The 71504-nt window shown below is 36.6% G+C and overlaps 8 protein-coding genes across 11 annotated transcripts in view; 3 read left to right on the top strand and 5 right to left on the bottom strand.

Moving 5' to 3' along the window:
• Positions 1–7226, top strand: part of LOC130590666 (pentatricopeptide repeat-containing protein At5g04810, chloroplastic-like) — a 7975-nt gene extending 749 nt beyond the window's left edge. The window contains exons 1-4 of one of the 4 annotated variants that reach the window (XM_057393190.1): positions 1–176; positions 916–1043; positions 1348–1488; positions 5783–7226. The exon at positions 1–176 is cut by the window's left edge and continues 748 nt beyond it. In XM_057393190.1, the coding sequence (XP_057249173.1) occupies positions 1–176; positions 916–1043; positions 1348–1488; positions 5783–5804 (467 nt within the window). In that variant the 3' untranslated portion in view covers positions 5805–7226. The other 3 variants (XM_057393189.1, XM_057393191.1, XM_057393192.1) reach the window with 3 other exon arrangements.
• On the bottom strand, positions 5063–7315 carry LOC130590665 (disease resistance protein RGA2-like). The gene has a single exon (XM_057393188.1). It carries the CDS (start codon positions 7313–7315, stop codon positions 5309–5311), a length of 2007 nt encoding a protein of 668 aa, XP_057249171.1. The 3' UTR covers positions 5063–5308.
• Positions 7316–11016: 3701 nt separating this feature from the next.
• Positions 11017–13746, bottom strand: LOC130590855 (putative disease resistance RPP13-like protein 1). The gene has a single exon (XM_057393440.1). It carries the CDS (start codon positions 13744–13746, stop codon positions 11017–11019), a length of 2730 nt encoding a protein of 909 aa, XP_057249423.1.
• Positions 13747–22506: 8760 nt separating this feature from the next.
• Positions 22507–29127, bottom strand: LOC104889569 (uncharacterized). The gene is made up of 5 exons (XM_048640000.1): positions 28992–29127; positions 25773–27583; positions 25450–25597; positions 23266–25094; positions 22507–22977 (listed from the first exon to the last, which is right to left on the bottom strand). Exons 2-5 carry the CDS (start codon positions 27576–27578, stop codon positions 22969–22971), a joined length of 3792 nt encoding a protein of 1263 aa, XP_048495957.1. The 5' UTR covers positions 27579–27583; positions 28992–29127; the 3' UTR covers positions 22507–22968.
• A 277-nt stretch (positions 29128–29404) lies between these two features.
• On the top strand, positions 29405–31444 carry LOC130590854 (putative disease resistance protein RGA3). The gene has a single exon (XM_057393439.1). It carries the CDS (start codon positions 29405–29407, stop codon positions 31442–31444), a length of 2040 nt encoding a protein of 679 aa, XP_057249422.1.
• Positions 31445–32986: 1542 nt separating this feature from the next.
• On the bottom strand, positions 32987–37889 carry LOC104889620 (putative disease resistance protein RGA3). Its single transcript, XM_010674878.3, has one exon. The coding sequence runs from the start codon at positions 36078–36080 to the stop codon at positions 33153–33155; it is 2928 nt and encodes a 975-aa protein (XP_010673180.2). The 5' UTR covers positions 36081–37889; the 3' UTR covers positions 32987–33152.
• Positions 37890–42140: 4251 nt separating this feature from the next.
• On the top strand, positions 42141–54592 carry LOC104889568 (pentatricopeptide repeat-containing protein At5g04810, chloroplastic). Its single transcript, XM_057393187.1, is given in 11 exon segments — positions 42141–42565; positions 42567–43089; positions 43805–43932; positions 44234–44374; positions 47912–47998; positions 48108–48261; positions 49684–49743; positions 50685–51113; positions 52525–52820; positions 53030–53159; positions 53562–54592. Coding segments are annotated over 11 exon segments (2817 nt in total). The 5' UTR covers positions 42141–42200; the 3' UTR covers positions 54066–54592.
• A 1694-nt stretch (positions 54593–56286) lies between these two features.
• Positions 56287–70922, bottom strand: LOC104889619 (putative disease resistance RPP13-like protein 1). Its single transcript, XM_019248275.3, has 3 exons — positions 70789–70922; positions 70307–70445; positions 56287–59539 (listed from the first exon to the last, which is right to left on the bottom strand). The coding sequence occupies exon 3, from the start codon at positions 59476–59478 to the stop codon at positions 56662–56664; it is 2817 nt and encodes a 938-aa protein (XP_019103820.1). The 5' UTR covers positions 59479–59539; positions 70307–70445; positions 70789–70922; the 3' UTR covers positions 56287–56661.
• Between the last annotated feature and the right edge of the window lie 582 nt (positions 70923–71504).

Below are 71504 nucleotides of genomic sequence, written 5' to 3'. Positions count from 1 at the left end.
GGTTGAAGATGTTGGCTCGAGAGAGGGAGAGGTGGGTTCAGGGAGGGGAAGGGAGGGAGCATAGGTCTAAGTGGCATGAGGAGAGGGATGGTTCTAGGAAGGAGTTTCGGAAGGTAGTGGATTCGCAGCCGGAGAATTGGCAGGCTGTTGTTCGTGCTTTCGAGAGGATTAAGAAGGTATAACTAACTCTAATGGTTTTGTAGTACTTATTAACTTATTGATTAGTGTTTGTGGTGTGTGATTGGTTGGAAAAGGTTGTTGTTTATGTTATTATTGTAAGTGTTCGGCAAATGTATCTCATTATTCTTTGTCTTCCTAAAGGTTAAAGTTCATTTCCATTACGAATTTTACTGTGTTGTGAAGTTAGAAGATAGTTTCGACTTTCGAGTTGTGCCATTGTGAATTTGTTGATTTTTATGTGTGTCATAGCCAGATATCCTCTTAATGTGAGTTATAGTTGGGCTTAATTTTGTATTATGGAGGATGGCCAATGGTTGTATGCCCATGTTCCATGGATCCATCATTTGTGAGGAAGACTTATGATTAACATAGATGCTAGATAGGTTGAAGGCAAGATTGTTCTATTGCTTATACTTTTAGCTATTTGAGATGTTAGGTAGAGTGTCCAAGGTTGATACCCGAGGTAATGCGTCTTTACGAGCAAGTTTTTATCTTTTTCTTCATTGATTGTGGTTGCTATTAGTAGCCACATCTCTACACGGGAATGATTGTTAATGAGAAGTAATGAAGAGAAATATTTTTTTTCTAGTGGAGTTGCATTACTTTAGACTTTAGATATGCACATCAAGGACGTATTTGTCTAAATTTTGTTAGCTAGGTCTTGCTTCTATTATTCAGTTGATATTTACTTGTATTTACATTTTTGCCCTCCTTTCTTTTTTCCCATAAACCTAGCCTTCTAGGAAAGAGTTTGGTCAGATGGTTACATTTTATGCAAGACGTGGGGATATGCATCGCGCACGTGAAACTTTTGAAAGCATGCGAGCAAGAGGGATCGAGCCAAATTCACATGTATTTACAAGGTATAATTATCTTAGGAAACGTTAATTCATTGTGGTCCTTCTTTGTCTGAATTTTGTTGGATTTCCTTGCTTGCTTCTTAGAACCAAGCAATAACTGGATGGAAACACAAGATTTGGTTGTTTGATCCGCTGATTATGTCAGAATGCAAAATTCCACCATGATCAGTTGTGAAATTCCTTGGTTTTTGGACTCACCAAAAATTTCATTTGGTCCTTTGTCAGTTGCTCTTTCAGACAATCAATGTTTCTTTGTTTTCCCGTCTACTACTTTTGATATGTGATGCAGAATTTACCCTCTTTGCAGCTTGATTCATGCCTATGCAGTTGGCAGAGACATGGAAGAAGCACTGTCATGTGTGAGGAAGATGAAAGAAGAAGGAATTGAATTGAGCTTGGTCACTTACAGCATCCTTGTTGGAGGCTTTGCTAGAATTGGCAACGTTGAGTTAGTAGCTTTTCTATTAGAATTTTACTTCATAGTCCACTGGCACTAATTAGTGCTTGCTTGAAATATCTGATTTTCTTTTTCTCTAAGCTTTGGATTGTTGATATGGGCTATCATGCATCTTTACTTCTAAATATAATGTGCTTCAATCACTACGAGCCTTTCTACATATCTCAAACTTTTGAAGACACTAGTATAGTGATTTTTCTTATTCGGATGTAAATCTTGAGCGCCAAAGTATAGACATTGTCATTGGTGGGACCCATATTGGATAATTGTTATTTTGGCTACAAACTTTGATCTAAACTTAAATTTTGCAAATGAATGAGACTAATTTTTCTCATTGAGTAACAAAATATTTTTTGTCTTTGTGGGAGAATTCTTACATCCAGGAAATTTCTTGGATATTGCTTTAGGTGACAACCGGTATAAAACTGGTCAACAATTATAATGTTTATGTAGAGGCATTTCCTACTTAAATTTGCTGCACTTCCTAGACCGAGTGTGGTGATAAGAATGCAAGGGGTTGCCAGGTTGTTGCCCACAAGCGACACGACACACCCTTGCCCAAGTGTGGTGACAAATGAGCAAGGGCTTCTAGATCTAGGTTATATGCAAGAGACTAGGGAAGAACTTTGGAACTAAGTTGTGTATGGGATCTTAGAACATAGGATATCTTAGACTATAGTTAGTAGAGTTGGAAGAAGTGATGAAGAAGAAATGTTAACATTATGTGTGGTCGGGAGAAAGAGCTAGAATATCCGGCCCTTGAGAGTATAACTTGTGGTATATAGTACAGGATAAGAGTAGACATGGAGTTGGTATTATTATAGATGATAGGCTAATATATAATGTGGTTGAGGTGTATAGGAAGAGCTATAGCCTATAGGATTATGAGAGTAAAGTTCATATGTGATAGAAAGATTGTGCATATCATCAGTGTAGAAGAAGCTTTTTGAACGTCAATTTTGGGAGGATTTATATGAGGATTAAGATATCTCCACACATCAAAGTTATTAATTGGTGGAGATCTAAGTGGACATCTATGGGCAACTTACAATGGTTTTGAAAGTGTTCATGGGGATTCTTGGCTCACCATTCTAGTTGTCATATGACTTGATCTCGTTTAAGACATGGTTTAAAATGAGGGATACTCACCTAGTGACTTCTAGGAGTGAAGCAAATGCATCACGAATGACTTTTAGCAAGGTGCACGGATAGGCTACTCAACATAGACTTCTAGTGTGCTAGATTTTCGTATTAAGGCAATTTTAAGAAGGAACAATAGCTTAGGTGAGCCAAGAATAAGATGTTGGAGTCTAAAAGAAGGTATGTTAAGGTTGTGGGTAAAGATGAGTAATTATATCTATAGAATAGCAAAAGAGGTCCTAGGATAAGTCGGTTGAACTTTGGAGGACAATGCAATTTGGGTAAAGATGAGTAACTATTCTAGAGAATAGCCAAAGAGGTCCTAGGAGAATCAAAGGGAAGAGTATCGGTGCATAGGGAGTGCGTACCCCTCTCTTTTTCTTTTTATCTGGTGGAATTTGTTGATGGGAACATAAATTTCTTTTGAATTTTGATCTTAATGATTGATGATGCTAATGGTCTAACTCTTAATTAAAAGTTGATTTCTAAAAGACAGGGAAAAAGAAAGAGAAACTTTACAATTTTCTTTTTCTTTTAAATTGCTCGATTGAAACCTAAAAATATTGCTTTTGACTTCTGTGTGGGTGAAATTATTTTCTTTTCTTAGGAGTTGGGAGTCAAGTATTGTGTTTGAGGAAGTTCAGAAATCTAGTTTTTTTAGCTTTTCAGATAGAACAATGTCTTTTAATATATTTTTTTTTTAAAATGATCAGCTTCTTTTTATAGTAGGAGTGTAGGACAATAGAAGAATTTGATAAAAATATCAATGAAGTTCTTGGTCATCTTGTGAAAATAAGGGAGTGCATGAACATGGATTCATGTCCCAAGGAAGAATATTAGTGAAATGAAAGATCCAACTATAGTGAACTCCATCTAAGTCACAAAAATGCATATTGGATTTGTGCAGAGAACAGGTGGAGTCTGTTTACTCCTTTCTCCTTGTGGCTATCTTTCTTGTTCTCAATGATGGCACTTATCTGCTGAAGACGGGTCGCATTGAACCTATATGGCCAAAGTTTTGTTAGCAAAGAAGGATTATGAAGTCTAGGATAAGATTGTATACAAAATTGTTCTTTCGACAATTACATGATGACTGAGAAGAAAAGAAAGTATTATATGTTCTATTTTCCTCCCTGAGATTTTAATATGGTACTATATTAGAATTCAGAACCAACTTATAGGTTTTTTTAACAAATTTTCCTTTACTTAACTTGTTATATTTATTACTTTTGTTCAACAAAGCTAAAATCAAGTTGCCCTTACCTAAAATATAAGTAAAAAGAAACTAATTTTGGCACCCATAAGCTCTTGTTTTTGCAAGAATTATTGTGTTATTGTTCTTGTAGACTTGTACTTGTAGTCTCTCTTTATACATAGATTATCTTGATTCTTGAATATCTAATCTAAAATTTATACATAGATTATTATAGGATATTGATGTGGATTTGATTTTTCAGATATTAGATACTTGATCCAGTATTCAGAATAGAGCACTGATCAATGTATTATGGGGTCTTATTTAACAATTTTACTGCAAAAGAAATAAAAAAAAAGTCGGTCACATTATCGGTACAATATCATATGCTAATGACATAGCTAGCTAATTGAGAGTTCACAAACAAACATTCAAAAAAATTATGCTGTATGTCGGATTTCCAGTAGCAGCAGATCTGAAATTTTTGGATGTTAGAGATCGGATATATATAGTTTTACGGATATAAGATTTAGCAGATTTCAAAGTGGATTCGGACCCTGTTTAGACTGTTTGGACCCTAAAATGTAGGAAAAAGTGTTGGTAACTCATAGTGAGATGTCGAAATGGCATCTCACAAAAATTTGCTACCAAAGTTAAGTCAAAGTGGTGTCAAATTAGAGTCATTTGGTACCAAAATGTGTAAGGTATCAAAATTTTTGTGAGATGTCATTTTAGCATCTCACTATGAGATGTCAATCCAAGCTCAAGATGTAGTTTTAAGACTAAAACTTATTTGGCTTGTGAATGCTAAATGGAGTATATGGTTTTGTAATGTTCAAACTTCAAAGGTTACCGTTCGATACTCTCTCAGTATCTTCGACCTTCAATATTAGTAAAAATTATACCGGTACGGTAATAATTTAAACGAATCAAACAAGACCTCACATGACTATCTTTATATTTATATATTGAGAAGAATTTAGATGATCTTCTCTAATTGTGAATAGTGTCAAGATTTCAAGTGAGAAAGATAAAAAGATACACAACAGTACTTAATACTTTCCTGTGATATTGATGAAGTGTTCTTCTTCTTATTTAGTCATGTAATAATCATTTAGAAAAATTTGCCTTGGGAGACTACTAAAAAGTCAAAATTAGATGATTTTTTGAATACAGAGGATGTCTTTTGGAAAAAAAACTTGAGGGGCATAAGAGATAAGACCATAGGATTACATATACAAAAGGTTAGGAGACCCTCCGCACGAGGGGCATAAGAGATAAGACCATAGGATTACATATACAGAATACTGCTAAGGATGAAAAATTGAGCAAAGAAGTGAAGGCGTTGAGGGGTTGAGTCTCAAGATATTGTTTAATGCTACATGTAGTATTACATAATGAACAGTTGAGCTTGAGCTCAAAATGAGCAGGAACTTAGAAACAGAAACTGTCCATAGTTGAAGTTTTACCTATAGGCTACATACTGTCCTCTTCCGAGGAAAGGAAACCTTGTGCTTCAGAATCAGAACAGGCAATTTGAGAATCTGACTTTGAGTTTGCAAGCACAAGGCCTGCTTTCCTCCTTCCCTGCTCTTCGGCCCCTGCTTCGGCCCCTTCTTCGCGTTGGTATATGAACAAATTAGGACTATGCTGGCTTTCAACCCAATCTTGAGCCTCCATGGAACAACTTATGCTTAACAAGGGACAATCTTCAATCACTAATGTTTTAAGTGAAGTAGGCATTAATTCTAGCTGATTTGGCAACGATGGAAGTTTGGTGCATTGATTTAATTCCAAATATTCAAGAGAAATCATGTTTGTGAGCTCACAAAGAGCAGCTAATTTTGTGCAATTCTTGATTGAAAGCTTTTGTAGACATGGTAAGTCGAACCTTCCGATGTTGCTCCATATTTCTAAGTTAATCATTGATTTCATCTCTAATTTCTGCAGTGCTGGGAATGCAACAAATTGATCATCCTCGTAAACAGCAGAAGGATTGAACTTGTTTCTCCGGAAGTGAATATCAATGAATCTAATTCCAATCAATTCGATTAAACTGAGTGATTCAAGTGAAGGTAGCTGGCCTAGAGATGGCAGGATTTGACAGTTTGAACATTTAAAAATGGTTATATTTCTGAGGTTCACAAAAGATAGGTGGCTAATCCAACTTGGAAATGTTGATCCACCATAACAAACTATCCGTAGGTCTTGGAGGCTTGTGTGCGGTTGTAGATAGCTGATCACCTCATGATTTACTCCGATATGTTCTTGGTACTCATCATCAGTCCATCTCAACTCTAACTTCTTGAGTCGTTGCTTAGATATGAGATTCGCCTCCTCAGCATCGTCTAGGCCAGCAACATTTTCAAGCTTGGAAAGGCAAAGCTTTCCTCCAAGGTCATTCATGTTTTTGAGTTCCCTAATGCAGCAGCCAATTTCTCTACCAACAATAAACTCTGACAAAGTGCGGAGGTATGTTAGTGCTCCGATCCCAGCAGGCATGGAATGTATACGACGAAGGGTACCAAGATCAAGATGTCGAAGGCTTGTTAGCTTCCGGGTGGCTTTTGGTAATGCTAGTAGACGAGGACAATTTTGGAGCTTCAAAGTTTGCAAATTTTGAAGGCACTCTATGGTTTCAGGCAACCTTGTAACGAGTGTTTCAGAGAGGTCAAGGAAACGCAGAGATGTCGCGTTACCTATAGAACTTGGCAGCTCTGATATTTTAGTTCTGCTCAAATCAAGAACACGAAGATTGTGCAATGACATGAAAAAACCACAAGGAATGCAATCAACATTAGCCCTATGATCCTGCAACAACAAAAGAGTCCTCATTTTCGTAAATTTTCCAAGAGCCTGAAGATCTTTTGTGAGTAAACACTGCAAAGTAACATGTAAATGTTTTGTTTCTGCTATAGGATCAATCAAAACACTACTAGGAGTATCAGAGATCACCCTTACAGGATTGATTTTAGACCTTTCAAGTACTTGTTTCGGAATTTCAAATCCGATCATCTTGTACCACATCTTCCCAGTACCATAGTCTTCTTTCAACAACGAAACGACTTCTCCATACTTACAAAGTGCTCTAAGATAGGCAGCAGCAATTTCTTCTGGATTCTCTTCCATGATGAGATCCTCTGCCATCAATAATTGAATCAGCGTATCACCATCAACTTCGTAATCCTTAGGGAAAAGACTACAATACACCAAGCAGTCCCAGCATTCCTGTGAGACAATTGCATAATCCTCTGCTCGCGTAAGCGACTTCATACACTTAAGCATATCCTCATAAGCCTCTATTTCTCCAACACCCCAGAACTTGTATAAATTGTTTATGTGCTCTGAAGATTCTGCCTTGTACTCAATAAAATATTTGAGCTGCGTATCATTATCTTTGGCATTCGAACTGAGCCAAGAGTTCTTTGTCCTAATCGGCGGTGATGCTTTCTCGCCGGAGAAAGTGATCTTGGATTGATCCATGGTAGTTGGACAAATTTAGAGGAAAGATGTAGGAGGCTAGGAGTATGTTTTATGAAGTCAATACTGTTAAACTCTCTTCTGCTTAAACTAATAAAGTGGCAAACTGGCAATGCATAGGATATTATTGTTTGCTAAGTGCTAATAAAATACGTGAAGTTTCGTTTTTTGTCTTTAACTGGGAAAATCAACTTTACTTAGCCACTGCTTTCTAGTTCCCACACTCCAGTTGTAATCCATTTCAACCTTCAATTAGTATACATTTTCACAAACTCTTCAAATTTGATTGAAAGGTGGTTTATTTAATCTAATGATTAGTTCCGTTTGGTTGGGGGTAAAACATTTTCAGTGTAAAATGATTTTCGTGGAAAACAATCTACAATGGAAAACGCAATTTCAAAATTAGTTTTTAGTTGTTTGGTTCGATGTAAAAAAAAAATGATGACATGAAAGGAAAATGAAAGGGAGAATAAGGAGGTATTGAGAGGAGTGTACAGGAGAGATAAGAAGGGCGTGTTCTCCCCACCTTATTTTTAGTTCAGTTCAATTCAATTCAATTCAATTCGATTCAGTTTAGTCAGATAAATTCAGTTCAGTTCAGTTTAGCTCTGGACAATACTTTTACTCTCACATATCACTATTCATTTCAGTTCAGTTCAATTCACTTTAGTTCAATTCAGTTCAGCTGTTTTATTCCGAAGAGAACAGGTCCGAAAAAGGAAGAAAAACAATTTTCCTTTCATTTTGAAGGGAAAATGGTTTTCCATAATTGGGAGAGCAATTTTACTCCAAGGAAAATTTTTACACTCTTTTGCAAACCACAACGCAGAATTGAAAATAAAGGAAAACCCTTTTTCAGAAAAATATGTTATGCATACTAAACGGAGCCTAAAAGTAAAGATAATTTTGCTGGATTAATGACTTGTCTAGTTCTCTTATCTCTCTCCATCTGCGTTTTTGGGTTGAACACTATCAAAATTCAAATGTCAATGGAGTAATGTGGATTTAGGATTGAGATAAGGGAGAAGCATATCAGGCCCTAATTTAGTAGGGAATGGGCCGACCCGCCAATTTCATTAAGTCTTATGAAAATGTTAGGCCTCACTTAGATATAAAAAGAACAAATTCGATATTGTTTGGTTTCTAAATATGGAAATGAAGTAATTGCAGTGAGCTTTAGAAACAATGCAATTAGTAATTAAACAATTCATTAGATGCAAAAGCTAGTTTGAGCCCCAAGGAGCCTCATTAGCTATTTTGATAATCTTGCTCGTCTTAAACTACATTTTGTAAAGGGTTTTAAGTGTTATAAGCGTGTTTTGGGTATAACATGTTACACCATAATATTGTGTAACATGTATAATGACATAAACTCCAACAATAATGGCATGATCTATAAAAATAATGATGTGAAATCTCATGTCATTGTGTCATGTATACATGCTATTTGAGTTATTTTTACAAAAGAAGCCATTCTATTTGAGTTATTTTCATATCTTTAGAGCCAATCTCTAAATTTATCAGCTTCCAACGTGTCCCTAACGCAGGATCGTAACCAACTAGCAAATAGCCCAATAAGCAATATGTTGTATGCCAAAGAATGGCGAGTCAGGAATTTAAATTCGGGGATGCACCATTATGATTCTGGGACACAACACACAAGACACTCAGCTGAATGTACAAGTGTAGGAAATCATTGTGTTAACCTGTTGTAAGTTAACATAGCATTCAATATATATAGTATTTACAATACAGACCTATAACTATAAAAGTATCATTCTACCCTTTACAATATAATATTATCCCTTTACATATAATATTATCCAATAATGAAGTCTGATTTCTCATTTTGCAAACCTTATGATATGTCAAGAAGCCTCTAAGCTAAACTATCTTCACTGGTCAGTGGAAAACAATTAACAAAATAAGCCATTCTATTCCTAGAAAGCAAATGACATAAAACCCTGTTTTCACTATATGTTGGAAACTAGTTTTAGTGCCTGGAAAATTATGAACGAAATTCCTTGGTTACAAATTGAATATATGGTTGCTAAACGCAACCTTACTTTACCAAATACAACCCTTATAAATATCCTGAATACCTTTTTTTTTGTAACTCCCTTTCTCACCTCCTCTTTCCTCCCTCTTTTCTTCATCTTCCATTTTCCTTCGAATTTTCATCAGATTTCTCAATAACAGAACAAATTGAGATTAGCTACTTGTGCGTGAACATATCCCAATTCTTTTTTGACGAGAACAAACAAGCAGAGCATGATATGTTTTATGGTGTATTTTGGGTTTGACGAGAAGGGTATTTTGGATTTGTAGAGTGCTTGATATGTTGTTTTCTTTTAACTTTGATGTATTACTGCATCTGTGATCTGTCTCTACAAAGGTAGGGTCAACGAGGGATTAATTACTTTTTCACAATAAATGCAGACTTCGTGCAATTTGATAATGTTTCATACAGATTACACGAAATAGTTTATGCTGTTTTGTTTAATTTACACGAAATAGTATGCACCGTTTCTTGTGTATTGTATGAAATAGTGTCGACTATTTCATTAATATTGCACAGTTTGATATATTTCCGGGAAAAAAATTAAGTAACTTGCTTACAACTGATTAAAGTTCATATGGGTCAGAATTATTGTCTATTGAATATCACATTCAAATTTATAATTAATTTTTTGTAATTTATGTTTCTCTAACTATTGGCGAAGGAGTAGAGAAGTTTTTTTTTTAGATAAGTTTTTTTAGAGAGAAGGTGAAAATAAGAGTTTAAAGGGCTACGTTTAGTAAAGTGGGGTTGCGTTTAGTAACTCCATTGAATAATAGCAAGAAGAAAGCTAGAGCCTAGATGGCCACGGCGCCATTGTAGCAGCTTGTACTCATTGTGAACTTGCACTAGATATTTGGAAACGCCAAGCTGTCGTGAAGAATTGGCTCACCTTCCTCCAAACTCCGGAGCCTTGTCTCCCATCATCATTTTCCTTTCAAAAAACATAGCATATATCTTTGTTAAAACAGAATTCATCAACTATATATGGGATTTTTAGGGAAAAACATAAGATATTGCATTCCTTAAACAACAAATTTTAAAGCATAATTGACGTCGAAACGCTTAAGTCACATATTCTTGTCATCTTGTGCTTCTTTTTTTCATCATAAAAGTGTTATAGTCTTTATGTTATGTGAGGGGGGTAGGAGGATTTTTATACTTTGTGCTTCTTAGTAAATCTAAAACTTAGATTTTTTTTTGGTAACTTGTAAAAGATTGAAAAACATCTTATATATACTCCATCTTATAATGTGATACATTTAAGTTAGAGGTGATCATGGGCCGAGTCGGGCCGCGGCCAAAAAAATTTTGCCAATTAAACGGTCCGTCCGAATTTTGTGCCCAAAGCCCGCTATTTCAGGCCAAAATTGGCGGGCTTTTCGGGTTAAAAACGGGCCGAGTAAAAAAATGGACTAAAACGTCGTTTTTGGCTTGCCCAAAGCCAAAAAAAAATTCGGTCTGGTTTGAAAATTCTGCCCAAAAACGGGCCGGGCCAAAACGATCAACTCTAAATTTAAGTTTTCTAGTTTTGTTTACTAAGTTGGTAAACACATGTCCTTTAAAAAAAAAAAAAAAAAAAGTTGGTAAACACATGTATTATCCGATGTTATAGTTTCAAATTTGCTGCTTTCAATGAAGCATATCATGGTAAAAATGATAATGTATGTACCTCGTCACTTGTATCATTAGATGTTGGAATTCTCTGACCATCAATAACCAAAGTTGGAATGCGCCTTATCTTTGTCCACTCGATACCCCTGAGTTGAAATTGATCCTTAAGCAAAGCACAATTAGTGATGGTAAGTTTGTTGATCGATGGTGGTAGCTCCGGCAACAAACCAAGTTCTTCGCATCCACTGATTTCTAGTTCTGTCAATGAAGTCAGATGCTTTAACCAAGGTAAGCTGATCAAGTTCGAACATTCCTTGACAACAAGATGATGAAGCTGGGGCATAGCAATGGCTTCCAAGTCTTGCAAACAGAGAAGATTCGGCATGTCCTTCAATGTCAGTGATTGCAGCTCTAAGGAGAATCTTAGGCAATCAGATGAGAGTTGGCAACCTTGCCATCCCTCCAAGTATAGATCTTCCAGTTTATTCAAATGCCTTATCCATTCTGGAAACTTAGGATGACAATAGTTTATGAGACGCAACTCTTTCACAGATTTTGGAGGCTTAAGGGCGTTAAAAACATCTCCTCCAACCTTTTTGTCCTTGCTTGTCTCGAGTTCCAACTTTTGAATGGAAGTCTTAGAGCATAACTTCGCGGCTGCAGCATCTTTCTCATCTTGAATATTTTCAAGATTTTTAATGCAAATTGATCCTCTAAGATGGTTCATATCTTTGAGCTCAGTGATTCTGTGTCCTTCTGTTTTACCAACAGTAAATAAAGGAAGTGCTTGAAGACAAGTGAGGTTTCCAATGCCTGATGGCATTGCATTCAAGTGCTTCATATCAGCTATATCCCAACTGATATGTCGCAAATTAATCAGCTTTTTGAAATTTTTGGGTAATGACTTCAATTTTGGACAACCTTTAAACTTCAGAATTCGTAAGTTGTAAAGTTGGCAAACTGAATTGGGCAACGATCTCAAACGAGTTCTAGATATGTCTAGGTACCGAAGGAGTTTCAACGTCTTTATGGACTCTGGAAGATCATGAATATCACTGTCACTAAGGGCAAGAACTCGAACGTACACTAAGTTCTTCAATAAATTTTGTAGATTTCTACTACCAATTTTTATATGACACAGAGGAAGAAATGTTCTAAGCCCCTTGAGAGTTAGAATATTGTTCCAAGTTGTACGTTGAAGCTCATGACACGACAGGGACAAGTGCCGAATACTAATGTCCCAAGGACGTGTTTCCATGTCTTCATCCAACCGGAGACATGTTTTTGATGCAATAAGCTGTGAAAACATGTGAGTAAAATTGTGAAGTTCATACCTTGGTTGCTCGTTGTTGTTGTTTGAAAGTTGAAGGATAAACCATTTCCAAAGGACTCGAAAGTAATCTTTTCCAATGTTCTCCAGGCTTGATTTTCTTGGGCATCGAAGGAACCCTTCTCCAATCCATAAGTGGATCAATTCCTCCCTTTTGAAAGCATAACCAGGAGGGAAGAGAGAAAAATAAGCAAAACATATTTTTACATAGTGTGGTTCTAACATGGAGTAACTTGATTCAAGAACTGATGTAATATAAGTTCTGAAATCTTGGATTTCCCACAGGTCTCTATCCAACAGGATGTCCCCTTGATCGTCCTGACCAGCTACTTTATGATGATTTAAGTAATCGGCGAGGATATTAGCAACCTTTGGGAAGCCATGACACATCTGAGCAAGGGTGTTAATATCATCAGCATCTGTTGAGTTTTGGATCCATCTTGAGATTAACTGTTCACAGACCGGAAGTGGCAGAGGATTTAACATATGACTAGTAGTATTGGTAGCATGAGCAACATCGCGATTGGGAGTGGTGATCACAAGTTTGCCCTGTTGAGGAGAATGACCAATTGAAGACCAAAAATAAGACCATTCCTCACTAGAGGTTACATCTAACAAGTTGTCCACCACAATCAACCACTTCTTCTTTTGAAGGATACTAATGAGTTTGCCATGCACTAGATTGCGATCTAATGTATGATTATAAGTACTTCTATAATCTTCTACCATTTTGTCAATTACTTCCTGAGGTTTAAAGGGACCTGAGAGCGAAATCCACAACCTGAGTGGATAAATGGCTCTAATTTCTTCATGATTTCGGATCATATATGCAAGTGCTGACTTCCCAATACCATTCATACCTGTTATGGTAACTCCTAAAGAGTTGTACATTTCTGAGGAGGTCAATTTATTAACAAGGGTATCAACTTCCTCATTCCGTTCAATGAGAAAATCAGGACTAGGAGGTAAAAATGAACTGTTACGAGAACGAGTGTGGCCTGGCAACTGATTTCGGACTGGCTGCAGACACTGTTGCAAGTTTTGCATTGCCTTTTCCAGTTTCACTGATACATCCTTGATCTTGCTATTATTGTACCTTGTAGAGATCCCTGCACCACTTCTACAAGTTATGGGCTCCGACATGCTTATCATGCTCTCGTATTCCATCTCACTCACCGCGTCTTCTGCATCATAGCAAATGCTGGTTATGGTGTACACCTGATCCTGCAGACCAAAGTTGTCAACTTGCAGCTGAAAGTTGTGATCCCTACTATAAAGCAGGGCTATGGCATTACTAATTAGAGCTCTTAACCGTGGCACTTCTTCAGAGGATTGGTTGATGTACTCTAGATTTCTGCTTAGATTTCTTAGTTGTTTCCGAACTACATCAATTAGTACAGCCAAGAAGGGAGTTATAAATGCTGGTTCCATAATGTTGAGATGATTTGCCAACTTCTGTACTTTAGTTTCAAACTCTAGTGAATTTGCACCTCTTCGTTCTGTAGGAAGAAAATCAGCTCAAATTAGAGTATAGCATATAGACTATGTTTATCCATTTTAGACTAACACTTTCAGAGGAATGTGAAATCCTTAATTTAGCACTTTGATTACCATTCATAGCCTTTAACCATATTGAGCATCAATCATGACCTTCTCGGTTCATTTCTTAGTACAGACTATAGATAGAAACGCTACGCTAAATCTATTCACTTGCCTCTTTTTAGTTGCAACATTTAATTGTTTTAATCCATATATCAAAAAGGCAAATGATGCGTCTAGGAAAAACGAAAGTAAAAATAAATGATAGGTGATCAAGTGGCGGGCCGAGATAGCATTTGAGTGGTTAAAGTGTAAATGGCTGTCTGAAATAGATCATGGCTACAATTTGAATGGACATGAAAATCAATTAGTAAGGCAACACACTGTTGTGCATAGAATTTTAGAAATTAAATAAAGTGGAATACGAGTTTTGTTACTTTATTGTTAAAGCTGATTTGATTGGAGATAGTGTTAGGACTCTTATAGGATCAGGATTATTATTTTTGTTGGTGTTGGAATAGAATTGTTGTCCTTAGGTTGTATAAATATAAGTTGATGATGGATGAGAAAGGTGAAACGAGCTTGTGTAAGGTGTTATTATTTCTATTTTATAAGGCAATATATAGGGGACACCAAAAAAAAAAGAGTTTAACTACCTGTTTTAATTTTTGTTAGATAAAAACTAAGATAACCATATCTCTATCTCGATTATGTAAGAAGAATTGTATATATTTTTACACACAAAGCGTGTATATAAGACTAGTTTAATTAATAACAACTCTATAAAAAAAGCTCTTGTGATCCAGGATTAAGATATCTAACTAGAGAGGAGAAAGTTTGTGCACCCAAAACAACTCAAGTACTAAAACATCTATTCTATTTATTCAAATGAGATCTTATAATGAGAAGGGAATGAATCTAAACCCTTGATACTAATAATATATTGGGTGTTTTCAAACTAAAAAGAAAAAAAGAAAAAAACAAGTGGTTGGACTTCTTCCTACCGTTCTCTACTTCTATCTTTCCATGGTAGCAACTCTACAACTCTAAATTGGCACTTTTAATAAGTTGACTTCCGTGACCTTAGTCGTGTTTGGTAAATGACTTTTTTATTGGTTTTTGGTTTTTAGCTTTTTAATTTGGTCAAATAATAAAAAAAGTGTTTGGTTACTGGTATTTTGGTTGGCTGAAAAGCTGGTTTTTAAACCAAAATGAAAAGGTTGCATGGAAGAAGTTTTTGAATAGGTTTTTGGCTTGTTGACCTATAAACTATCTAAAAAACAACCAACAGCCACAACTAATTTTACCAAACACTTCACAAACAACCGACTTAAACGACCAACTTAAAAAGACAATACATATAGTCAATGCTTCAAATACATATAGTCAATGCTTCACCATCTAGAATATAGTCAACTTAAACTTTCTTTTCTTCAAAATTATTTTTTCCTCAATTAGGTAATGGTTTGTTAGCCAAATTCGAAAAATAAGGTCATGAAAGTTAAAATTATAAAAAGTTGAGGGTCACCATCTAGAATTAAGATATACAATTTTTACCATCTAGAATTCTGCAAAACATAGGGTCACCGTCTAAAATTTTCCTTAAATTTATAATTATAAGAATGACATAAAATTATCATTCCGTGATATGTATGAAATCTTTTTTACCATATATGAAAATCCATTTATTCTCAAAACTCCCTATAAAAACTCCTTTAACAATCATTAATAGAGATGACCAACAGTGTGGACCAATCCAGCTCAGTCCACCTCGTGGGCCGTGTGGGTCGGGCCTGCAAAAAGCTCGATCCAGCCCATGCTCGAACCATGAAATTGGTAGGTGGGTTGTGGGCCAGATTTCTTGATCCCAACTCACTAAAGCCCGCTACTAAAACCGTTCAGCCTGAACCACGAAACTGGTCCAGCCCGGCCCATGAACTGGACCAGCCCAGTCCAAGTAAATAGTGAACCAAATTGTGTATATTTAAATCAAATTGTATATATTTTAATCAAATTGCATATATTATAATTCAATAAATTAAAGATAATGAAACTATTATATATTTTAATTCATTTTAAAGATTTTATGTAGCAATAATGAATAGTTTTCATGATTAAATAATGTTGAAAAAAATTACCATGCCGGCCCGCCAACCCGGTCCAGCCCACTAGACCCACAAACCGCCAAAATCGCTTCCTGAACGGTGAAAACCGATAACAGACCGGTGTGGGCCAAGAGTTTTCAACCCACGGACCAGCCCGCCCAACCCATGAATTTCACGGTCCGGTCCTGGGCCGTGAAATTTCATCCCAGCTCGCTACGGCCCACTGTCCGGCTCGCACTAGTGACCATCACTAATCATTAACACATTATCCGAAGCTAGTCGTACGTGGACCTGGTCCACACTAATATTATTGTGGACCAAAGCCACCTATATGACATAGTGACCATTTTTTATCATATAGTCACATTTTGAAATCTTAAGTTATACTAATCTATTATTATCTAACATATTGACAGTTTTTATTTATACAATCATCCTTTCTTACAATAGTTTACCATGACGAAATTTTCTGTTTATGACATAATATCATTTTAACACATAGTCACCCTTTTACAATTTATATCTGCTCCTCTTTTATATATTTTTTTTTAAATGATGACCCTTTCTTCATAATTTACATGTACACATGGTACATCCGGGTGTGTGATAAATGCACTCATCTGTGGAGTGATATACAGATACTTGATCTGATTTTTTTTAATAAATTATGAGATAAAAGTACTTTATATAAATATTACTAATAAAATATATAAGTTTATTATACTAAATATTAACTCGCAACTGTGCATCACATATGCTAAAATTTAGTATCTGATAAACTCCAATAAAACTCAACCTGAATTGACTGGAACCAAATTCAACCTAATTAACCCAAGCCCAATATAATCAAACACACTTTACCCCCCCTCAAGTGGTCAATATTATAAGGTTAAATTACTACATGCATTTTGGGAAATGGTAAATTATGTCAAGTCAATCAACCAACATTTGGTAAATGGCATGGCAAAAGATCATTAAATACTTGCTGTTCAACAATGACAATATAGCAAAATGAAATAAAACCACTTTCACAATGACAATATTATGAACAATACATTCAATTAATGTTTTGAAAATATGCATTATCAACTATGTAATTGTACTAATAAGAGACATAAAAATTGGTACTAAAGAAAAACATAGTCAGAGATTACCTGAAGATTCAAGGTGATTAAAAGAGGACAAATTAGTGATTCAGAATGTATTGCAAAGTTTGTAGATACTTGGCAACAATTGAGAAAAATGTTATATAAGATTCAAGTGCATCAATATAGTTATATAGCTGATTCAGAATGAGGGACTTTAATAATGAAATCCTCTAGTTAATTTTTTTTTTTCTTTGTTTATCCTTTGATTGCAATCATAGAAACAGTCTTACAACATTTGATATGCATTGTCAAGAAAAAGAAAAAACATTTCCTATGACAAATTCAGCCTAGGACTTTGAAGTATATGCCAAAAATATAGGATTATCAACTACCAAGAATGAGTAAGTGGCAATCATGCATGTACGAATTCAGAAGAGAAATGGTAAGCAATGAAATTGCCTCGAAAAATACAAGTGAAAAAATAAAAGAGAGAGTATTAACTAACGATAGCTACTTAAAAGTTAGCCAACTTAACTCATTCTTGCCAATATTAGATGCAAACACAAATTATTAAAAGAGACGGTCTAATTTTAATATAAAAGTAGACCTAGTAACTAAATGGATTAAACTAGTGACCGAAATAAATTAACCTAGTCACTATTGGGCTTTAGTATTGGGCTTAGCTTTGCCTAATTTTAATTTAAAAGTAGGCGGTCTCTTACAAGACAAACTATAGATGCAAATTAGTAAACAAACCTAGAGCAATTTTTTTTTTAGGTAAGATGAGGTCCTTTGCAAGGAAGGAGGGAAATTGAGGATCCCTCCTTGTAAGGGGTGAGACTCGATCTCAGGATATCTGGGATCGGAGGTAATGCCAACACCACTAAGTTATCACCTGCTGCTCAAACCTAGAGCAATATTAACCTCCTTGAAATCGAAAAAAAAATGTGGAATCGAAAGTTTAGTTGCATATTATTTTTTAGATTAATGGAAACCGCAATTGATTAGTATACATTTGGTGAATGATAGGGACATCATTGAGACACTTTTAGAACCTCAAGTTTATTGTGGAGTTTCTTGAGAAAAGGTAAATTTATAATGCAATTCTTCAACAAACGAGACGAGTACACTATAATAATTCCGAAATGAACAATTCAATAGTTTATAACATGTGCAACCTTGATGAATTTCTACGATGCTATCTTTCCATGGTTGTGAGAGATTTGTATGGTCGCAATGTCATGTGATATAATAATTGTTGTAAGCGAAATTCTATAAGAACGAAAAGGGACCGAATCTTCTTTCAAAAAGAGAAAGAGCAAAGGTTTTTTTTTCAATAGAAATAAATTGAAGATGCCTTGAACTGGCAAGACATTCGAATTTATGGATTACGTATTTATGTATGCCTGAGAAAATCTTATCTAGGAATTGAAATTTTCAGAACTTGCTGAAAAGGATATAGTAATTGCTAGGAATGTATCAATTTGCTTCGGATATAAGATCAATCACCTTAATTAATGAAGTTTTATTTGTAAGTTGTAAGGAAGAAGTAAACCACAATTATTGACTTGTGTTTCATCACCTGCATTGATGCACACAATACTGATTCCAATTGTTTTGATCGTGGGATATCATCGAGAAATAGGAATTTGTTATCAAAGGATTTCTCGCGATTATTTCCAGTATGGAATGAGTCAATCATCTTAAGCTAATCTCCCGATTTCAGGGTGTGCCTAACGAATGACCCCTTGAGGTCTAACAAAGCAGCTTATGCCATGGGTAAGAGTATAAAATTATGCATTAAGAATGAGTTAGTAGCAAACGTGCATGTACACATTCAAAAGAGAAATGGTAAGCTTTTAAATATTTGATTTCTTTTGTTATGGAAGAAAAACTAGATTAATTGCATTGCTAAAGTTATTCAACCTAACTCATCCATAAAAATGATGGAATTGAATTAAAGATATAATTATAGCACTATTAGCCTCTCTAAAAAGTGAGAGTCATTTGCGAAATCAAAAATTGCATTATGCTTTTCTAAATGAAAAGTGCAACCAATTAGCAAATTAAAAGTTTCTTTAATTTCTACATTTTATTCTTTCTATTATTAGGATTTTCACGACGCCCTTTGTTATCTTTATTGGGCTTTTGTGAAGCTTGAGCAAACAAAGCTCACATGGGAAGCTTCGAAGCCATGATTTCTCGGCCCAACAACAATCCAGCCCATGACGCAAGCCAGGATACCCAGCCACCCAGCTGCCCGAGCGGGCAAGCTTGGGTCCGGGCAGGCAAGCTTGGGCCCGGGCAGGCCAAGAGCTCGAGCGGGCCTGACCCAGCTCGGGCGGGCTAATGGTCGTGAAATGCTTCTGCCTTCAAGGCAGAATGTGGAGCTCACACATGACCGGGCAGGCGTCCCACCCCGGACGAGCTAGCTCCTGCTCGGGCGTGCGATTTTAATGATCTGACGAGGCAATATGTAGCATTTGACTTGGGCCCGGGCAGGTGGCATGGCCCAACCGGGTTCGTTTTCGGGCTCGTCCGGGCAACCTAGATATGTCGGGATTTTTTACGTTTTTCATCTTTAATCTCGACTTTTGATTTGTAATAACCCCCTAAAAGCATATAAAACCCCCCTCTTTTATGTTTTAGGTTATCATTCACACAAAGAGAGATCAACCTAGGGTTTAGTGAAGAGGAGAGAGAAAATAGCATTAAATCATCCATTAGTGCTTGTATTGTTCATCCATTTTCTTAATTCATCAATCAAATGTACTTGCTTGGTGGGTTTTTTCTCCCGATGCTCGGGTTTTTCCAGTCGTTACTCGGTGTGCTTTTCATTGCTTTCTCCTTTGTTCTTAGTTTCATTACTTTTCAGTTGATTGTTGATTAGTGGTAATTACAAGTAATTAGTTGGTTAGCATAATCTAATTCTCAACAATCTCTTCATTAATAAATTTCATTTGCAAGATTGTCTAGTTTTTTTTTAGAGATGGCAACAGTGCGGGCCAATCCAGCCCAGCCCACCTTGTGGGCCAAGTGGGTCGGGCCAACAAAAAGCCCGGTCCAACCCAGCTCGAACCGTGAAATTGGTGGGTGGGCCGTGGGCCAGATTTCTTGAGCCCAGCCCACTAAAGCCCACTTCTAAAATCGCCCAGCCCGGACCATGAAACTGGTCCAACCCGACCCATGAAGCAGACCAGCCCAATCCAAATAAATATTGAACCAAATTGTGTATTTTTTAATCAAATTGTATATATTCTAATCAAATTGCATATATTATAATTCTATCAGATTTAAAAATAATGAAATTATTCATTAATATTAATATTTGTATATATTTTTAATTCTATTTTAAATATTTTATGTAACAATAATGAATAATTTCAATGATATAATAATTTTTTAAAAAAATTCTCATGCCGGCCCGTCAGCCCGGTCCAGCCCACCAAACCCACGAACCGTGAAAACCGGTAACAGACCGATGTGGGCCAAGATTTTTCAGCCCGCGGACCAGCCTGCCCAACCCATGAATTTCATGGTCCGGTCCTGGGCCATGAAATCTTAGCCCAGCCCACTACGCCCCACGGTCTGGCCCGCCCAGCCCGCACCAGTGGCCATCACTAGTTTTTTTGGATTTCAATTTTAGCGAATTGAATTTAAGGTTATTAAGTGATTATAAATTTACTTGAACCCATTAATTACCGACTAATAATTAGTTTATCAAATCGTCTTTAGACCCCTAACATGAGATTAATAATGCATAAAACATCGCCCAACTAAGATTTATAAATGAAAAATATAATAACAGAGACAATCTTTGTGACACCCTATTAAAACCACAAGAACTCCTAGAACCACAGGGGTACTTTGGATTTCTTGGAGTGGATAAAGGTACAATATAAATATTATCTAACATGAGGAGTTGCGTTTGATATCTCATTGTTCGAGTTATTTGGAGATTCCAACAATAAGTTGGTAAGAAAATAAGCAACTTATACTTTCAAAGCACAAAAACTAAATCGAATCTACATGGAACATAATTTTGTGGAACTAAGTTTTACATGAGCACTAACACTGAAAGTTACTATACTTTATAACACTATTATGGGAAATCATTGTATTTGTAGTTGGCTAGTTGCTAGGAAAATATTGTATAAATAGCATATCATTTTGTTAAGAGAACGTATTGTGTCGGACTCGTCCGACCATAATCTTGGTCGGACGACTTTCAGGTGGTTCCAATTTTTTTTCAGGTAGTCTTCATTTTTTTTCAGGTGGTTTCAATTTTTTTCAGGTAGTCTTCATTTTGTTTTCAGTTAGTCTTCTTTGTTTTTCAGTGGATTTTTGTGCTTCAGTTAGACTTATTTGGGTTTCAGTTGGTCTTTATTCTTTTTCAGGTAGTCTACATTTTTCTTCAGGTAGTCTTCATTTTGTTTCAGTTAGTCCATTATTTCTTTCAGTTGGCCCATTATTTCTTTCAGTTGGTCCAACTGAAAGAAAAGAAAGTCCAACTGAAAGAAAAGAAAGTCCAACTGAAAGAAAAGAAAGTCCAACTGAAAGAAAACAAAGTCTAACTGAAAAAAAAGAAAGTCCAACTGAAAGAAAACAAAGTCTAACTGAAACAAAACAAAGTCCAACTGAAACAAAACAAAGTCCAACTGAAAAACAAAACACTAACCTATGCTTTCTCTCACTTTCTCCTTCTTCTTCATTCCTCTTAACTGATATTTTTTTCTTCTTTATTAGATCCAGGTCCTTCTAGAAGTGGCACTGCATTTGATATCATTTCCCTTTCATCTCAATCATTGCTTCCGGAAATCAAATTCATCGGAATTTCATGGTTGTATCTCGTCGATTTACGTTGGTGTTTGTCGCGATATTTCGTTCTTTCATATCACTCCCAGACCTGGAGTAATGGCGGCGATGAAGTTCCGGTGAGTTAACTCAACTCTCGTCACTCTTCCCGTTGTCCTTGACGAGTATCAATGCGATGAAGTTCCGGTGAGGTTTTCTGGGATTCTCCTTTCTTATTTTGTTATTATCTTTATTTGGTTGGGAGATTTGCGGATCATCAAAATCGAAAGACATGTCAGCCATAAACAATGAAAATGGCAAGTCACTGAAGTAGCTAGCAATTAATTCTTATCTGAATGGTTTCATACACGTAGATGTTGTAATCAACTCAAGACAAAACCGCATGAAGTTTGAGATACAAAAATTATTGAACAGATCAAGTTATAGAGAGCTGTATACAGCTCATACTATGGCTTCAAAAAAGTCCTATTTTTATGCATTGGGGAGTATTATAAATAGATGTATTGGGCTCAGCCCGTCTGACAGTAAACAATACGTCAGACGGTCTGACCCAATACTTTCACTTTTGTTAAATATAACCAAATGAGCTCAAATATTATATTAAGTTGGGCGAAAGTATGGGACAATTGAAAACACCAGACGAATGATACAATAGTGAACAGTGTGTATGATTTCATAAATTCCAGCGAAAAAATAGGTTTACATTTTTTTTCTTATACCAAAATGACAAGAAGGTGCAAATTTTACACCAATATGATTAATTAGTCTAAGTTCAACAAAGAACAGATGGTGATCATCATTTTGGGACCTAAAATTGCATGGCACACAGAATACTACAAAGCGAAAGAAAGTCGAGGAGCACTATCTTTGTAACTTTGTTGGAAGCACAGCAGGCCGCAGCTGCCCATGTACTCTTCTTAGTATAGTCATGGTAAGTATATTATATTAGAGTCCGAGACTAATAAGAAAACGAGTATAGTTTTCTTATTAGTTTAGGACTCTAATATAATATACTTACTATGACTCTAATACTTCCCTGGCCTCACTCAAAACTAGCTTCATTGCAGAAGAACACGACGATCTTACAAAACATCTTTGAGCCTTTTTCATACGTCCTGATACAACAATAGCAACAGATTACTTAATTATTTGCTTCAAACAACTGAACAAGCATAGTAAAAGCTAAAACAAATGTCATTCTCATACGTATGTTTGATTATTATACTAGAATCATGAGATATCCTTGATATCATTCATGTAAATCAGAGAATTAACTACCCAGGAATATGAGATATCCTTGATTCCTTGTTTATATGTGTGTGTTTAAGAACTAAAGCAACATATAGTATATGATAATGGCCAACTCAAAGTAAATATATAAAAGGAAAAAATTATGGAAATACCTTATCCAACTTCTTCTTATCTTCAGCAACTTTTTCTGTTGTCCCAATATTATCATCTTCATTCAATGTCACACACTCCTGTAAACCATCAACCCATATATCCAGCACATGTTTTATCTTGTGCCAATAATCACCTTCCTTTGAACACATTTTTTCAATCAGAGGGCAATCCTCAATCAATAGAGTCTCCAATGATATTAGACATCTTCCATCCGGCAACGATTTAAGTGATGTACAATTGCTTAATTCCAAATATTTGAGAGGAGGCAGTTGAGGAAGCATAGGGAGTGTACTCAAGTTGGGGCAGAACTTCACACTGAGCTCAGAAAGGTGTGGGAAATCACCATCATTAACTCCCTCCCATATTTCCAATATAAACATGCCATCAATTGTCAATTTCTCCAATTTAGGAAATGCAGCAACCTGCATTGTACCTCCACAAAAATCTCGATCAATCTTTGCCACATTGTTTGACTCAATAATTTCGAGATACTTGAGTTCTGGTAGCTTGCCTAAAGGAGGAAGGATCAAATTTTTACATTTTAAGAAAGTAATGCTAACAAGTTTCTCATATGATGGATGGCTAACCCAACTTGGAAATGATACCCCCGGGAAACAAAGTATTTGCAACTCTTCTAAAGCTGTACTTGGCTCAAGATGTGCAAGAACTTTTGCTTCATTATGTGTCCAATCTTGGACTATGTCACTCCACCTTAGCTCTAATTGCGTAAGATGCTTTTTGTCGCTCAAGGCAGCTTTCTTGGCATCCTCTGGATCTTCTATGTGTTCTAACCCCGATATGCAAAAGCTTCCAGTAAGGTTGTTTAAAAACTTCAGTTCTTCGATATTAGAAAAACCTTCTTTGCCATCGACGATGAAGGCTGATAAAGTTCTCAATGCGGAAAGACCCCCTATTCCTCGTGGCATTACTGTTAACTGGCCAAGAACATCATATTCCAAGTGCCGAAGAAGGGTTAACTTTGTTATACCTCTAGGTAGCTCAAAAAGATGTGCACACTCTTTGAGCTTCAAAGTTTGTAAGTTTTGAAGACGATCAATGGTTTCAGGTAATGATCTAATGAGGGTCTTTGAAAGATCAAGATAACGCAATATCTTCACATTCCCGATAGAACTTGGCAACTCGGTTATGTGAATTCCGCTCAAATCTAAAGCATGTAGACACCTTAGAGAAAGGAACAAATCAAAAGGAATTTGCTTGATATGAGAGCCATAGTTGCGTAGAAATAAGAGCGTACGTAACTCATTGAATTTCTTTAGCTCTTCAAAATCTTTTTCGCCAATATCATCACACATCAGAGCCATATGCAAGGAATTCTTGGATATATGATCAAACATTTGCCTTTTGTCCCTCACCTTTGTGTAGGATTCAGAGACAATGGTTGAAATGTCACCAACATTAGATTTGTACTTTGTTTTCTGCGTCAAAGTGTCGATTCGTGATTCTAAGATGCATCTTTCTGATAAGAGCATGTTAAAGAGTTGGTCTCCTTGATCTTCCAAAGGTTCATTGTTTAGATAACCTCCTGCCATCCATAACTGAATTAGCGTCTCTCTCTCGAATTCGTGATCCTTTGGGAAGAGAGAGCAAAGGAGCTTTGCTTCTACTTGATCATGATTTGTGGATTGAGTTGGAGGCAAGTTCATAGAATCTTCTGTTTCAGATGACTTTATTATAAGCTGATCTTCATAATCTTTTGCAAGAATTGAGTTTTTCATTCTTGCAAATAGATCTCGGACTTGGGATTTGATGGAAGTTCCAAATTGAGGCTCTTGCTCTAGCAGTCTCCTTTCCACTTCAATGCTCTTCTCTGTACAATTTGCCAAAAACTTAGTAAAATCAAATAGAACTATTTCCTGTATTATTGCGTCTTTCTCTTGCTTTATATATTCTCTCTTAATTTTGTTATTTGGTTCTTGTTTACTTCATTAAAGACATTTAGTTTAACATGAGTGGTGAAACCGTGAAAATACCATTGTAAATCATAATTCCACAGTTTAGTTAGCAAAGACTACAATCTATTACAAAATGCATGCTTGTGTTTTGGCAATAAAGCAAAATCTGTGATGAAGTTTCTTCTTGCATAAATAGAAAGTGATTGTGTCTGTTCTACTAAAACAAACACCGCGATTAAGATTAATAGAGTATAGAAAACATTGTCGTACCTTTAATGTCTTCAACCATTCCGAAAGTTTGCAATTTCAAATTAAAGAAGGGGATAATCCGAGGTAACTTCAATGCTTCTGGAGCTTCATTTCTTGAAGATGAAGCTCGGAAAGCAGCTTCTATCTCAACACTGGATTTACAATTTTTCTGCAACACATAGTAGGCAAATGAAGAAAAATATTACATTATTAGAATTAGCTACTTATCCCCAGATTATTGCATGGCCAGTGACTATTATGTCAATCATGATCCTGACTAAGATAAACCCTTTAATCAAACAATGGAAGAAAAAATGTAGAAATAACACGATCTTAGAACTTACTTGGATACATTGTCCGTCAAGGATGATTTCAGGGATGTGAGAGACCAACCTCCATTCGTCCTCACTATCAAACTTTTTACTCAATTCGGAACACCCTCTGATATCTATGAGTTGCAGGTGAACTGATAAGCCTTCAGGAAGAGCTACCAGATTTGAACAATCATAAATGCAGAGCCTTCGGAGAGATGTTTGATAAGAAAGCACTCCTGCAAAATCCCTCAAGTTTCTGCAATTCGCAATGAAGAAGTGTCGAAGATTAATGGCAGACTGAAGCCCCACAGGCAGCTCAACCAACTTTGCGAGGCCTATGATCTCCAAAGACCGAAGGTTCAGTAATTTGTCCATGGCTTCACTCTCAGTTAGATCTAATTGAGGACAATTATGAAGAACTAGCTCCTCTATGCGAGTCAAGAACTTCATATTGTCAGGTAGAGAAACTAACCTTGGACAATCATAGATGCGCAACTTTCTCAAGTTGAGCAGGTTTTTGACACCCTCAGATGATAAGGCTGTTAATCGCTTGCAATGAGAAAGCTCAAGGATTCTAAGAGAAGTCCACCCAGAGAGGATGACCTCTGAAAGAATAGTATCTTTTGAGGTCAAATACAAGTTCCTCAATCTTATTAAATCACTTGTGTGTCTAGGCAACTCTTGCAGCCGATGGCATCCATCAAGAACTAGTGTTTGAAGATACTTCAACTCATACAATCTAAACGAAAGAGCTTCAATGATGCCATTTCTCGATAAGCTCAGATATCGAAGCTGCTTGAGCCTTCTAGTAGATCGTGGCAGCTCCTTGAACTCTGTTCCTGATAAATCTAAGACGAGTATCTTATCAAACCTCCAAGTAATCTCCTCGAGGAAGGAGTCCCCAACTTGACGCTTCAAGCCAAACAGCATGCATGTTCTCACCCGACGATCATTCCAATGCTTCTTCAGAAAGCCTTCTTCAATCAGAGAATCCTTGTTTAACGCAAACCTCCTACTTGATTCTAGACCTTCAAGCTGGGAGCTACATTTCTGCTCGCCAAACACATTAAATACCTCTGCTCCTCCAATTTTACTCACAAAAAAATGCATATTGTTAGGCACTTTGCAATCATAGATAACTTGATCCTCTTCTTTCTCCTCATGCTTACTACCAAACGCAAAAGTTGGCTCCTCGAATAAGCCTCTCCAGAGGAGCTCATTGAAGTAGCGGTTGCCAATATCTTCTAGATCTTCTATATGAGATGATGAAGGGGACCACAAAAACCCCTCAGCCATCCACAGATTTATGAGTGTTTCCCGCACCATGTTCTGACCCTTGGGATATATGGAGCAATAGACGAAACAAGGTCTTATACAAGAAGGGAGATCGACATAATGGAATTTAAGTCCTGCAAAGAATCTCGCCTCTTCTGTTTTGATGTACGTTCCTCGACCCTTCTTGATCTCCTTTGCCCTCCACTCGAATTCAGAGAGCACATGATATGTGGAGTTGGAAAAATATTCCCACTGCTGCAACTTCTTCACTAAACGTTCTGTTCCAATCTCATCTGACAAATCGTTGAATTCATAAACAATGTCCTTGACATTGTTGAGAAGATCCTCTGGCAGTTCAACTTGATCGTAATATTCTGTGTTCTTGTCTTGGAGCTTACCAATGCAACCAATGAGGACGAGTGAAGTGATCAGCTTTCGAACAGGAGCTGAAATTCTTTTTTTGGCAGGACTTCTTAGGATCTTTGGTTTATCAGGGTTGTAAGGCTCAAGTTTTTTCAACAAAGCTGAAGCAGAACTGGAAAGAAATGGTTCTGGCTTCATTTTTCCTTAACAGATTGGAAATAAGAAATGTATTGAATCACAAAAATTCAGAATTGATAGAAACAGAAAAGTTTTTGATGTGCAGTAGCAAAATCATGTTGGATCAGACTTTATTATTCTGTACACTTGATGTAGAACAATTCTATAGAATATTCACTAACATCATATCAGGGTTTAACAAGTCTTTTCTAACTGTGTTTTAAAAAGCCAAGTTGTGTTGATTAGACTTGTGTATCTAATTGAGCTTTTCAAAAGCCAAGCTGGGTTTAATAAGTCTACTCTAATATCATTCAAACAGTATTAACTATTAACTACTCTTATGAGCTAAAATTTATGTTAACAATCGGTATCGAAAGATTTAATGTATTATAGTATCTGAGATCAATCTGATTAGCAAGCACGACCAACCCAGAAAGCAACTACATAGTCCACATAGAAGTATAGAACTAGTTGCTCATGTTTTTGAAAAGTACTACTATTTCTTTTGATGGAGTTTGATGAATTCATTAGTCATATTTTGCTGGATATACCAAAGCTTCATAAGCATCACAGGTTGGAAATGACTATTTCCCGATGAATACTTGAGTTCATGGTCCAACTGCTGCTGCTAAGTGAGTAAGTGACACATGATAAAAATAATTAGATAAATCATGCAAATTCTGGTGTAAAATATCTTACAAAAGTCAAAGCTTAATATCCTATACATTTTTGAAGTCTAGCAAGAGATAGAAGCTTAATAATCTAGGAAATCCTAAACAACTTATATATGATAAATGATACTACCTCCGTTTCAATTTACTTGCAACACTAGTAATTTCACGCCTCCTAATGCACAACTTTAACCATTGATATAAGATATCATCTATAAGTAAAAATTTGTAAAAAGTTTTTTGAAAGTATACACCAAGATATAATAAGATCCTACATATACTAGATGGCCAAAAGGGATCGTATGAATAGTGTAAAAGTCCACTTGTTGCAAGTAATTCCATAACGGAGGAAATATGAAAAATCGAGTGAAGTTAGTTGGTTGAATAAAATCCCCATACCTCTTTCATTCTCTCTACTGCTTCAGCCTTAAATTCTCACTAAGTGCAAATCATAAACAACATAAAAGTAAACGCTTCAGTATTCTGCTTCACCAAGACAATATGTTGATTACTAAAGTGATGGATCTAGAATTTCACTATTAGAGAAAGAACGAGTCCCATTTGATAATTACTGCCTTACTGGTGAAACTCATAAAAACTCGCCTCTAATAAAAGTAATAATTTATGAGATGCTGACACAAAATCTACGTGGATATTTAAAATACTAATTTCCAACAACATATAATTTTCTTCTGAATTACTCAGTAATATCAACAATAGTAGTCAGACACAAAAAAAGTACTATAAAATTAAACCAGTGCACCTGCTTAATGCGTTATGGTCCCTGTGGATGATACCGACAGTGTTTGTCAACTAGCAGGACTGAGCACACCAAAATTGACTTCAGCTACTGAATGTGTCAACCACTATGACACTAACTAGTCACACAGAGCACTGCTATAGACGAAATTCAATCCCAAGTCTGGCTGTAACAATATTAATTATGGGTCTCAACAAGAGTTCGTAAAGTTTGGCTTTAATTTGCAAACCAACCAATGGTTCCAAATCATTGTCATGGTCCAAAGCCTCTGTTTTTTTAAAGAAAACACTAGTAACTGCTACAATTATATAGACTAGAAAACTATCAAGTCTACATCTCCCCTACTTTTTTTGCTTCACAAAGCTTCTTCCCTGTCTTCTTATCCTTCTGTCTCTCCCGAGTGTTTCTGCCCTACTATGGAAGATACATACGAGATCACCTCCACCGCCGACCACACGTTGGCCCAGTTAAGAAAATCAAAGAAGCTCAAACCCAAAACACATCCTCTACCCCCAGTAAAAAGCACCAAAGATTCCCCATTACCAAATATAGTCTTCACTAAGAAACCTCAAATTATTTATACTGATGCATCACAGTTCAGGTCAGTCGTTCAACGCCTAACGGGATTGTCCGCCAAACATAGTGATGGAAAAACTGACCAACCTAAGTCAGAGAAGTATTGCAGAGAGAGCAAAGCTTATGAGGATATGTTCAAGTGTATGAGCTCTCTGAAGATGTTGGATCAATCAGTAAACATTTCCCAGGAATGCTTAGACTGCTTGGTTTACTGCACTCTCTTCCCAAAGGATTACGAGATAGATCACGATACGTTGATCCAGTTATGGATGGCAGAAGGTTTGATCAAGGAAGAACCCATGGAAGATATAGCTGCTTCCTATCTCCGAGCTCTTTGTGAGCATAAAGAATACATTTCTTTCTTGAAAGAAGATCATTATGGTACTGGGAAATCTTGGTACAAGGTACACAGTCTTGAACTTCCAGAACAGGTCCTAGAAAGATCGAAAATCACTCGTGTAAGAGAAACAGAACACTTTCATGTAACTTTGCAGTGTTTTCTCAATATTGATCTTCAAGCTCTTGGAAGATTTACAAATATGAGGTCGCTTTTGTTGCTGCGGAATCATAAGGCTAAGAATGTTGATCACATTGCTTATAATCTATTCATGTCGTTGCAGAATCTCCGTGCTCTGGATTTGAGCAAGACTAAAATATCAGAGATTCCAAGTTCTATAGGTAATGCTAGATCTCTGTGTTATCTTGACCTCTCTGAAACACTCATTAAAAGGTTGCCTGAAACCATAGAGTTCCTTCAAAATTTGCAAACCTTGAAGCTCCAGAACTGTCCTCGCCTAGTAGCATTACCAAAAGCCATCCGAAAGCTAACAAGCCTTCGACATCTTGATCTTGGCACCCTTCGCCGTATCAATTCTATGCCAGCTGGGATGGGCGCATTAACAGGCCTGCACACTTTGTCAGAGTTCATTGTTGGTAGAGAAAATGGTTGCCGCATTAGAGAATTGGCAAACATGAACGAGCTTGGGGGAAAACTTTGCCTTTCAAAGCTTGAAAATGTTGCTAACCTGAATGATGCTAAGGAGGCAAGCCTGAAATATAAGCAACGACTCAAGAATTTAGAGCTTCAATGGACTGATGACGAGCACCAAGAGAGCATCGGAGTCACCAATGAGGTGATCAAGTATCTACAACCACACACAAACCTCAAAGGCCTACGGATACTTTGTTACAGGGGATCAATATTTCCAAGTTGGATTAGCGACCCATCTTTTGTTAACCTCACAAAACTAACCCTCTTCAAATGTGCAAGTTGTCAACTCCTGCCATCTCTAGGACAGCTACTTTCACTTGAATCACTCAGTTTGATCGATATGATTGGAGTCAGAATCATTGATTTTCACTTTCGGAGAGATGAGCACATTGTTGTTGCTGCAGCTGCTATTGATGAGGATGATCAGTTTGTTGCATTCCCAGCACTACAGAAATTAGAGATCAAATCAATGCTTAACTTAGAAAAATGGAACAATATAGGAAAACTTGACTTTCCATGTCTACGAAAGCTTTCAATCAAGGATTGTCCAAAATTGGCTGCTCTTTCTGAGCTGACAAACATTCGTGCTCTAGAATATTTGGAATTAAATCAATGCACCAAGCTTCAAACATTGGCCGAAGGAGAATTCGCGCCTTCACTTAAAACGTTGGTGGTTGAAGATTGTCCTTTGTTGAGCTTAAGTTATTCCATGGAGGTTAACCAAGATTGGGTTCAGAGTCAGCATAGTTCTAATTCATTCATATACCAACGAGGAAAGGAGGCCGAAGAGCAGGGAGGAATTCTTGATAGGGAATGCTCTCCAATTGCCAGTTCCGATCTGCAAACACGAGAAGAAGGTTACCTTCACTGGGGAGAGAGCAGCATATAGGTCAAAAGTTGATCCTTAGAATTTGGAATTGAACTATGATCATTTCAATTTGATGTTCCTGCTAAATTTGAGTTCGAAGATTTATCCTGTAATCAGTAGCATTAAGGCTCAACAAGGCCCCTTAATTTCTTGGCTAATTCATATTATAATCCTCAGCAGTACATGTACTCTTATGGTCCTATCTATATAGTACGAGCTTCTTTTTAAGGGACGCACTCTCTATTCTCAAGAGATCATTATCCAATTTTCAAATTTTAGTAGTCTCTAAGGTAAAACTTACTAAATCATTTTAAAATATTACATATGACTAAGAAATAAATAACAAACCTCTTTATAAATTATTATGGAATTATTGAAATATAACATCTAAGGGAACATTTCCAAATTTTTGTTACTACAAAGTCACATGAGTTTTAGTATTTAATAATGCATCCTTCGGCTAAGAACAAAATGAATACCCAATCCGAACATCTAATATCTAATATTTGCTAGTATTTGTATCCGTAAACCTTCATACATACAATATCAAACTTTATACATATGATATCCAAAAACTTTCAGATCCGATATTACTGCAGATCCGAAATGCAACAATATTCTCTCTATTTTAAGAATTTCAATCACTTACAGACATTAGCATAAGGTTGATGTTCCCAGCTATAAACCTGGAAGAAGACTAATGGCACGAATCAATTATGTCTTTTAATCGCTGTTAAACTGTCAAAACAAAAAAAAATAAAAAACCCACATTAATACAGTGCTATTTTCTAAATATTGGAACAAATATCGGATATCTGAAAAATATTTATCCAAACAGGAAACTAATATCCAAAAAATGTGTATCAGATAACCAATCTGAAATAAATTTGGAGACGACACCAAGAAAAGCTAAGATCGATTAGCAGATCGAATATTTGTTTGGCTTGGGACTCACAAATTGTGCAATCAAACTGAATAACCATGGTGGAAATCACATAGAAGAACAACACTATAAAACACAAGATTTGATGTGGAAACCCAAAAATCGCGAGGAAAACCACCAAATTTGTACTATGATGTTGGATGATGTATGCGATGCTCATGCAAAGACTACCAAGAATCTATCAATCTAAGCCTTAAGGGTATTTGATTCTATGAACACTTGGATGCTCTCTCTAGGAGTTCTAAATTCTATAAACTGATAATCCTATTATGAAACGGTTTGACAACATCCATATACTAGGGAAAAATAAGAATTATCAGCACAATTTTCTACTCGACCAATTCACTTGGGACATTTACTGATCTACATCCGAGCTATACAACCTTATGACTCCTTCATGCTTAACCATCTCCATAAAACCCAACATATACAGTTTATTTTGTACATCCCTATCCTAAGAGCTATTGGAGTGATCTCAATGCAAAGTTAAACCAATACAATTAGAAGAGGCATTGCTGCTTAAGAAACTAAAATTTTATGTAACAAGAGAGACTACAAGTAAAGAACAAGAACGCCGTTTAAAAATTTAAAAAAAAAAAAAAAAAAAAAAAAAAAAAAAAAACATTCAATGATTCCTGAGAAATTCAGTTTTTAGAGAAGTTAATTTATCAGAGAAAGCAAATAGATATAAGAGGAAGGACTCAGAGCTTGAATATACTGTTTCAATACTCTAATTTTCCTAGTACAAAATAAAGGAAAACTATCAATCCTACAATAAAAGGATAACTAAGATAATCTGACAAGTGTGGGTATCTTCACAAAATCAAACACTACATTGCGTAAGTCTTTGATCTTCTCCCAGTCTACACCTTGCCTCGGTAAGCAACGCTGCATCAACAATTCACTTCTTACAATAATCAATGTTTCCAATGATAAAGGCAAGCCTTCCTCAGGCAGTGCTTGCAATGCGGGGCAGTAGCTTATTTCCAGGTTGCCTAAGGAAGCTAACAAGTTTAGTGAAGGGAGAGAAATCAGATTTGGACAATCTGTGATGTTGAGTTCACGAAGGCGAGGCATTTGAGTCACTTGCAATCCTTCCCATTTTGTAAGACTCGTCATGTCTTGCAATTTCAGCGACTCCAGTGATGGGAATCCTCCAACTAATCCTATTCCTGAAAACCGGTCATCGATGTATTCTACACAATGCATCTCCTCGATATGAAGAAACTTCAGATTTTGAAGTTTCCCCAGTGCTGGCAAGATGCTACACTGGTCACATCTTAGCAAGTGAATGCTAGTCAAATTACACGAAGGACTACTGAGCCAGCTTGGAAATCGAGTGCCATCATATCCTGTTACTTGCAACTCTTCTAAATTTTCATGAGGTTCTAAGCCACAGAAGACAGTTTCAGTGACTAATTGATTGGCAGAGTATCTAGACCATTCAAGCTCTAAACTTCTGAGGAACGGCTTGTTTTTCAACATTGCTCCCTTTGCTTCTTCCCCATCCTTGATGTTTTCAAGATTTGTGAGACAGATTGATCCTTGGAGGTACTTCATATTCTTTAATTCTGTGACACGATACCCATGCTTTCTACCCACAATAAACGCAGGAAGGGTGCGAAGATTACCTAGATTCCCTATCTCAGGTGGCATAGAACTCAAACTCTTGATGTCAACCTCGAGATGTAGTAGCTGAGTCAACTTTTTTATTCTTTTGGGTAATTGAAGAAGCAGAGGACATTGCTCAGCTTTGAGGAACTGTAACGTGTAAAGGTTAGTAATGGATGCAGGAAACTCTTGGATATCAGTTCTGGAAACATCAAGGATCCTAAGATGTTTGAGTTTTCCCACTGACTCTGGTAGCTCATTTATATCAGTTCCACTCAAGTTGACTACTCGCAAGGATTCTAGTTTCAGAAAAAGGGTGTAACTAACTTCACCAATGCTTATGTGCTCACCGAGGGATAGTATTGTTCTTAGGCCCTCCGAATATCTTTCTATATCCTTCCATATTGGTCTTGGAATACTCCGACAAAGCAAAGACAGATGTCGAGAATTTTTATATCGAGAAGCAATAGGTGTAGGAGTCAGCATATGGCTTGCAGATCTTGTAACAAATTGATCATCTAGCTGAATATACATGTCGGACCCTATAAATTGAGCATAACGGTGGACAAATTCATGCATTCTGTAGATCTGTGGCTCCTGATCAAATGGATGGTATATTTGAAGGATAGATTGGGACAATACATTGTCAAAGTAATAATTTCCAAGTTCTTCTAAGACTGCATACTCTGAGCAGTCTGAATATTGGAAACCTGCATATTGGGGTTTAATATAGCCCTCCGCGAACCATAACCGAACCAAATCATCCTTATTATAAATGAAATCTTTAGGAAAGAGAGAAAAGTAGGGGAAACAATTTTTCAGAAAGAAGGACAGATCAGAATAATTCAATCTGAAAGCCGGAAAGATTAGTTCTCTGAATTCTGGCATGCACCACAAGTCTTTAGACAGTTTAATAGGCCATTGATCGTCTTGCTTCAAGGAGAGGTGGTATCCGATGATATTTGCCACCAATGGCAATCCCTTGCAGAAATTCTCTGCTATCTGAAGTGCAATCACCTCTGACATATTCCTTCCACAACGCATCCGCTTGTTGACAGCAGCTAAAACAACTTTTTTCTGCAGGATCAACCCACAATCATCATCTGACATCTGCTGCAAGTAATAGGATGCAGTAGTGATGCTACTAAGAGAAGCAACTATAGTGGAAACTGCTGGGTTGCGAGTGGTAATGAGAATACCAAACACACAAGAGGGGTCAAGGAGGAGAGATTGGAAATCTTCCCAATCTTGAGGCTTCACGAAATTGCACAAGTCGTCCAGCACGACAAGAATCCTTCTTTCCTTGCACAATCCCTGAAACAGCCGTGTACATTGCTGTTCAGAATATGGAGGAGAGGAAATTGAATTGACGTCTTTGGTTTGCTCAAGCTGCAAGTCTAAGATCATCGAGCACAGAACTTTCATGAGATTGAAATTCCCGGATACAGAAACCCATAATCTATGATCAAAATGATGTTGGATCAGTGAGTCATTCTTCACCACTTGAGCTAGCGCAGTTTTTCCCACCCCGAACATCCCTGCTATCAGAACCACACTGCTGCTGCTTGGTTGCAACAGCAGCCGAATAATGCTTTCCTTGTCCTGCTTTCTTCGGAAGCTTTCATCATCAGGTACAATCATCGGCTCTTTGTCCAGAGCAAGGTGTCTCTCATCCTTAACTCCATGACTCCTTGCCATAAACTGATCTGATGCACTTATTAAATACATCAGATTGCTTTGCAAGTTGCAGATTTTAGAAGACAACCCCCATTTTGACCAGTAAGACTGAAAAAATCCAACATCCCCTCTTTTCTTAAGAATCTCAAGCTTCAGACATTCGGTAAAATCTTCTGTCTCATAGCAAGCTCTCCTGATATCTGCCACCCAGTCTCGGTGCAGCTTGCTCGATATGAGGTCCCATCCATCTACGTTATCAAGCATGGACTGAGCTTTTACATAAGTTGCCTCGAGTTTTTTGAGCTCGTCCTCTATATTACAAGAATATGCTAGAGCAATTGTATCAACAGCTGAAGCTTTGATCTTGTCTACCAATTCTTGTAGTAAGGATGACACAATGAACCCAGAAACAAATTCTAAGGCCATTATTACCAGAAATTTAAGAACAAGGGAGAAAGTATGTTGCAAAGAGAAAGCGAGGGAATATCAGAAATGGCTAACTACCCACTAAGCTGCTCTTACTTTTGATGGAACTCATTAACTTTCAAGAACAAGTGGAGGAAGCAGGTGGGAACTTTCAATATGATATTGTTATTTGTTAAGTATAAAGTCTTTGGGAACTGAAAATGACAAGCAGAGCTGGGGACAGTCACTGAGAAAATTGAGTGTACACCTTTGGGTTATTAGTCTACCAACAGCTTGTGATTCCTTATATGCTTTGTTTGCTCGATTTCTTACACTCTTACAGTAACATTATATATGTTAGTAGTATATTTAAATTTCTATAAATTAATTTTGAGTGCTCCGGCAAAAACTAAAAAGAAAGATGGATTCTTTACACTAGTAAATAGTAAATGGATTTTTTCCCCTCATTGAGTTACTCTTAAACCTACTTTTTTTTTTTACTAATGATATTTAGAATTAAGAAATAAAAATAGGTTAATTTAAATGGTTATCTGTACAGATACAGGAAGTTACCTTTTCCAGCAATGACAAATCCTCAAAAAATAAATAGTACCAGAAATTGTTTGGTTAATTGGAAAAATAGAATTTGCTACATAAAGTTTACTTAAGGAGTTAAGGAAGCAGGTTCTGATCTCAATTTGTTGTGAAGGAAATACAACTAGTTAGAAAACAATACTTGTATTTTTGTCAACTAAACAGTATGCAATCTTCAATCAAAACAAAACTTTGTGGTCCTACATTTCTCCATATCATTATCAACTAAAAAACTACTTGCATTTTCATACTTTCACACTATAATTTCTTTAGATGGGAACACAAACTAGTTAAGGCAACCTTAAATATTTATTGAAGCTTGACATAGCTGGGAGTGAGTATGTTACTCCGACACCTTCCTTTACCTCAAAAAGCGGGTGTCGTGTCATGTCCGACACTTCACTTGGATACTTCATTTTAAACTATAAACTTGTGTTTTTGCTACAAAATAGCCGAGTCGGACACTTGGACACCCGTATCCGAGTAGACACGCAATCCGTGTCTGAGCAACATAGGTTGGGACTAATGACAATGCACAAAATATATCCTAGATTCGGGCATGGTGATTCATGCTCTAACCAAATAAACGGGCATGGTGCTTCATGCTCTAAACGAATAAACAACTAGTTCATTATGATTAGTTTTGAAAAAGAATCAGTTCATTATGGCACTCATTACGAAAGCATATACATAGTGAATACATGATTTATCCATTACAGAAAATGGTTATTTTCATTTCAATTCAAAAGCATATTCACTTTGAATATCATAAACATAGTGCTTCTGAGAGCAACATATAATGATTCTAAGTTGAATTAAAGAACTCCAGAAAAGCGAACATGAAAACAATACAATGTGAAGTTGGAATTCTCTATTACTTATTCCACATAGGGAGTGTTTGGTTGGAAGGAAAACAAATTCTGAACAATGACTTCCTAATTTGCTAGAAAACAGTATCCCAAGTAAAGGAAATAATTCTTTCTTTCCTCCCTATTCTATTAACTATATATTTACCTTTTTTTTTCTCATCTCCCATCCATACTCTCCTGGGTCTCTCCCCTGTATTTTTACTTCTCTTCCTTCTAACTTTAAATTATATAAAAATTTGATATTTGGAAACTAGATGTCGAATTGAATCTGACAAGATCGTACATGACTATAATTTTGCTTGTGTAGAATTCACAAAACATGGTCAAAGTGAGTGTGTGAATAGTGTAAAAGTCAACATGTTTTAAGTAATATGAGACGGAGGAAAGTATAAACCCAACAAAGAAAAACTAATTCTACAACTATGTTTTTCACTAATAGCTTTTTGCTCAACCAAACAAAACCTTAATATGTTCCAACAAAAGGAGGGAGAAATATATCCCATCTTCATGCTAGTTTGATTGGCAAAAAAAAACATGGAACTAAAAGTTCCTAGTAAGAGAGTGTGAAATTGTATGATATAGAAATGTGCAAGAATGAAGGAAGTTACTTACCTAGACCCCTAGTGAAAGATGAATTACTTCACGTGATCAACCAAACATAATATTTCACTTCGTAACAAATGCAATTACATAGAAAAACAACTTATGTACAACCAAACGACCACTTAGTAAGACGTAGCGACATACCTAAGTTAGGCCACCACAGCAACAATATAAGTTCGGGGTCTTTATTGGCATCTCCGATAACAATTAATATCTAATTGAACAAGGGTCAACCATATTAGAGCTTGTTTCGTTAACATTCAAATACATCGAAAATCAAAATTCCTAAGAAGTATAATATGTGGTGTTGTTTGTTTGGTAAAAACATGGGAAATAGAACTTCCTAGGAATATCTATTTCCTACAAAATGGAGAAAATAACTTACCTAGGCCCCCTACGTAAGTAGAAATTCCCATGGAAAATAGAATTCCCCATGTTCAACCAAACAAAAAAAATGTACTTCCTAGGAAATAAAATTCCATGGTTAATGCAAATTCATGACAACCAAACGAGCCCTTAAAAACATAACACATTGATCTTGATAATCATACTAATCACATTTTGCTTAAAGAAAAAAAATATGCAAAAATTTCGAACGAAATTCATAAGCTATTACTCTTAATTATTCTGAAACTAATTTTAATACCACTTATCCCCAATATACTAGTGCAGTAACAAAAAAAAAATTAATAGATTTTCACAAACTCTTCAAATTCGATTGAAAGGTAATTTATTTGTAATGATGAAAAGTAAAGATATACCAGGTAATTTTGCTGGATTGAGATAACTTGTCTGTCTAATTCTGCGATCTCTCTCCATCTCAATCTGCGTTTTTGAATTTTAGGATTAATGTATATGTATACTCTCCTTCTCTCTTTATCACTCTCTATGGCTAAAGAGTGAGTGAGTAACCACAAACACAGGTTAGCCTCGTGGTATTGGCATCATGCGATCTCAGAGGTCAGGGAGTCAAGTCTCATCCCTTGTAAGGGTTTCATCTTACTTAAAAAAAAAAAGTAACAAACACAGTTAAATAATTTGAATCACTACCAAAAACATTATTACCACAATACTCCCTCCATTTTTATTTTTATTTTGCTATATTGTTGCTTCGAGAATGAAGCTATTAATTTTGACGGATTATTTTGATTTTTTACAAGTTAAAGATGTAATCATGTGTGGTGTTTTTAGATTCGTCTTGATTTGTAGATTCATAATATCAAATTTTTATAATTTTTACTTAAACGAAATAAGAGATATTAAAGGTTAAATAACGTCTTGAAAATCGTGCAAAATAATATAGCAAATAAAAGAAACACGAGTATCAGAGTAAAAGGTCATTGCTACACCTACTCCAAAAACCCTTATTTGATCCAGTTAACTCATTTTCCCCAATTCTCTCAGTTGGCCCGATTCTCTTTCTTCTTTCTCTTCGCCTCCTTGACTCCCTATTTCCCATGTCTCCTCCCTCTGCTCCATATTCCCGTCTTCAGTTTGGTGTACATTACTATATTTGGATCAGCAGGAGACGCAACCATCCTATGTGATGGTTGTACTAATGGCGATAGTAGGGTTCATGCTCATTATTATTTGTAATGTAGGTATAAATTTTTAGTTCGTTAAATTTGGAGAACTACCGTGATATTGTGGACGATGCATGAACAAGGGTCTTGAAGCTCCCAAAACTTGAGGATTTGCAAATGGTTGTTGCAAATTATATCCCAGAGGTTGTTGTTGACCGTGTAAAGAAAGGAAAACTCGTTTGCTAAACGCCGCCCTGAAATATCCTACTAACGCCCTGTATAAATACATATATATGTATTTGTGTATTATAATACTTTCACTCTCCCACTCTCACTCTCCTTCATTCTCATCATTACTCTCCCACTCTCTTTCACTCTCCCTTAAGGATTTTTAATCAAGATCTTCGACGACAAGAATTTCGACGACAAGGATTCCGGTGAGGAGAACTCCGGCTTTGTGGCGGCAGTGACTTAGGCGACACACCGACATGGCACCACCACCACCACCCCCTTCTTCTCTCCTGTTTTTTTTTTTTGATTTTTTTTAAAAAAAGGGAGGCGTCCACCATGGACTCCCCACCACTGATGGAGGCGCCCATGACAGGCGCTCCACCACATGGTGAGGCGCCTGCCATGGGGGCCTCCACCGGTGCTGGGGCTTCCATGGTGGACGTCTCCTTCTTTTTGAATTTTTTTAAAAAAAAATTAAGGGAGGCGTCCATGGTAGGCGCCTCACCATGTGATGGAGCGCCTGCCATGGGCGCCTCCACTGGTGATGAGGTGTCCATGGTGGACGCCTCCCTTATTTTTTAAAAAAATTCACTGTAAATGGGAAAAAAACAAAGAGAGGGTGATGGTGGGGGTACGCGGTGGTGGTGTGTAGGGGGTAGCAGTGGTGGTGCAGTGGTGGTCCGGTGTTGGTGGTGCGGCGGCACCGGTGTCTAGTGGTAAGTGGAAGAAGATGGGAGGGAAAGTGAATGAAGAGGGGGAGAAAATATGAAGATATTAGGAAGTGAGTTAAGGGGAGGAGAGAGAAAGAAATACAAGTATGTAAATACGGTCTAAAAAATACCGTATTTAGGGTGTTACTAGGAAATTATAGGGCGTTGTTTAGCAAAACCCAAGGAAAATGGAGATTCAAGGAGGAGCTGAGGGAGAAGAGATAGATAGGGTTTTCGGAGGGTTGGAAAAATCTGAAAATTTAGGTCAAAACTTGAGATTTAGGATTGGTTTAATGATCATCTACCATTTCACAACCAAAAAAACTTTTATAAGGTACTTTTTGACAACATTTTTTATAAGGTACTTTTAAAAAAAAAACGTATTGTATAAGGTGCTTTCTAATAAAAAAACCCTTTTCAAAATAGCAACTTTTAAAAATTTACTAATAAGTAAGCAAAAACATTGATGATCAAAATTACACGTTGACAAGCATAAAGGTCAAAGTGTTGCAATTATTAGGAAATAGAGAAAGTATAAAAACGACCATTACATCAAAACTAATTGTGAGCCCTAATTCTCCATCAAATGTGGCACAAATGACTACGAAGAGTTGACAATCATTAAACTTTCCATTGTAAGATGTCCCAATTATTTGTTCAATTTTTTTATGTAAGATAGTCAATTGGTTAGACGTGAATTAATTAAGCAAAATTTAATGAATATTGCAAAAGGCAAGTAATCAGGTTAAATAGTCTAATAATATCTATATTAAAAGTTTTAAAAAGTTAAATCCTTATCACCTAACACAAACTCTTTTTTGTTACACTTACCTTTATTATACGTACCTATATATCTCACTTGCTTTTTTTTCTTCCTCCAAACTCCATATCACACGTTTTTCTTCTCCTCGATCTATCTACCTTTCTCTCACCAATTTTTCTCCTTCTATCCCATCCTTTTCCCTTTTGTCTTGAAAATCAAAATTGTAATGATTAATAGCATACACTTAACTCTGTTTTTTCTTATAGAACAACCAGATAAACCTGTCAAAACTAGTTAATCATAAATAGTGCCCAAATATCAAATGACACAAAAGAAAAAGTAACTAGAGAATAGAGATAACCGTTGGTCGTTTTTCTTCTCCTCGATCTATCTACCTTTCTCTCTCCAATTTTTCTCCTTCTATCCCATCCTTTTCCCTTTTGTCTTGAAAATCAAAAGTGTAGTGATTAATAGCATCCACTTAACTCAGTTTTTGCTTATAAAACAGCCAGATAAACCTTGTCAAAGCTAATTGATCATAAATAACGCCCAAATATCAAATGACACAAAAAAAGAGTAACTAGAGATAAATATTGGCCAGGAATCGGGATGTCCCGTGGGCTACACGAGCACGACCCCGACCCCGACCCCGACCCCGACCCCGAGCCCCCTCTCGGCACGGCATGATCCCAACCCGACACGAGGAACGTTGAGCGAGCCACGAACGTGCTGTGGACAGGAAAAATAGTCGGATTCGGACATCCTAGTTCCTAAACTTGTATCCTAAATTGGTTGTAATACTCAAATCACTTCTCTTGTACAGGCAGAGAATAGATACCCGCGAAAAAATGGAGTTATCTGCACTTTCTTCCTCCACCGCACACTACATCTACAACTATTCTTCTTCTCCGACCTTCACTTTCTCTCTCCTCGCCGGGGAATCTCACCCTCGTTTTTCTCTCTCCTCCCATAATAATCCTGAACATCCTTCAACTTCTTCTTCTTCTTCTTCGTCATCTCCTCATTTTCCCGGCAATATTCGCCGCCCTAAAACCCTAAAAACCACCACCACATCTAAACCCTCTTTCACTCCTCTTAAAACCCCTTCAAATCCTCTTAAAAATCTTCTTATTTCCCAAAATACCCCTTCTAATCTCACCCCTAAACTCCGTCTTACCAGCAAAATCTCTCCTCCTCCACCTCCTCCGCCACCTAACGACGTCGTTTGGGGATTTAGCTGATACTGATGAAGAAGAAGAGGAAGAAGAGGAAGATGGAGAAGAGAGAGATTCTGGGTTGGTTGAATTTCGGCAATTGGGTAAGATTTTTGTGGGTAATTTACCATTGTGGATAAAAAAACCAGAAGTTACCGAGTTTTTCCGGCAATTTGGGCCGATTGAGAATGTGATTTTGATAAAAGGGCATGAAGATATAGAGAGGAATATGGGGTTTGGGTTTGTTATCTTTGGTGGGCCCGCCGCCGAGAAATCGGCATTGAAGGCTGTGGAGTTTGATGGGGTGGAATTCCATGGAAGAGTTCTGACGGTTAAGTTGGATGATGGGAGGAGATTGAAGATGTTGGCTCAAGAGAGGGAGAGGTGGGTTCAGGGAGGGAGGGAAGAGCATAGGTCTAAGTGGCATGAGAGGAATGGTTCTAGGAAGGAGTTTCGGAAGGTCGTGGAGTCGCAGCCGGAGAATTGGCAGGCTGTTGTTCGTGCATTCGAGAGGATTAAGAAGGTATAACTAACTCTAATGGTTTTGTAGTACTTATTGATTAGTGTTTGTGGTGTGTAATTGGTTGAAAGTTTTTGATAGTTTATTGTAAGTTATGGCAAATGTATCTCATATCTTTGTCTTCCTAAAGGTTAAAGTTCATCCATTACGAATTTTACTGTGTTGTGAAGTTAGAAGATAGTTTTCGACTTTCGATGTGCCATTGTGAATTTGTTGATTTTTATGTGGTTCATAGCCAGATTCCTCTAATGTGAGTTATAGTTGGGCTTAATTTTGTATTATGGAGGATGGCCAATGGTTGTATGCCCATGTTCCATGGATCCATCATTTGTGAGGAAGACTTATGATTAACATAGATGCTAGATAGGTTGAAGGCAAGATTGTTCTATTGCTTATACTTTTAGCTATTTGAGATGTTAGGTAGAATGTCCAAGGTTGATACCCGAGGTAATGCGTCTTTACGAGCAAGTTTTTATCTTTTTCTTCATTGATTGTGGTTGCTATTGGTAGCCACGTCTCTACACGGGAATGATTGTTAATGAGAAGTAATGAAGAGAAATATTTTTTTCTAGTGGAGTTGCATTACTTTAGACTTTAGATATGCACATCAAGGACGTATTTGTCTAAATTTTGTTAGCTAGGTCTTGCTTCTATTATTCAGTTGATATTTACTTGTATTTACATTTTTGCCCTCCTTTCTTTTTTCCCATAAACCTAGCCTTCTAGGAAAGAGTTTGGTCAGATGGTTAAATTTTATGCAAGACGTGGGGATATGCATCGCGCACGTGAAACTTTTGAAAGCATGCGAGCAAGAGGGATCGAGCCAAATTCACATGTATTTACAAGGTATAATTATCTTAGGAAACGTTAATTCATTGTGGTCCTTTGTCTGAATTTTGTTGGATTTCCTTGCTTGCTTCTTAGAACCAAGCAATAACTGGATGGAAACACAAGATTTGGTTGTTTGATCCGCTGATTATGTCACAATGCAAAATTCCACCATGATCAGTTGTGAAATTCCTTGGTTTTTGGACTCACCAAAAATTTCATTTGGTCCTTTGTCAGTTGCTCTTTCAGACAATCAATGTTTCTTTGTTTTCCCGTCTACTACTTTTGATATGTGATGCAGAATTTACCCTCTTTGCAGCTTGATTCATGCCTATGCAGTTGGCAGAGACATGGAAGAAGCACTGTCATGTGTGAGGAAGATGAAAGAAGAAGGAATTGAATTGAGCTTGGTCACTTACAGCATCCTTGTTGGAGGCTTTGCTAGAATTGGCAACGTTGAGTTAGTAGCTTTTCTATTAGAATTTTACTTCATAGTCCACTGGCACTAATTAGTGCTTGCTTGAAATATCTGATTTTCTTTTTCTCTAAGCTTTGGATTGTTGATATGGGCTATCATGCATCTTTACTTCTAAATATAATGTGCTTCAATCACTACGAGCCTTTCTACATATCTCAAACTTTTGAAGACACTAGTATAGTGATTTTTCTTATTCGGATGTAAATCTTGAGCGCCAAAGTAAAGACATTGTCATTGGTGGGACCCATATTGGATAATTGTTATTTTGGCTACAAACTTTGATCTAAACTTAAATTTTGCAAATGAATGAGACTAATTTTTCTCATTGAGTAACAAAATATTTTTTGTCTTTGTGGGAGAATTCTTACATCCAGGAAATTTCTTGGATATTGCTTTAGGTGACAACCGGTATAAAACTGGTCAACAATTATAATGTTTATGTAGAGGCATTTCCTACTTAAATGTGCTGCACTTCCTAGATCGAGTGTGGTGATAAGAATGCAAGGGGTTGCCAGGTTGTTGCCCACAAGCGACACGACACACCCTTGCCCAAGTGTGGTAACAAATGAGCAAGGGCTTCTAGATCTAGGTTATATGCAAGAGACTAGGGAAGAACTTTGCAACTAAGTTGTGTATGGGATCTTAGAACATAGGATATCTTAGACTATAGTTAGTAGAGTTGGAAGAAGTGATGAAGAAGAAATGTTAACATTATGTGTGGTCGGGAGAAAGAGCTAGAATATCCGGCCCTTGAGAGTATAACTTGTGGTATATAGTACAGGATAAGAGTAGACATGGAGTTGGTATTATTATAGATGATAGGCTACTATATAATGTGGTTGAGGTGTATAGGAAGAGCTATAGCCTATAGGATTATGAGAGTAAAGTTCATATGTGATAGAAAGATTGTGCATATCATCAGTGTAGAAGAAGCTTTTTGAACGTCAATTTTGGGAGGATTTATATGAGGATTAAGATATCTCCACACATCAAAGTTATTAATTGGTGGAGATCTAAGTGGACATCTATGGGCAACTTACAATGGTTTTGAAAGTGTTCATGGGGATTCTTGGCTCACCATTCTAGTTGTCATATGACTTGATCTCGTTTAAGACATGGTTTAAAATGAGGGATACTCACCTAGTGACTTCTAGGAGTGAAGCAAATGCATCACGAATGACTTTTAGCAAGGTGCACGGATAGGCTACTCAACATAGACTTCTAGTGCTAGATTTTCGTATTAAGGCAATTTTAAGAAGGAACAATAGCTTAGGTGAGCCAAGAATAAGATGTTGGAGTCTAAAAGAAGGTATGTTAAGGTTGTGGGTAAAGATGAGTAATTATATCTATAGAATAGCAAAAGAGGTCCTAGGATAAGTCGGTTGAACTTTGGAGGACAATGCAATTTGGGTAAAGATGAGTAACTATTCTAGAGAATAGCCAAAGAGGTCCTAGGAGAATCAAAGGGAAGAGTATCGGTGCATAGGGAGTGCGTACCCCTCTCCTTTTCTTATTTCTCTGGTGGAAGTTTGTTGATGGGAACATAAATTTCTTTTGAATTTTGATCTTAATGATTGATGATGCTAATGGTCTAACTCTTAATTAAAAGTTGATTTCTAAAAGACAGGGAAAAAGAAAGAGAAACTTTACAATTTTCTTTTTCTTTTAAATTGCTCGATTGAAACCTAAAAAGGATATTGCTTTTGACTTCTGTGTGGGTGAAATTATTTTCTTTTCTTAGGAGTTGGGAGTCAAGTATTGTGTTTGAGGAAGTTCAGAAATCTAGTTTTTTTAGCTTTAGACAATGTCTTTTAATATATTTTTTTTAAAATGATCAGCTTCTGTTTTGTTATAGTAGGAGTGTAGGACAATAGAGATGAATTTGATAATAAATATCAATGAAGTTCTTGGTCATCTTGTGAAAATAAGGGAGTGCATGAACATGGATTCATGTCCCAAGGAAGAATATTAGTGAAATGAAAGATCCAACTATAGTGAACTCCATCTAAGGTCACAAAATGCATACTTTGGATTTGTGCAGAGAACAGGTGGAGTCTGTTTTCTCCTTTCTCCTTTGTGGCTATCTTTTCTTGATTCTCAATGATGGGCACTTATCTGCTGAAGACGGGTCGCATTGAACCTATATGGCCAAAGTTTTGTTATCAAAGAAGGATTATGAAGTCTAGGATAAGATTGTATACAAAATTGGTTCTTTCGACAATTACATGATGACTGAGAAGAAAAGAAAGTATTATATTGTTCTATTTTCCTCCCTGAGATTTTAATAATGGTACTATATTAGAATTCAGAACCAACTTATCTGTTTTGAATTTTGTAACTGAAGTTACAAGGATTGATGGTTTTGTCTCTTTGTTTTTGTTTGATACATGGGTGACATCCCCCCCCCCCCCTTCTTTCTTTCCTAGAAATTTGTGAACTAAATGATTATATTACAAGAACTAATATTTTAGCTGGAGGTAGCATCATACTGTAAAGCACACATGAGGGCTTGTGTACTAACATTTGTATGCACATACGCTGGCTAGGGTTAGAGTAAGGGGGAGGGGAGTTTCTAAGGGAGAATCTAGTAGTCTACTTTGTTAGTGTAGGTAGTGAGGGTTGATATGTTTGAGGAGAAGTGAGGAGTTGGGTTCTTGTAAGGGGGGGGGGGGGTTCCTAAGGGAGAGTCTAGTAGTCGACTTACTTTTTTTTTTTTTGAGGGGATAGTAGTCGACTTACTTTATTATTGTAGGTAGTGAGGGTTGATATATTTGAGGAGAAGTTTCTATCTCCCTCTTTTTTTTTAGTTATTTACTAGAGCAATTATGATCTGGAAGTCAATCCGGGGCAAGTGTTCGGATCTATTATGACATAGACGCGCGGCGCTCAATGGACCTTTTCAAAAGGAGTTGGGTTCTTGTAAGGGGAGATAGAAGTAATATATGGTTTATGTTTCTATGGTTTTAGGAGGGAGGGATAACATGGGAGGTGACTTAGAGTTAAAGTGGAGTAAACAGAGGTAAAAAAGAAAATCAGAGGGGGAAGGAATTAAGTTTAGACTTTAATGATGCAAAAAAAGGAAGATGTATAAGGCGGGCTGTGTCTGGAGGTGAGAATGCCTTTTTAGTATGGAATCATTTAGGTCTATAGTCAAGCGTCTAAGTAGTTCGCCTTCTGTAGTGGTTTCTTTTTTGCTTCTAAGATATAAACTTTTACCTCTCCTTAATATAGTTAACTTTACGCATATTATCAGTTATAAATGTTATTCATAGGTTTACTTATATTTCAGTTTGAGTAATATTAATGTAGTATAGGAATACAGACATACAGTTCTACGAACACCTTATGCTGGATTAAGTTTGCTAGAAAATTGCGTCTCTGTTGGGTCACATTTTCTCCCATGAGTATAATTTAATACTCTTTCTCTGTTTTTTTAGTTGTAGCTGATCTTTCTCCATGTTTTAGTTGTAGCTGAAACTAGTATCAATTTTCTGACGCTTCCTGATGTCATCTTGGAAGGGCTGCAGATCAGTGGTTCAAAGAGGCAAAAGAGAAGCATACAACACTTAATGCAATCGTGTATGGCAATATAATATATGCCTACTGGTTAGTGTTTATATGTCAATCATGATTTCATTATATCTGTACTGAAATATTTAGTTCTCTCCACAAATTTTCTTTCCGTTACACAATGTTATTTGATTTATATGTGCAGCCAAACTTGTAACATGGACCGTGCAGAAGCACTAGTTAGGGAGATGGAAGAACAAGGTATTGATGCTCCAATTGATATATATCATACAATGATGGATGGTTACACCATGATTGGTGATGAGGAAAAATGTTTAATAGTCTACGAGAGATTGAAGGTATTGCCATTATCTTAGTATCAAAATATTCATATCTGGTATGATCAATTGAATATGAAGATGTGTGGTCAAGACTCACTCAGATAAACTGCTTTAAAATAGGGTGAAAAAAGAGAACTTTCAAAAGCTTTTCCCTTTCAACATAGACGAACTTGCAATACTTAACTTCTCATTTTCCAATGAAGCGGGAGTTCGTATGTCCAATACGTCTTGCATATAGGGTCCCTATCAAATCAAACTCACTTAATATTGCACCATACAATTTTACTAATAGTCAGTAAGGTTCTGAAACTATGAAGCTAGGAAGATATTGATCAATGTCAATATACTATATTCCTTTTGAAGTTACTCATTCTGATTAGAATAGATTCTAGGTCAAGCTTTCAGTCACATGATGTCTTAGAATATATCTCTAGTGCGTTATGCATAAAGTCACCATAATCACAGCTTTCAGCAGAAGCATTGGACTCCCAGGCTGTTTTGATCACTAGTCGTGCTTGCCTTCCAGGATTTGTTTACCACTGGAACAAAAAAAAGGTTTATTTTGGGTGATTTCTGCGAGGAGAGGAATGAGGGGGGGCCGGAGGGGAAGTTCCATTTTGTTACTAAATACGCTATTTCTTCCAGCTTTCCATCACGGGTGATGCCCCTTTTAATGCTTTCTGCATATGGAGAGAACCTTCTTCATGAAACTTAATGTGGAATCCTCATGATAGAACACTTTTTATCTTTTAGGACACCTTGTGTGCGTTTGTACACCACCCATGGATGGGTGTGCGCGTGCTAGTGTGAGCTCATCTGTTATGTTGTATTTGAGTGGAGCTTAAGTGAAGTTTGACGGTACCAGAGGATGTTACCTATTGATATCTGAAATTCTGGTGTTGGACCAACACATTCTTCACACGAGTTAAAGAAGTATAGATCCCCTGCGGAACTTGGAATTTAAATTTCCACCCAACAGTCATGACTCATGCATATCTGTGTATTTCGATGTATGATGTTTAAGTGTTACCATGGACAAATTAGTACTGTTGAACATTTATTTGTGTTTCTGTGTTTAATATTGCATAATACTTCCTCCGTTTCTAAATAAGTGCAACATTTGCATAGTATTTACTATTCACAGTTTAAACTTTAATTAGCTTTGGTGATTTAGGGTTTAGGAAAAATATAGTCATGTGGGATCTTGTTAGATTCGTCTGAATGTGAATTTTTTTAATATCAACTTTCTATAATTTTTACTTATTGATAATTGAAGATATTAATGGTTAGAATAATGCATTGACAAACGTGAAAACAAGAAATGTTGCACTTATTTAGAAACAGAGGAAGTACAATTTTTTTTGTGAATTGTCTCTCTTTTTCTTGTGTCGTCATGTCTAATTGTTCATTGCATGGCTGATTCATGTTTTGATTTTCCAGGAATGTGGCTTTGTTCCTTCAGTTGTCACTTATGGATGTCTCATAAATGTTTACACCAAGGTATTTTCGGTTCCTTCAAACTTTTTTCCACTGATCTCTCTCTCTCTCCTTCAGTGAAGGGGCTGGTTACTTGAACATTTGTAAAACTTTTTGGGAGAATATGTCGTTGACCAGCTGTCTAAGAACGTCTATAGTGAGTGTACTACAGTCAGGAAACTTATTGATTGGGATCCAGATCCACACAGATCTTTATTAGTTTAAAAGATTCTAAGCTTGAGAATAAAAGAAAAGAGAATTCTGTTGAAACTCTCTTTTTTTTGTTTGAAACTCTTGTGCTTGGATCATATGTCTTTTAGCATGGAAGATTTTCAACTTTTCGTTGTTGACTAAGTGAATATCAACAACTGATTTGACTTTCTTTTTTTTTTTTTTTTTGCAACTTAATGTGACCGTTGTAATCTTCACTTGGTGTCTTTTTTTTCTTCTGCAATTGATGATGAGAGAAATAATTTTCGATAGAAACTCTGGTAATTTTTGGTTCCGTATTACTTTTCATGTGTCCTGCTAAATTCCTAGCAGACATGTCTCTCTTTCGAGAGAATTACCCCTATAACCTAGGAAACTTTTCAATATCTGAAGAACAGATATAAAAAAAGGGTTTTTGTAATTTCATTAAGGACTGTTGCTACTTTGACATCCTAGTCTTTCTATGATATTTGCGCTGAATCTTCTTTGTTTGGCAAGGGTAAGATTCAGCTGCACTTCTGTTATAAGAGTGTGCTGTTGATAGTGAAGACAAGATCAGCAATAGGCTTCTGTATCCTGTCAACACTGCAAACTTTAGTTATATAACTGACGCTTCTTGAATATTTGGCTTAAAGGTTCCCTTAAATTTAAACTCTTTCCTTGGAATATATTCCCAATGATTTCTCTCACTATGTATGTTGCCTCACGCCTTAGTTTAGGGTACTTATTGCTGAAAAAATCACTCTTTTCTTCAGGCGGGAAAAGTTTCAAAGGCCCTAGAAATTAGCGAGATGATGAAATCTGCTGGTATCAGACATAATATGAAGACTTATTCTATGTTGATCAATGGATTTCTGAGGTTAAAAGATTGGGCCAATGCATTCGCTATCTTTGAGGATGTTGTCAGAGATGGTCTGAAACCTGATGTAGTACTCTACAATAATATAATTAGAGCTTTTTCTGGAATGGGTAACATGGATCGTGCCCTTCGCATCATTGAGCAAATGAAGAAAGAACGGTATAAACCCACCACAAGGACATTCATGCCTATCATCCATGGTTTCGCAAGAGCTGGAGAAACGAGAAGAGCCCTTGAAATTTTCGATATGATGCGAAGGAATGGTTGTATACCAACTGTCCATACATTTAATGCGTTAATTCTGGGCCTTATTGAGAAGCGCCAGGTAATGTTACCAACTTTATGATTGCAAATGGCTGCTTTTCGCATTCATCGAGCACTGTCTCTTGTCAGTCCTCCCGATCCCTTCTTTTTTTGTCAGTTGAAGGCCGGCTCTGGATGATAGTCCCTGAGTCCAAGCTGACTTAGTGCTCAATTTTTTTTATGTCCCACTTGAGAAAACATAATGAGAAGTTAAAAACAATAATACAATTTGAAGCATACTTAAATAGAAAGAGGATGGCGCATTGAAGTATAGTCTTACATAATCTTGTGCTTGCAGTTTTGTAATTGTACCAATATTATGTTCATTTAGTCTTCTAAGTTGCTTTCAGTCTATTCGTATTTTTTGACAGTCATTATCATAGTATCTTTTCAAAGCCCTGTGCATCTGATGATTGTCTGGCATAAATTTTTATCCCTTTTTTTGTGGAGGTGGGGAGGATTGAGGGGAGGGGTTTAGAGCTGCATTCCCCCCCGTGCTGTGATTTCTGGGAGAATATACCCTGCAAAATTCTTGATTGGAATGTGTGAAAGGATTTGTAGTTCTATGCAACTATATGAATTTATCGGTAATAGTGGCTACTGGCTCGTTGATGCTCTCTGTTATGGTATCATGGAAAAGAAAATGTTTGTGGTAGCGATTGCTCCACAATTCACAGCGTCTTGATTTCCACTGAAGTCTTTTGCCCTAAATCTTACAATTTTTCTTGGACACTTTTTTTGTGCTAATCCATGCCCCGTTTTACCCATCTTCTAAAGACAGGAGTAGCCTGTTTTGAAAGAGGGTGGGGGGTGGGACACTGGTAAATTCTGGAAATATGATTGGAACTTGGGGACCAAGGGTCAGGGTATGGGAATTCTGAAAGGGCAATGACTACCAAGTATCAACCTATGGTCTCACGAAATTACACAGGGGAAACTATTACCCTCTATCCCCTTTCTGCAAAATTTTCTCCTATCCATCTCTCGTTTGTTATTATCTCTATGCTTCAGTAAATTTTTAAGGTCATTCCAGTGATAGCCCTGAAGTAGCATTTTAAGCTTAACTATACCACTCTGTAAGGAGGATTCACTATGTAGGGTTACATGGACCCTGTTTAATCTCAAGGCCTCTAGGACAGAGCTATTGTATTCGATAAAAATCTTGTGCCACACAAGGAGATTCTGAATGTTTGGCGCAACTGATTCAAAAAATTTATCTTTTTAGATTTCTAGACTGCTGTGATAGTATCCATGATGGCATAAAATGATAAAGATATTGAGAGAATCCACCCTAAGAATTGCTTTTAACATGTTTGTTCCCTTTTACCTTCTTCTGCAGTTCTGTCTGTCATTTAAAATTTTAAGTTATCTTGTCTCATGGCATTCTTCTCCACTTACGTTCAGTTCATATATTTTAGTATGCTTTATTTTAGATGGAGAAAGCTGTTGAAATACTAGATGAGATGGCATTAGCAGGGGTGAGTGCGAATGAACACACATACACAACAATTATGCAAGGTTATGCAGCTAAGGGTAATACTGGAAAAGCCTTCGAATATTTTACTAAAGTGAAAGAGGAGGGACTTCAGCTTGATGTATATACATACGAGGCATTGCTCAAGGCATGTTGCAAATCTGGGAGGATGCAAAGTGCTCTGGCAGTCACAAGGGAGATGAGTGCTCAGAATATCCCAAGGAATACATTTGTTTATAACATATTAGTTGATGGGTAATGCTCGATTTCTATAAATTATGTCAATGAGCCATTTCCCCTACCAATTTAGCAACTTTAAGCTTCCCTATGTCCACTACATACCATGGCTTTTTGCTACCCCTTTCCCCAAAGGTTGGGAAAGCCCCCTGTTTCTCTTGGATGATTTGCCATGCTTTTATTCTTAGACTACTTAAGTTTCTGTTTTCTCTTGTCAAACTTTGTAGATGGGCTCGAAGAGGCGATGTTTGGGAGGCTGCTGACCTGTTGCAACAAATGAGAGAAGATGGTGTGCAACCTGATATACATACTTATACATCCTTCATTAATGCATGCTGCAAGGCTGGAGATATGAATGTATGTTTATCTATTTCGACTATTTTTGATAACTTCTATATGTCATTCATAGCGTAGTTTTGTATCCTGTCTGCATAGCTGTCTTGGTTTCTAGTTTGCAGGTCTTCTGGAAACTGACATATAACCTGTGTATATCAGTATCATTAATTTCTTTCATCAGTCCAACTCCACTATTATGTTTGTCCTTTGGTTTTGTGGAGTGATCTAAATTTCAAAAGGTGGCATCTTTCAGTTGTGCAATTTTCCAAGTCCTCAAGGGCTAAATCTACTTCAGCACATTCTGCCATCAAAGAAAGAAAAACCACTTTAACACATGCTTAATAGTTAGTCATAAACAGAAACAACTCTTTGCACTGTTTTTTTTACTGAATGTTTTCTGTTATACTTCTCTTTGTTAATCAGAAAGCAGCAAGAACAATCCAAGAAATGAAAGCAGTTGGAGTGAACCCTAATGTTAGGACTTACACAACATTAATACATGGTTGGGCACGTTCATCTCTCCCAGAGAAGGCACTAAAATGTTTTGAAGAGATGAAATTAGCTGGTTTGAAGCCGGATAAAGCTGTGTATCATTGCCTAATGACTTCATTATTGTCAAGAGCAACTGTAGCAGAAGAGTACATATGCTCAGGAATTTTGAACATTTCTAGGGAGATGATAGAATCTAGCATAACTGTTGATATGGGTACTGCAGTTCATTGGTCTAGGTGCTTGCGTAAGATTGAGAGGACAGGCGGGGAACTTACAGAAGCTTTGCAGAAGACCTTTCCACCTGATTGGAGTGCATCTAATAAAGCTCCAGTAGCATCGCAACCAGATGCTAATGACTCAGAATCTGATGCTGATGATGTTGATACGTCCTATGATGGTTTCACAGATAGTGATGATGAAGAAGTTGACAAATGAACATTGGTATAACTCAAAAAAGGCTAGAAGGAGAACTTATTCTCCAACGAACTGAGAAGAGGAATTGATGTGTGGCTCACAGCAAGTAGATTTATCAAACAGCCCGTTGGATTTTCTTTGGAGAACGATTCTCCAAATAGCCCGATTTAGAAAAGTTTCTCAATGCAGCTCTCTATGTTGAGAGCTCAAGCTTGGGGGACTTTTGAGGCTTCATTTGCTCTGACTGACTAGATAATAGATTCCTCTAATTAATGGGTCTTTATTCTTTTAAGGGGAATTAATGGGTCCTCATTTGTAGTTATTATTCCGTTTCTTTTGGAGAGAAGGGAGGGAACCTTAAGATGTATGTATCTATTGGGGCATAATCTGGTAATCTGTTGAAATATTTTTGGAATTACTCTGTAGAAATTTGTAACTGTAACGTAAAATCGTAGTTGGATCAGCCTAATTTCTGTGGTTGGTTTAAGAATTAAGATCTGTTAATTTTTAGTTTATGATGATTTTAGCTAATCTCCTTTTGATAGTCATCTGATCATTGGTCTTATAGGATTATAGGCGGACAAATATGTTTATATTTTCTCTTGCTTTGCATGTCGGCTGCTTGATTTGATAACACCTCCCTCGAGCTTCAGCTTACTATTGATAGATTATCTTTACAAAAGTTGTATCCAAATAATTAGTAAAATGTCTTCTCAAAAAAAAAAAAAAATAGTAGTAAAATGTCAATTACTATTTACTAGATGACGTGATAAACTAAAAATGGTTCTAATTGTAAAGTCTAGATTAATTTTTGATAAGTACTGACATTGAGTGCTTAAAAGTTAGTTTGAGATTATACGAGGACTAAAAATCGATTTTACTTTTGGAATCTCAATATACACAAATTATTATAATAGACGGTAATAACACAAGTTTACATTTTTCTAACAAGTCCATTTCATTTCTCTCTCACCTAACACTATTTCTAGGTATCTTGCACCATCCTACTCGTCTATTCTCTTCTCCTTTCTTTGTTTCCCTTTGAATATCGAATTACAACAAACAATTTTTAAAAATAGTTTGACATTCTTACGTAATTGATTAAACTAGTCACTAAATGGATTAAATCAATCACTAAATGAATTAAAGAATGTTATCATTAAATAGAATAAGTTGGTCACCAAATAGATTCAAATGATCACTAAATAGATTAAAGTAGTCACTATATTAAGAAAGATGGTTCATTCTCTTCTTAATATTGGGCTTGGGCCGCGCCTTCTTTTAAATTAAAAGTAGACGGTCTTTTATAAGACCAACTGAATGTTTTATTTAAGTCTTATATTTAGAACTTTTTAGTCCTAATATACATGTTTACATTTATATGTTTGAACACTTAATTGAATATAATGAAACAAAGATAATTGAATCATACTTGTTTGAATTGACGAAAACAAAATATAAAGTATAAGTTCATTGTTTAAATTTAAAAATGTTTTTTTTCATTTGTCCTTTGTACCTTTGTGTATGTTTATATAGTACTAGGTTTGTTCCCTTGTAAAAATGTTTCACTTCAACAATAAATATTCATTTTCATAATTGAATTCTTGTAATGTTCCAATTCAATAGTTAAATATTCATTTCGTTTTCGTAAATGTTCTATTTTGTATTGTGGGAGCACAATTCTTATTGTGCTCATAGATGCACAATGCACGGATTATCCCACGATTTCAAGTTTATATAGTAAAGTTTTTACCGCTAGCGTAAGTGATATTTAGTGTTATCATCTTAAAGTATAATATTAGAAATGAAAATTTTCTTTAACCGGGGTATAGCCCAATCCTAATAACTCGTTAATTATTACATTGTACAATTGCATCATTTCGTTATCGAACTAGGTTTTTTTTGCCCAGGATGCCTCAGGTCAGTTACAATAAACAAATATGTTATTATTTTTAAATTTCATAATCTATTTTGTTACTTTTCTTATTTTTTATCCATTAAGAAATTGAAAAATTTTCACGTAATATGATATCAATATCTCTTGTAAGTTACCTAATAAGAGTGTTAGAGATGTATATACTTGTTTAAGTCTTTTTAGTTAATTATAAGTTATATTTATTACAAGACTTCATCATGTTTTATTTGAAACATTAGACAACAAATTCATAGCGTATTGATGGTTAAACTCTTACTTTTCATTTCAAAGGTACATGTTTGATACCTTGCACTTACACATTTTTTAAAAGTGAAGAGTACACATAAACATTAAACCATTTGCATTAGAAATGTGAGGAAAGTCAGTTATCCTGGATGAATGATGATGGTTCAAGTCACATCATCCAAATTTATTACAAAAACGCAACAACTTAAACAGTACATTAACAAGTTCTCAATTACACGAACAAAAACCTCCCGTGCATTACAAGAGGTAAAATTTGGTTATGCGTAATTTGAGTACAATGAAGATTTGCATTTTAATGGTAAACATCAAAGCTAATGTAATTATGATGATAAACTAACATTGTTACATCTGATTTAAATTGCTGAAATGCACCTGATAAACAATGTTTCCATGATGACGACAGTTGATGCAGGAAGACGTTGAAATACCATAACTCTAAATCAGTTCGCCATTGATCTCTATATATGGAATATATTCCACCTTTCTCCGTTCCTTGCTGCCTCCAGTTTGATATTGTTTAGCTTCAAGCTTATCACTCTCGCTTATTATAAGGGACTCGAGTGCGGGTAGTACATCTGGAAGTGTCACCAAACTTTTGCATCGTCTGATTTGCAAATCTTTTAACGAAGTAAGATTTCGAAGCAAAGGAAGAGTGTTCATCATGGGACAGTTCACAAATTTTAGGACACGAAGTTGCGGCATTCTAGTTGCTTCCAATCCTGTGCAATCTTCAAGTTTAGGCATATCATTGAACTCCAATGTGTTCAATGATGGGAAACATTTACCATCAACAAGTTGTCCGCAAAAGCTGTTGCTAACAGATGTTATACTTTCCATCTCTTGAATGATGAGGGTCCGGAGAGCTGGGAGTTGCCCGAACGCTGGCAAGACGGTACAAGAATGACATCTCTGCAAGTGTATCTTCTCAAGCATAGGGAGCGGTTGGGCTATCCAATCGGGAAAAATATAGCAACAGTAAGCTGTTATCTTCAACTCCTTCAAGTACAGAGGAGGTCTTAGTCCTGTAAGGATATCTCTAGCAAGAGAACTATTTGTAGATTTATTCCATTGTAGTTCTATTCTTCTGAGTGATGTCTTCTTATGTAACATGGCGGCTTTGGCCTCTTCCCTATCCTTGACATTCTCAAGATTCGTTATGCAAATGGCGCCATGAAGATGATTCATATTCTGCAGCTCTGTAATAGAATATCCATCTTTGTTACCAACATGAAACAAAGGAAGGGTTTGAAGGCTCGAAAGGTTTCCAATGTGTGCTGGTAGAGTTAACCGATTTAGTTCACTTTTGTCCCAATCCACGAACAGTAAGCTAGTCAATTTATGAAAATCTTTTGGCAAATGAGAGAGTGCGGTGTTTTTAAGCTTGAGAAATTGCAAGGTAGAAAGAGTAGAAAGCTTATCAGGCAAATTACTTAGAGCGGTATTGGAGACATCAAGGTACCGAAGATGCTCCAATTTATTGATGGAATCTGGAACCTCAGCAACATCAGTTCCACTCAAAGCTAATACTCGAAGATGAGTTAGTGACTTGAAAAGATGGCGAGGAATTTTCGGCATTTTGACATTTTTGTTATCAGCATGTAGTGAAAGAATAGTCCGTATGCGTTTATATGTCCCCAATTCTGTCCATATTGAGAGAGGAATATTATCGCACAACAAAGACAGATGTCGAATATCTTTATCTATGGAAGATAAGGTAGACACACCTTGAATCTGCAGGCAAGTCTTTGAAGCAACTACTTGAGCAAAATCGTGAGTGAACTTATGCAACTGATAACTTGGCCTTCCAGCATGGTTTGCATCTTCACAAACTTGGAAAATCGACGTCTCAAGAAGAGCATCTACGTAGGCTTGCAAGCTTGATGAGTCATTCAGTTGCTCAATGAACCCTTCTCCCACCCAAAGCTGGGCCAAGTCATCCATAACAAAGCAGTAGTTTTGAGGAAAGAGTGAAAAGTAAGAAAGAAACTTCTTCACATGTAATTGCATATCCTTGAACCCCAAGCTTAATACAGGAAAAATTTCTGCTTTAAACTCTGGCCAGTGACTCAAGTCTTTTTCTAATAAGTCGCTCCAATCATTTTTATGACTTGTAGCTAGGACAAGTCCTATAATTCTGGCAACGAAAGGCAAGCCTTCACATTTACTAGCTAGTTTGCCAGCCACGTATGAAAACTCAGGCTGGCCACATAAATTCGGATTATGGAGGCATACTTTCTTCTCGATCAAAGTTTTGCAGCTTTCATCGGACAAGGGCTTTAGATTATATGCACAGGTACCAGTCGACTTTGAAATTGATGCATTACTAGTAGTCACGAAAATTTTTATTTCACCAACTTTCTTAGCTGAAATTTTAACCCAAAAATCATCCCAGTCAGTTAATTTCATCTTTAACAAGTTGTCAAAGACAATCAACAGGTTTTGCTGAAGTTTGAGGGCCACATTGTTGTCAGATGACTCTTCTGCTTCGGATTTGCAATTGACCAAAACGGCACCTTTATCCAACCTATCACATACGTCTTGCTTATTAAAGTAGCCATCTGATATAGGCACCCATAGTTTGATAGGAAACTTTCTATCAATCCTTGGGTCACATAGAATATGTTGAGCAAGCATTGTCTTTCCAAGTCCATCCATACCTACAATTGAAACTCCTTTTTCAGAGTGGTGTGAAGTTAACATCTTAATGATCTCATCGACATCATTGTCTCTCCCAACTAAAGGTACTGGATTACTTCCCTCCCTATCTGAAGGCACTTCTGAAGTCAGGTCCCGACACCCATTACTCGTCTTTTTTGAAAGATCAATAAGATCCTTCAATTGCTCCAGTATAGCATTAAACTTGATTTGTAGCTTGCTGATGCCGTGCCCTATTGCCCATGTTTTCAAATATCGCAAGATGGCATCACGGAACCACCATATTTTCTTGCCAGAACCCAAGTTATCCTTTGACATCAGGAGTACTATTTCATCCATCACATCCTCAGCATCATAGCAAAGCCCGGTCAAGGTGTCAACCCGTTTTTTCATGGCATGTCGTGCTATGCCCTGAAAATGGGAACTATCCACCTGAAGGAGCAGTGATTGTGCTTCAATGACAGTAGTTTCTAGCTTATCCACAGCCTCGTAAACATTTTTTATTTTCTTGAGCTCGGTGAGAAAAACATCTGTCACCCTATTAAACAAGATATCAAGTAGTGCTGATGCGAAGCCAGATTGAAATGCAGCTTCCATGGCGCGTAGCTGTATAACTCTATTCTTGGTATAGTATAGCTCTGGTATAGTATAGCTCTCACTAAATCAATTAAGAAATAGATAACATTAGCATCCAAAGTTACTGATGAGAGATGCATCCAATAACTTACAAGATTGATAGCAAACATGAAGATAATGAAGCATGTATAAAAGTCTACCTCACATAGCAATCATAGAACTTAGCCTAGTGTATAGTTTCTTTTCTTGTACCGTTTCCTTATTTACAGCTTGATTTGGTGTCAGTAATACTTTTATCTTATTCTGGAATAGAAATTATGTTGTCTTCTAATAGGAATATTAATAGTATATACGAGAAAGTGTTGGTAACTCATAGTAAGATGGCAAAATGGCATCTCATAAGGGTACCGAAGTAATTTCATATGTAGAGGTACCAAAGTAAGTATGACTTGGTACCAAAGCTTAGTCAAATTTGGTACCAAAGCTTAGTTAAATTTGGTACCAAACTAACACTTTGGTACCAAGTAAAAGTTATTTTGGTATTAGTATCACGGTGACTCTATTTTGATATCACTTTGCCTAAGCTTTGGTACCAACTCATACTTACTTTGGTACCTCCAGCTTATAAAATTACTTTGGTAGCTCCAGCTAATAAAATTACTTTGGTAGCCTTGTGAGATGCCATTTTGGCATCTCACTATGAGACGCCAATCCAAGCTCAGTATATATGACCTCTGTTTTACAATATATACACCATTTCTATATGCAAGAAGGCTTCTGGGAAGGAAAGACCGCTAAACCTCCGGTAACGTCTAAGGTGGATGAGGAATGAATCGAATGACTACATGATTCAGGGCAGATACTGATATGATTTCAGCAGTATTGCAGCAAGTAATGAGGGCAATAAGTTCAAAAGAGAACACAGGAACAGCCCAAAGATATACCATTCAGATATGTAACTTTGCAGGCATCCCTTATGCTTCAAGTGTTGCTAGTTTATTTTGATCAAATATTCAATGGCTTCTTGGATAGTTGGCTCAAGAGCCTCTGATCACATGACTGGGAATGTAAAGCTGTTCATTAATATAAGAAAGCTTAGAAATCCCATAAGAGTAGGGTTACCAGATGGAAGTGTAAGGTAACTCAATTAGGAGATTTGGATCTTGGAAAGAAAATGAGGCCGAAAAATATCTTACTCCTACCTGAATTTGAACAGAATTTATTCTCTTTGAGCAAGATAATTGATGCAAATGAACTGAAGATACATTTTGACAAAGTGGTTGTGTCTTTCAGGACCCAGCTACTGAAGAAATAGTAGCCTTTGGCAGAAAAACAAATGGAATTTACCTTCTAGAGTTATGCAAGCTAATGAGATCAAGGAAAGGAGATTAAGGAACTCGAAAATAATTTTTTCTTAGACAATGCTAATACTCCCTCCGTTTCATCTTAATCTACACACTTTGACATTTTACACTATTCACAAATTTCACTTTGACCATCATATGTGATTTATACGCGGATGAAAATATAGTCATGTGGGATCTTGTTGGATTCATCATAACATGTATTTTATTAATATGTACTTTTTATAATTTTTACAAATACAAAACTAAAGATATATGTACTCAAAGTTTTGCATTGGCATGCGTGAAAAGTGTAAGTGTGTAGATTAAAATGAAACGGATGGAGTAGTAAAGCTGTGAGTTGTAATGCTATTGTAGGTTCTATTGAATTATCAATCTAGCAAGTGATATCAAACAATAATAGAATAACGAAACAAAGCAATAAATGACACAAGAGAACTTTAATTACGTGGAAACCCAAGAACTGGGAGAAAAACCACGAATATGCACTAGAAATCGATGAATGTTCAAGAAAAGATTACAAAAGCTCTCCAAGATCTCTCTCTAGCTTTTTCTCTCTTGATTATGAGAATAATAATGAATAATACACTTATAAACGCATTAGGTTAAATCAATTTATAACTTAACTCGAAAAAATACCGCCCGGTCGAGCCAATTCGCCAAACAGCTTTAGTCTCGGGCCCGATCGGGCAGGGAACGTCCGGTTGTAGTTCGCTCCTGCGCCCGATCGAGCGAATACGCCCGATGTCATCGGAGGAACACGCTCGATGTCATCGGACGACTTACCTTCTGCCCCTGCTGTACACTCATCTCGGGCCCGATCGGACGACACTGCCCGACCCGATTGGGCGACGACTATAAACAGCATTTTGATAAGCTTCTATTTCACGCAACCTCATCTCCACACCCATACACCACCTTGAGCCCCATATTAACAATATGTCCAACGGCTACCGTCAGATTGGATGTTATCTGCATGCTAGACTAGGATATGGATCATTTTCTAAATTGCCACATTTGCCTTTTTGCAACTGCAGGAATATGAAGTATTTTGATTGTTGTGAAAATATGCCTTGAATCGTTATATTACAAGCTATCTAAGATTTGGCGATTCGCGGTTTACAGCACGACTCACGGCCAAGTCGCCGTGAGCTGAGTGCGACTCGCGGCTGACACCGCGACTACGCGGCAGGCACCGCGACTCTCGGCCAGCCCGCGACTCTCGGCCAGCCCGCGACTCGCGGTTTTGCGAGAAGGTTTTCGACGCGCGTTTTCGTTAAGTGTTATTAGCTGGGTTAAATTCCTATTTAACCCACTACAAAAAAAAACTTATATAGCGACGGATTTTTGGAGACGGATATATATCCGTTTCTAATTTAGAGACGGAATATTGATAATCCGTCTCTAAATTTATTTAGAGACGGATTTTTTAAATCCGTCTCTAAATTAGAGACGGATTTTCAAATCCGTCTCTAACTTTAGGGACGGATTTTAAAAATCCGTCCCTAAATTAGAGAAGGATTTTAAAAATCCGTCTCGAAATAAATTTAGAGACGGATTTTGAAAATCCGTCTCTAACTTAGGGACGGATATTGATAATCCGTCCCTAAAGTTAGAGACGGATTTAAAAATCCAAAATCCGTCTCTAAAGTTAGAGACGGATATAAAAAATCCGTCTCTAAATTTACATATGAATATTTTATTGCACGTATTTAATTTAGAGACGGATTCTAAAAATCCGTCTCTAAATTCAAATATGAATATTTTATTGCGCTTCTTTAATTTAGGGACAATATTCAAGATCGTTCTCAATCTGTTTTTCCATCTACACTGGAAACGCAGAGACCGTGTACCTCTGGAGGTTGATTGCTAAGAGGCCGTGTGTTGTAGCGGGGCAAATTCAACTTTAGGGCAGTAAATTCTTCACGCCACGGTTTTTCAGATAAGTTAAATTTATATTGTTAGCGGTTTTAGTTCCTACATTCTAAAGTTGAATTTTCCGAAATATTTTTTCTATTTTTCGGAACTATGGCTGCTAATATTCCTGATGAAGGTACCCGTATTTTAAATGCTGTTCCTATAACCAATCCCTTTGTCCCTGATATGTCAAAGTTAGAACCTTTTGATGGGAAAAACTATAGGATGTGGTCTGATAAAATGAAATTTTTCTTGGGTCAGATTGGTGTTGATTATTGTTTGACTGTTGATGTTGCTCCTAAAAATTCTGTTAGGGATTTCGTAAAAGATAATAAGACCTGTCGTGGGATGTTATTGCATTATATGACTGCTTCCCTTTATCTGATTTATAGTAAGTCTAAAAATGTTAAGGAGATTTGGGATGTTTGAATGCGAAGTATGGGACTGATGATTTTGGGACTAAGAAATATGCGTGTAGTCGTTGGTTGAAATTTTCTATGAATGATGAGAAACCTGTCCTTGATCAAGTTCATGAGTATGAATATTTATGTGCTGATATTGTTGCCGAGGGTATGGCTATTCCTGGCCTTTTTGCAAGCCAATTGCCTTCTAGAAAAATTGCCTGCTTCTTGGGAGAATTTTGTTTTTTCTTAAAACATAGGCAGAAAGATTTTACCCTTCAAGAATTAGTGTCCCATATAAAAATTGAGGAGCAGAACCGTATCCAAATAAAGGGAAAATCAGTTGATCATTCCTCTAGTTCTGCTAATCTTGTGGAAATAAGACTGCTGCAGGTAAAGGACCAAAAGGCAAAGGTCAAAATCAGTTTCATGGTACCAGGCAGAATAATAACAACTTCAAGGGAAAAGGTAAATTTAAGGGTAACTGTTTGTGTGTGGTAAGTATGGGCATGCTGCCAAGGAGTGCCGTCAAAGGAAGGAAACCCAGTCAAATCCAAAGATGGCAAACCTCAAGCAACCTTGCTGAAGATGATGATGTCATTGCTGCTGTGGTGTCCGAGGTAAATCTGGTAAGCAATGTTTCAGAATGGATCGTGGATACTGGTGCAACCCGTCATATCTGTGCCAACAAAGAAGCGTTCCAGGAATACCAGAAAGTTCCAGAATCAGAGTGCATCTTCATGGGAAACTCAAGCACTGTGAGTGTTTTAGGCAAAGGAAAGGTTTTCCTGAAATTAACATCCGGGAAAACCATTGCTTTGCAGAATGTCCTGCATGCTCCTGATATCCGCAGAAATCTCATTTCTGGTTCACTTTTAAACAAAGCTGGGATTAAGTTATCTTTTGAATCTGATAAACTTGTATTAACCAGAAATGGTATTTTTGTGGGTAAAGGCTTTTGTATGCTGGACTTTTTGTTTTGGATGTTGTTATTGATAATAAAAACTCTACTGCTTCTGTTTATATTGCTGAGTCTGTTTCTTTATGGCATTCTAGACTAGGTCATGTGAATGTTGCCTCTATTAAAAGGCTAAAACATCTTAGTCTTATTTCTGACTTTAGCAATACTTCTTTTGATAAATGTGAAGTGTGTGTAGAGGCTAAGCACCCTAAGAAAGCATTCAACAAAATTGTGTCCTTTATTAGAGTTAGTCCATAGTGACTTAGGTGACTTTAAGAATTCCATGAGTAGGGGAGGAAAGAAATACTATATTACTTTTGTTGATGACTTTTCTCGTTATACTAAGGTTTATTTATTGAGTTCTAAGGATGAGGCAGAAGAAAATTTCTTATTTATAAAGCCGAAGTAGAGAACCAATTGGACCTTAAGATTAAAAGGGTGAGATCAGATAGGGGTGGAGAATATGATGGTACTTCCCTTAAGAAATTTTGTGAGTCTAATGGGATTATTCATGAGGTTACATCCCCTATACCCCAGAACAGAATGGAATAGCTGAGCGGAAAAATAGACTCTTAAAGATATGATGAATGCTATGCTTATTAGTTCAGGTATGCCTACTAATATGTGGGGTGAAGCTATCCTTTCTGCTTGTTATGTCCTTAATCGAGTTCCCCATAAGAAGTTAGATAAGACTCCCTATGAATTGTGGAAAGGCTTCAAGCCGAATCTGGGATACCTCAAAGTGTGGGGGTGTTTGGGAAAGATAGGACTTCCTGACTTTCAAAGGAGTAAAATTGGACCTAAGACTGTAGATGGTATTTTTATTGGTTATGCGTCTAACAGTGCTGCATATAGACTCATTCTTAAGGATGCATCTGGTTTTGGTCCTATTAGAGAGTCAAGAGATGTTGAATTTTTTGAGCATATATTTCCTATGAAAGTTAGTTTGCAATCATGCTTGCCTGCTGCATCTTCTTCTGTTTTGCATCGTGACATTGCATCATCTAGTGAGACCTTAGAACCTAGAAGGAGTAAGAGAGCTAGAACTGAGTCTAGTTTCGGACCTGATTTTATTACTACCTTTCTAGCTGAAAAAGAGTGCTTAGATGAGCAAGATATCAATGCTTTTGTGTTAGAAGAGAACCCGAGAACCTATGCTGAGGCCATGAGATCGGTAGACTCAAGTTTTTGGTTAGAGGCTATTAACAGTGAAATAGAGTCTATTATGAGTAATAACACTTGGGTTTTGACAGACCTTCCTAGAGGTTGTAAGGCCTTAAGCAGTAGGTGGATTTTTACAAAGAAATGCAAGCCTGATGGATCTTTAGATAAGTATAAGGCTAGACTTGTAGTTGGAGGGCATCGCCAAAAACAAGGGTTAGACTTCTTTGATACTTATTCTCCTGTGACCAAGGTAGCCACCATTAGAGCTTTAATTGCACTTGCATCTATTCATGATTTAATTGTGCATCAAATGGATGTGAAAACTGCATTTTTGAATGGTGAGTTAAATGAGGAGATCTATATGAAGCAACCTGAAGGATGTGAGGTTCCTGGTCAAGAGGACAAGGTATGCAAGCTTATTAGATCTTTGTATGGTTTAAAACAAGCACCAAAACAATGGTATGATAAATTCCATCAAACTATTACTTCAAATGGTTTTTTGGTAAATGATTCTGATGCTTGTGTTTATTCCAAAATTGATGAACTTGGTTGTGTTTTCATATGTCTATATGTGGATGATATGTTGATCTTTGGGACCAATATAGACGTAGTAAATACAACTAAGTGCTTCCTAAATTCTGCTTTGAGATGAAGGATTTAGGAGAGGCTGATGTTATTCTTGGAATAAAGATTACTAGAACTTCATATGGGATATCTTTAAATCAATCTCATTATATTGAGAAAATATTAAAGAAGTTTGATCAATTTGATTGTGTTCCTGTGAAAACCCCATATGATTCTAGTATTCATTTGAAAAAGAATAAAGGTGATAGTATATCACAAGAACAATATGCAAAAATAATTGGAAGTGTAATGTTCTTGATGAATTATACTAGACCTGATATAGCTTATGCTGTTAGTAGATTGAGCAGGTATACTCACAATCCTAATCGGGAGCACTGGGTTGCCTTGATTAGATTGTTGAAGTATCTAAAAGGCACTACCAATTGGGGTCTACATTATCAAAGGACACCTTGTGTTCTTGAAGGATTTTGTGATGCTAATTGGGTGTCGGATAATGATGAGATACAATCTACTAGTGGTTATGTTTTCACTCTTGCTGGAGGAGCTATATCATGGAAATCATCAAAACAAACATGTATTGCCAAATCTACAATGGAACTAGTTTATTGCTTTAGAATTGGCAGGTCAAGAAGCTGAATGGATAAGGAGTTTGCTTGCTGATATTCCATTGTGGGGGAAGCCAGCTCCATCAGTTTCTATGCGGTGTGACTCGCAAGCAGCAATTGGGGTAGCGAATAATCAAGCCTATAATGGAAAGAGAAGGCATATTCGCTTAAGGCATGCCATAGTTAGAAATCTAATTAGAAAAATGTGTTGTCACTCGAGTATGTAAAATCAGAGAGGAATATTGCTGATCCTCTCACCAAAGGCCTTTGTAGAAAAATGGTGCTGGAGTCAGCACAAGGAATGGGTTTAAAGCCTATTGGTGAGTGAATTGTGATGGATACCCTTCTTAGGAATTCCTAAGTTCAAAGGGTCAAACGAAATCACAAAACAACTCAAGTTATTGTGTACTACTACCATTCCTATTAATAAAAGTGATGTAGTATTTTGTTTTAAATTACTGTTATATGTGTAAGGTTGAGCATAAGCTCTTAATAAGTTCATAGCCTTATTTGAGGTGGTTTGTGACAGTACAAACTTGATGAACTTACCTATGTGAATGTGGGGGTTACGCCCAATCCCCTATGAGAGTCCAAAGGCTTAGGCTCTCTAGAGCATTCACGAGAATCCAGGCTAATTGTGGGGCATCTATATTATATTTGCGAGAACGTATCTTGATTTGAAAAAGGTTGAGTGGCAACTATGTTTTGCTAACATCATGAAAGGTTCAAAGAGAAATCTACCTCTTATGACAGTAAGACATATTTGTATGCACTGAGTGTCAATTCAAGTCCATAAGACATTGATACTTCAAAATCAGTATCTATTGCCCAGATCATCTGTTTCAGCCCTGTTTTTCCTGTTTTCTTCTTTTGAATCATGTGGGGGATTGTTGGAGTTTATAATAAATGCTTTTAAAGGAAACTCTAGAGTTGCTTCAAAAGAGAATGTGAAGAGTCCCACATTGATAGAATAATAGGAAGTGTAAGGGGTTTATATACATTACACTTTCTATACCCATTGAGTTGTGTGACAAAAGGACTTTTAGTGGGCATGTGGTGAGTGGAGTCACCACACGCGCCCGCCCGGTCCAGGCCAGGGCCATGGGCCATGGGCCATGGGCCTTGGGCTTTGGGCCTTAACTAAAGTTTTGGGTCAAAAATCTGTTGTTTTTAGCCAGTAATTAGGTTACCGTTTTTTCCCTGATTTCCTCCCTTAATGGGCCGTTATTTCCTAATTACGTGCCATTATCTCCTCCCAAGTGTCGGCTGGTAACCACGTTTTAACCCTATTATTCTTCTATAAATATAGAGGTTACTGTTCTCATTAACACACAGAAAATTATAAACACCTTCTTCTTCCTTCTTCCTCTCTCGAAAATATCTTTCTGGACAATATTCAAGATCGTTCTCAATCTGTTTTTCCATCTACACTGGAAACGCAGAGACCGTGTACCCCTGGAGGTTGATTGCTAAGAGGCCGTGTGTTGTAGCGGGGCAAATTCAACTTTAGGGCAGTGAATTCTTCACGCCACGGTTTTCCAGATAAGTTAAATTTATATTGTTAGCGGTTTTAGTTCCTACACAGTTAGTTTTTATTCAGTTCAACTGCAGTTTAATTCGGATTATAACCAATCACTTCATTCAATCCATAAGTGTTCAGCATATGGACAGTTATTTTCACTTTCGGTTTTGTTAGTCTGAATTGTAGTTTATTTTCGATTTTACCCGATCAATTAATTTCAGTTTTGCTTCGATTACTTCAATTCATGACTAAAACCACATCAGTTCTTGACTAAAACCACATCTATTCAATTACACTTCCTGGATAATCTTTGTTCTTCACGAAACTCACCATCATTAAAGCTAATTTCAGTTCTTGACGAAAAATGTGTCAGTTATGCTTCTCGAAAAACATGTACAAATATCACATCGTTGGATGTGTACTTTATTCATATTTGATTGATATTCAAATCACATCATTTTGGATAGATTTTAAGATACAATTAGTTCTAAATCGTAATTAACAGCCATATTCTAGATCGATGTATCAATATAAGATATAAGCTAATTAAAGATAAAAATTCATTTCCAATGGTGATAGTAGTTCAATACTAGATTGAAGTAACATGTGAACAAAATCTAATATGAGAAATTAAAGATAATATTTGAAATTATTTTGTGATACATTATGATATAATCGGATCGTAGAATTGTAGGAACATATGTTATGACCCTATCATGTGGATTTTGATAGTTAGGTAGGATCGAAAGATCCTATCAAATTAGGATTTTATGTAGGATTGAAATTAAAAGATTCTTCTAAATAGTCTAAATATCCTTCAGTTTTTTCCCAAACAATTGCCCCATCTCTAAAATAGGTGACATGGTGTCCCTCTACTCTTTCTCATATGTTAACACTATAAGATGAAGGCATGAAGCTATCCACCCACTCAGCACAAGACTTAATAAAATGGGAATTGGGCTATCTTTAAAGGATAGATAGAGATATAAACATTTATCTTCGATAAGTAGGGTGTAAATGGATTGTGAAAAGTCTAAAGTCCATTCTAGTTCAATGTAAACTTGTACACTTGTCGTACTGAATTGGACGAAAAATGTTTGAACTGAATTCGCAATCAAATTTTGGAGTCCAAATATTTTCGGATTGTATTTGGACTCACTCTTCTTGAGTCCAATCTAGTCCAAAAAATATATTTTAGCATACAATATATAATATATTCAGTCCAAAAAATAAGACTCAAAAAATATTGTTTGAAATTTTAACCTTCTTGTTCTGAATTTTTTACCCGGGACATAATTCGCACTTACCCTCCAAAATTGAAAAAGACAAAAGTGACTGTTGAGTTTGTGGCCCAAATTTTATGGCTCATTATCAATAGTCAACGTTGGTGCTAAATTGTACATGAAACACTCATCAAGATTTCTCTAGAAATCAAGAGAAACAATTTGAGGATATCTAAGCATTATGTCGGCAAAAATGAAGCATGTTGGTGATGGAAAATTCTAGACCAATATAAATTAATTGGGCACATATTTTGCCGACTTATTACACCGCCATTACACATATAAATAAGGTGTTTATGATCCATTTGAAACCAACCAAAATCATCCACCAACATCCACAAATCCTAGAAGCCATACATACTAAGCCTTCCTATCATATTAACCCACCTTGTAATATTAATCCACTATTTCCTTTTGTATTACTCCTTTGTGAGTTTGTATTATAGTGAGAGTTTTATTGTATACTCACCCTAATAATATTTAGGGTTCTTGTACTCTCCTATTTTTATATAGTGGATTTTGGGTACTCGTCGTCCGTGGGTTTTTTGCCTCTATTTGAGGATTTTTCCCATGTTAAATTTTGTGTCCATCTTTTAATACCTTTCTTGCCACATATTTTCAACTCTATTTATTTATCTCAATCTCTACATCTTTAATTTGTTTCCGCTACGCACTCTTATACCTGACACTAACTTTAACTCTTTTGGCGCTTGTTGTATTTTTCAATTTGCATTAATGAGGTAAGTAACTTACTTTATAGAATGGATGTAATTAGTCCAATTCTTCAAATTTGAATGACTCGGGAGAAAACATTATGAACCCAAATCAGCAAAAAAAAAATCAATATATTATATAATAATCTAACTAGATTGTATTCAGACTCAAGAAAAAAATCGAATTGGACTGAACTCAAAAAAGTTTGGATTAGATTTGGACTCGAAAAAAAAAACTCTGGACTGGATTTGAATTTGGCAAAATCCAATAAACCTACACACCCCTCCCGAAAAGCAAATCTGGAGTACATGGTGTAAATGAGAGAAGGTTTACCTGAAGGACCTTCGATGAAGCTCCCAATTGTAGAATGAGACTAGGGCTGCGCCTGACAGGAAGCGCCAGGAATCGGGGTAGGCTTCGAAGTCAACGGATTGATGACGAACTTCTTTTACTGTCCGACTGTCAAAGAAGGCTGCATAGCAAGTCAACCAAAAGATAGATGAATCAAGACATCAGCTCAAGCATGTACGTATGATCGATATAGCACATACAACATAGTTTAAGGATAGTTTGTTATTGTTTTCTATTTTCAGTTTTTTTGAAAATCAAAAACAAAAATATGGAAACTAGAAGTAGGTTGTTTTTTTTTTTTTTCATCTCAATTTTCAAATTTTATTTTTTGAATTAAGTATGATTTATTTTAAGTTTATTATACCCGTTCTATCATATTGAATTTCATATTCATAAAATCAAAAACTGAAAACTTACCATAATCCCGAATTAGCCTTAACAATCCCAAATAAGAAAAGATTTACCTGATAGCCCGAAGATGCTGCCGAGCGATTTTGATTCGATGACTGGTTTTGGAGATATAACATAAGCAAAAATGTTCGCACAGTCGGCACAGACATACGACTTATTGTCACATGCGATGAAAGATTGAGCATGTTGAATCCTTTAGTAATATCTATGGTCGCCTCCATTACGATGAAACACTTCTTCTCTCCCATTTTTTTAGGGCTTTGCTAAACAACGCCCTAAAATTTCCTACTAACGCCCTAAATACGGTATTTTTATACCGTATTTATACCCTTACATTTTTTTTCTCTCTCCTCCCCTTTGACTCATTGCATTCTTTAGTTTTTTGAAAATTGAAAAACAATCGGCAGGCGCTTCATGCTGGCAAGTATGGTTCTCACGAGTAAATCTCAGCCTCAAAGAACAACCATTGCCAGGCCACCAACAATGGTACTCAGATGAAACTATTTTATTTAAATTTTTTTTTTTTTTAAAAAAATGGGGCGCTCACCAAAGACGCCCCACCACCGGTGGAGGCGTCCTTGGCAGGCGCTCCACCACATGGTGGAGCGCCTGCCAAGGACGCCTCCACCGGTGGTGGGGCGTCTTTGGTGAGCGCCCCACTTTTTTTTGAATTTTTTTTTTTTAAAATAGGTAGGCGTCAACCATGGACGCTCCACCATCGGTGGAGGCGTCCATGGCAGGCGCCTCACCATGTGGTGGAGCGCCTGCC

Source organism: Beta vulgaris, chromosome 3, assembly GCF_026745355.1.
Source record: "Beta vulgaris subsp. vulgaris cultivar EL10 chromosome 3, EL10.2, whole genome shotgun sequence".
In the NCBI taxonomy this organism is placed as follows: Eukaryota; Viridiplantae; Streptophyta; class Magnoliopsida; order Caryophyllales; family Amaranthaceae; genus Beta; species Beta vulgaris.
The sequence above is the reverse complement of the archived record's forward strand: the minus strand, read 5'-3'. Positions and strand labels throughout refer to the sequence as shown.

What these genes read in the sequence shown, in the direction of transcription:
- LOC130590665 (XM_057393188.1), bottom strand. Translation starts at nt 7,315, where the DNA reads ATGGATCAATCCAAGATCACTTTCTCCGGCGAGAAAGCATCACCGCCG.
- LOC130590855 (XM_057393440.1), bottom strand. Translation starts at nt 13,746, where the DNA reads ATGGAACCAGCATTTATAACTCCCTTCTTGGCTGTACTAATTGATGTA.
- LOC104889569 (XM_048640000.1), bottom strand. Translation starts at nt 27,578, where the DNA reads ATGAAGCCAGAACCATTTCTTTCCAGTTCTGCTTCAGCTTTGTTGAAA. An exon ending in TTGACGGACAATGTATCCAA is followed by an intron (nt 25,598 to 25,772) that starts GTAAGTTCTAAG and finishes TATGTGTTGCAG; the next exon opens with AAAAATTGTAAATCCAGTGT. An exon ending in AATGGTTGAAGACATTAAAG is followed by an intron (nt 25,095 to 25,449) that starts GTACGACAATGT and finishes CAAATTGTACAG; the next exon opens with AGAAGAGCATTGAAGTGGAA.
- LOC130590854 (XM_057393439.1), top strand. Translation starts at nt 29,405, where the DNA reads ATGGAAGATACATACGAGATCACCTCCACCGCCGACCACACGTTGGCC.
- LOC104889620 (XM_010674878.3), bottom strand. Translation starts at nt 36,080, where the DNA reads ATGGCCTTAGAATTTGTTTCTGGGTTCATTGTGTCATCCTTACTACAA.
- LOC104889619 (XM_019248275.3), bottom strand. Translation starts at nt 59,478, where the DNA reads ATGGAAGCTGCATTTCAATCTGGCTTCGCATCAGCACTACTTGATATC.